Source organism: Ursus arctos, unplaced genomic scaffold (genome assembly GCF_023065955.2).
Source record: "Ursus arctos isolate Adak ecotype North America unplaced genomic scaffold, UrsArc2.0 scaffold_28, whole genome shotgun sequence".
Classification (NCBI taxonomy): Eukaryota; Metazoa; Chordata; class Mammalia; order Carnivora; family Ursidae; genus Ursus; species Ursus arctos.
Window position 1 is genome coordinate 5,746,943 of NW_026622963.1, and position 72,089 is coordinate 5,819,031.

Here is a 72,089-nt window from a genome sequence, read left to right on the forward strand (position 1 = left end):
TACCACTCACGCCCTTACCTGCTCACTGCCACCTTCTCTGGGCAGCTCCAGGCTCCCGGGGGCCAGCGCCCCCCAGTGCCAGCCCTTATAGGCCCTCCATACGTATCCGAGGGAGTCCCTGAGCTCCAAAAGCTGTTCTTACGGCCATTTCTACTTTAGGCCGTAGTATTTAGAGAGTCTTATTTAATGAATTGAGGGAAACAGTAAGTAACCTGCACATTGAACATCTGCATGGAGACAGGCAGTTTTCGTCGTGCTTCTGTCCTTCGTATAAGGACTGGAGACCCCTGACGTTTGCACGGTCTGGAGCAAGAATACAAATGGACGTTCCCAGCCCACAGGCTCACTCCCTTCTTGTCCGGCCCCAGCTCCGTCCCCTGCTGCGAGAGTTCTTGCCTCCAGCTTGCAGATGTACCACTCATGGTCTACTTTTCTCCTCCCCGAGTAGCCACCCTCTGGGCCACCCCTGGGGTCCAGGGCTGCACACATTGGTAGTTGATCGGAACTCAGGGACCTGGGCCCCAGAAAAAGATTCACTCAGGCCCCAGAAATGTAGTCAGGCCCTTTGGGAAGGAAATTTTGGGGTTCTGGTTTTCAGAATGTGGTTTAGAAAGAGGGCGCCACCAGCTTGGAGAGCACATGGCTCTTTGGCTCTGTGGCCCTCTCCATCCTGGGGTGGATCATGGCCAGAGGGGACCCTGGGCCCTGCCGTCCTGGTCTAAGGACCGTGCAGACTTGAGTACGGGGAAGGACACCGCTCCATCCCACCGTTCAGTCCAAAAACAGGCTGCAGAGCTCCACGCTGTCCCGTGGATGGGGCATCCCTCTGCATTCCCCATCACCCCCACCAAGCTCTTTTCAAATGCATCTCTCTTCTTCTCTTCCTCCCTGCCCACCCTGGGAGGGCAGAACCCTAATTCTCAACATCACCGTGGAACCCACCCCAGCCCCATGTCTTGCCTGGCATCAAGGATGGAACTGGGGAAGGTGGGAGGTGGGGTAAAGGACAGATATGGGTTTTGCTGAACACCGTCCTTGGCTCCGAGCATTGTTTCAGGAGTGGCTCGGGGCCGGTGTGGCAGAGCAAATGGCTCACGGAATTGCAGAGCCGTGAAGGAGCTTGTAGCTTCTGGGTCAGGCAGAGCTTCGAGCCAGGCAGGAGCAGCGGCTTGCAGCTTCACTCAGCGCTGGGATCCTGGCCGAGCAACTTGCCCTTGCCTTGCAGAGCCTGCTGTCATGGAGGCTGGGACGATGCACTGGTTTTAAAGTGCCCAGCACTTGACCCGGCACATAGGAGGGGCTCAAAAAATGCATACTACACAGAGAAAAACATAAATGTGTGAGGCCTAGGCTGACTCCCAGCACTCCCTATCTGCAGTCTGATGGTGTTTCTTCTTCTAGACGGGGCTTATGTTCCAAACCGGCCTGGCGTCCACACGTGAGGAACACTGGGTCACAACCTAGCTTCCTGTTGTAAAGATAAAAGGCTATTTAAAATTTCCTGTAAATGGCACTTAGGCTCGGCATCAAAGGCCCCTGCTGGGACTGCTGCTTTAAGCTTCAGCCCTCTTAGCAGGGCGCTCCCAGCTCGATCTTGACAGAGGGAAGCCACCGAGCCTCCCCTGACAGCCCTGCCCACAGCCCCAGAGGCTGGCACTGAACTTGGCACATGGCAGGGCCTTCCGCACCCTACTCAGATCCTGTGGACTCTTACTTTACACATGCTTCCAACGAGCTGGTTGAGGACTTGCCCATCCCATGGCCCCTTTGTAGGGCAGGTTGGGGGGGGGGCACAGTTTCTGAAGGCCAACCCATTGATGGCAGGGAGAGAAGGCACCAGAACAGATGGCAGCAAGGGAGAACGCAGCAACATTTGTCTCGGGAACATTAGCTGCAAACCACAGAACAGCTCTGGACCACCAGGAGCGGCAGGGCCCTTGTCGGCCGCAAGGCAGGAAGCTCGCAGAAGGGGAACCAGTCTGGGAAATAGAATGGGAGCCAAACCAGTATGTCCTCAGACTCCGAGCTGTAGGAACCATGGGCAGGGATGTCCTTAGACCTTCCCCCACCTTCTCACTCTGTTCCAGCAGCAGAACTCCAGTAGGGGTGGTAACTTGGCTCAGCTTGGGGCCTGGGCCTGCTCTTGGCTGGGCGAGCTACACCTCTCTGGAGAGCCCCTCCAAGACTGCACCCGAAGGGAGGGTTTGGGGTTCATCGGGCAAGCGGGTAAGCGTAGTGTTTGCTGGACTGCTATAAAATCCGTGGGGGCAGGACTCAGGAAGGGACTCCCACTGGGGGCGCCAGACTTCTCAATGGGCTGCAAACTGAATAAGAATCAGGGGCACCTCCCCTGTTTGGTTTGAGAAGCAAACGATGTGTAATTTTGCCAACTGTCATTCTGGAGACTGTTCAGATTGCTTGCAGGTAATCCAGCTCTTCCGAGTTAGCAAGGGGCTTCGAGATCGGTACGATGCTCATGACTTCATGCCCTCCTATTATTTTTCTCCTTCTTCTCATCTCCTGGAAAATGGGAGCAAATCAAGGGGTGGGTCATGTATTTTTCCCCCCCAAGTGGGCCAAAGTCAAAAACTATGAAGACCACCCGGCCCCCAAGCTTAAGGCCACTTCCTTTACTACAGACCAACTCATTGGCTCCCTAAGTGCCACTCATTAGAGCAGACAGGGATGATATTCTAGAATGATTTCCATATGACATGACATTAACTTATTTCTAACTTATTATTTACTTAATTAACTTTTTTAAATGGGGTGCTTGAATTGAGAACCTTCGATTAACAAGAAATGAACATTTTAGAACCCTTCCTTGATGTCCAGGCTCACAGGCAGTCACACTCTTGCCACGTGAGACCCCAAACTGGGGTCTGGTGAAGAGGACACAGGCCCTGCTTTGATCTTTCCATCAGGCCAAGGGCTATCAGTGAAAGAGCACTGGACAGGGAGTCGAGTGGATCTGGATGTTCACGTAAGCCTGGCCACGAAGAGCCGTGGGACCTTTGGCAGTGGCTTCAGCCATCTGAGCCAGCAAATGGGGTGGACGGCAGTACGTTCTGTGGGCTCCGGGCTACTTCAAGAATTAAATGAGATACAGTGTGTAAAGCATCTCCTGGGAGGCCTGCTGTGGAGAAGGGAGCCGAGAGGTTAATTGAACAGAGAGGTGGGGGAGCAGGAGAGGTAGGACTGACTGTGTCCCTGTGCACCACCGAGGCGTCCCAGATCCTGGTGGACTTGCCAGCCGCTGCCTGAAATTCCACATTAAAGCGTTCTCCTCTTAGCCTGAAGCATTGATCCCAATTAAAATGCTAATTATCTCCAAGGGTTCTACATTTAATTTCCCCCCCCTCGTCTGTCAGTGACCCCAGAGTGTGGATGAAGGATCTGAGAGCTGCATTTCACGGACGGAGGATGGAGAAGGTGGCCTCTCCCCTCAACACACCTGTCTCTCCCACTTTCGCTCCACTGCTTCCCCACGTGAGGTGAACATTACTGCCACCTGCTCGCTCCAGCTGCCACACCTTTGGGCTTGTCCTCTCTGGCCTGGCACACCCCCTTCGCTCCTCTCTGCCCCATCCTCCAGGGCCCGGTTCAAACCCTATGTCCTCCAGCTCGCACCACTTTCTCTTTCCGCTCCTCCTCGGGCATACCCTCAGTCCCACGTTCTGTACCCATGAAGGACAAAGCACGATGAGGATTCTGGGAAAGGCCTACTAATCAAGACAGTGTTGTGTGGAGGAGAGAACGTGGTCCTCGGTGGTGGGCGGACTTGGGCTCACATCCCAGTTCACGGTGGGACCAGGAGCAGTCATCAGCGTCCCTGAGCCTGCTGTCTCCTCCACGGAACGGAGGACTTGGCATGAACACAGGGCAGCGATGTATGTAAAGGGCCTGGCATATGATAGGGTTCCAGAAGTATTAGATGCATCCCCTGGCTTGGTCTTCCCCTCCTCCACCGATTTTCTAATAACTCCATGAGGTGGCCTGAGCACTACATTCCCATTGGACAGATGGATAAACTGAGGCCCAGAGAGGTAAGGAGACTTGTCCAAGGTCACATGGCAGCAAGGGCCATCCTGGTGTATGCTGCCTCGGCATTTCCTGTTCCTGTTCTCACTCCGGAGGTGTTGTCTGGGGCAAATCTGCCAGCTCGGGGCACTGCAGTGCTTCTCCTTCTCTGGAGAAGCAGCGAGCAGGGTACAAATCAACAGTCCAAAGAGAAGGCTCTTCTCTGGGACGTAATGAAACTGTGACTTTGTCCTCTACGCAGTAGGCATTTGCTCACCAGGCTCTCTGCCTCCCGCTCCTTTCCTGGAGTGGAGCTCATCTCGGTTCCTTTCTGCACTCCAGCTCTCGATGCTGAGGCCGATTATGAAGTGGGCGGCTGTCACCTCGGAGGGGTGCAAGCTCGGAGCAGAATGAGGTCAGCACTCTAAGGGTCTGTGCTCCTGCTTTGACATGTGGGGAAACTGAGGCTGGAAGGGACCAGCCGGAGGTTTCTTTGCACAGAGTTGCTCTTGCCCCCCAGCGGGCACTCCCTCCAGCAGGGAGAGAAGGGACAGGACGGAAACAGAACAACACCTGCGTGCCCGTAGTCAGAGCCAAGGCCCTTCATCAGAGCCCCGCGGCCCTACTCTCTGCTGGCCCGGGACCCCGGCGGCAGCTCGTAGCACAGCCAGGAGGAGTCAAGGGAGCTTCCTCGAGCAACCATACTGTTCACTGAGTTTTGGAGGGTGAGCTGCTCCCACCTAGAACTTCTTGACCTGGGCACTCTCGACATTTGGGCTGGATACTTGTTTGCCGTGAGGCCATGCTATGCATTGTAGGTATTCAGGGGCACCCCCAGCCTCTTCTGTCTGCATAAAGTCTCCAGACGCTGCCGAATGTCTCCGGGGAGCCAAAGCGCCTCCCATTGAGAGCCACAAGTGGAAGAAAGGAGGGCATCCAGGTAAACGGAGTCCCTGGACACCGCTTGGACGCGTTTGGGGAGCCTCGCGATTTGGGGAGCCACGGACACAGGTGAGGCTCTCCTCCGAGGCCCTCCAACGGGGGTGGGCGAGGCTGCACACACCCTCAGAGCCCTGATGAAAGGCCTTGGATGCTCAGCTCAGGCTTTTGAAAATGATTCTGGAAGTTACCATTCTGCTCCTGCAAGCCCTTCCACTGGCAGCAGGTTTCTGGTCTTCCGTGCCCTGCTAGAAGCCTCAGCAAATGTCCTGGGGCAGAGTTTCGGTGGGAACTCCGTGACTGTGCTGTCTCTACGGCACCTTTGCCTTCACAGCCATACAGCTGCTCCCAGATCCCATGGTGTCTCTTTCCTGGCTCGGCTGGCGTGAACGAAAAACTGATTCGCTCAAGAGAGGAAGCAAAAGGGACCATGGGCCAGAAGACAGGAATGGTGCTATGGGGTTGGTTTTATAACCATCCGGGGGCAAGGAAGCCGACTGGCTCCTGCTGGAGGGCTCTAGCAGGTCTCCTCTCCAGTCCAGGCACCCATGAGACAGTCACCTGCACCAAACAGATAAAGGAGAGAGACGTTCCCAAAGCGCAACAAAAGATTAGCCAGACGGAGCCCTTTAATTGACGCCTGCCTGAGCGCATGGAAAACCGCATTCCCTTTATGAGGGACCGGTTTGCCCCCCGTGTTTCCAGACAGTCATTGCATAAAGCGAGCTACCTCATGTTTGTCTGTACCTAATTCCCAGCCCAAATACACTTGACTATTTTAGTCTAGACCACACTTGATCGTTGCAAGCAGCTACCAAATCCCTCTCCTCTCCTATTTACGGCTGGAAGCAGCTGCCGTATTTGCATGCTTTGCTCCTTAGGATAAACATGACTCTGATTTCCTAACTTTCTTTGGGGAATTCCTCCTCGGCGCCCGTGTTTATTTACGAAGCTGGTTTGGAACTCTAGCAGCCACCACTGTAATTTCTGGGGCTTTTGCTGAGGTCAGCTGGGGAGAGCGGGCATTACCTGGGCAGAGGAAGAGCGGGCTCTCTCTGAGGCATCAAGCCTGGTCCCACCTCCAGGAGAGGATCAGGTTCCCCTGCACCAGAATCCCCAAGTTACCCATCACTTTTCTTTGGTTACTTCATTTTGCTTTGGCTGCCAGGAGGCTCAGAGGTAAATCAGACCTTATGATTCCAGGCTCCTGCAGCATTCTTCCTCTCCGTTCTCTAAATGGCTCAGGAAACCTCTTTTGGGTTTAATTTTTGGTGGCTCTTTATATGTTTTAGTATTGTAAACTGCCTCAAATACTCTCAGGAAGTAGGTGGGGTGTAAGTCATAAGCAATAAACATCAAACGCACCAAACATTTTCTCCCACCGTCATTAAAATGTGGCTGTCTGGGGTCTCTTTTGCTGAAGGAGTCCCTCTGTATCAGGGAGATGGTAAATCGCCCCAGCAATGTTGAGACTGAGAGGTTAGAGCTGGAAGGGACCACAGGTCTCTGAGAAAGGAAGGAAATAACATTATGAATTATCCCCAGTCCTTTGCCAATACTTACAACCCAGAGATGAGAACGCCAACATCCAGGAAAAAGGGAAAGGCTTTTTCAGGCTAAGACGAGAACCTGCATCTCCCGACCTCTCCCGGTCTGGTGCTCCTTACAGGACAGCCCTGCTGTGTCCTTGAGGCTGACCAGGGCAGGCCAGCCACTTAGCAGAGGCCTTCTCAAGCCCCCATCTTGTTCCAAAGGGGAGCTTCTACTAGTGGGGATGTCATCGGGAAATATGAGGCTTGAGGGTCCAGTCACTCTGTGGCTTCTGAGGTCAAGCAGGGGAGGGCCTCCACAGTGGAATCGAGACAGCTCATTCTGGCCTATGTCATACTAGCTTTGGGTGGTGATGGGCAAGGCAGGGCGGGCTGGGAGAGAAGCAGCCCAGGCATTTCACCAGCAGGAGAGGACAGCAGCTTCTGAAGGTCCAGTAAGGTCAAGCTTAAGCCTAGAGGACAATCATGGCTCCTCAGGTCAAGACATTTAGCCTTACCTTCTATATGGTGCTTGGGTTTGACCCAGCAGCAACTTGGCCACATGTCTGTCCAGTCTCAGCTTAAATATCCTCAGGGATGGAAGATTCATTACCTATGAAGGGTCCTGAGTCAAGTGGGACAGGCAGGAGGTTCTGAATATCCTGACTTAAAGGTGTCCTGGGTCCCAGAAGTGAAAGAGAGGTGTGGTGGAGGAGTACTGGAGCAGTATATAATTCTAGAATGGAGGACCCTCCCTTGGCTGTCTTCTGGGACCTGGCAGATACCACAGGAACTGGCAGGAGCCGGAAGGATGCTCAGAGATAGGCAAAGGGTCCATCTCTTGAAGGCAGCTGTGGGTACTTGGGCCACCTCTCAGGAATCCAGTATGAGGTGCTTGGCCTGCCTTAAGTAGGATGCTGAGGGCTGTAGCCAGGACGATCCAGAAAGGCCAGAAAAGAAAGCTGCTCTCCATCCTAGATATCTCTGCAAGATGTGACTCTGGAGTCAGGTGTGGGGGCCGGAGGTAGGTGCAACGTCCTGATTTGTAGTGTTGTCTTGTTCCCACGATGTCACATTCCCATCACGGTCAATCTCAGGCTGCCAATGTCCAGGTCCCAGAATGCACGTTGGTAGAGATGCTTACAGTCCTCCTGCAAGCTGGTCACCCGTCACCAGGTGAGGGCATGGCCTGGCCTTATTACTCCCCTGATTTTCACTTGCCCTATGACTTCAGGCCCAGGCTTCCTCATCTATAAAATGGGGTGAAGAGCAGCTGTCTCCATGTGCCCCCTGAGGGGCATCAAGAGGAAATGGAAAGGGCTTTGCGATTTTGGGAACGCTTTGAAAAGACTAAAAGAGCTTTCAATGAGCTTTCAATGATCACCAGTTTCGATGTGAGGCGAAACAGACAACGCACAAGGCAGAGGACTAACATGACAGATCAGGGAATCTGTCATCGACCCAAAACCCCAGCCCGGAGTCCAAGCCTGCGGCCCATGTAAACCACAGGTCTCAGTTTCCCCACCTGTGAAACGTGGATCCCACTTTACACCCGGGTGACCTCCTGGGGAGTGGTGAAACCCAGCAGGGATAAAAAATCACATATTTTCAAGAGCCCCCCCACGTGAAAGAAGGAGGTGGCAGATTGCTATGACAGAAATGACAAAAAAGGGGGCCAGCCCAATCATCAAAGGGACAATTTACGCTCCAGAAAACTAATCCCTAATTATTCCTTTCTGTTCTAAAGAGACAGGGGCCCAGAAGAGAAGCCAGCAGCTCATCCTTCATGTGACTACTTAAGTCTGAACCACGAAGAGAAACAACTGTACATACACAGGCTAGAATTTGAATACCTAATTTGATGAGGCATATAAATTGGCAGTTATTCAAATGAGTGCATTTGCATATATAGGGTTTAAGGCTACATGATAATTCCTTGATATTTTTTTCCATAGTGCAGAGTAAGGACTTTAGATCTTCCTCCTTCTTTTCAACGGTTTTAGGAAGGGGTTGCAAAGGCAGCTGAATGGAGCCCAGGCTCTGGGCGCTCCAGGATTTTGGGTGAGGGGCGAGAACCCGGGGTGGGGGTGCTGAGCAGCCGTTTTCTGCAGTGGAAGATGGGGTATCGCTTTTCTGGGCATCTGACCGGGGCCTCCCAGCCGGGTAGTGCCAGCCAGGGGCACCTTCTCTGCGTCTGAGGGGTGGCAGAAGCTCCAGGCTGGCTTGTCTAGGTCCCAGGAGAGTGGCATGCTCCAAGTGTGACCCCCTGATCAGTAGCAAAAGCATCACCCAGGAACGTGTTAGGCATGCATGCAAGTTCTCAGGCCCACCCCCAATCGACTTAGGAGTCAGGAACTCTGGGGGTGGAGCTAGAGCCGCAGTGTATCCTAACAGGCCCTCCAGGGGACTGGATGCCCGCTCCAGTTGGAGAACCATGACCTTGGAACATCCCTTCCTTGGGAATCTACCTCACATACATGGGGTTTAAGGTAGCTTGATCATTTGGATTTATTTCCCAAGGCCATGCCAAATTCTCATCCAGGACCTCCCGGGGATGGTTTTAACTTCCAGTGAAGGAGGAGGGAGGGTCCTGGGTTTTCTTCAGGAGCGGGGAGGAAGAGAAAACCACTCCTTTACTATGTGGCAGCCTGGCTGTCAGCAGGCAGTGGAGGACTGGCCACCTGCTGACCTCATGCCGCCCTTCCTCACCAGCACGGTCAGTTGAGCCCAGGCTGGGCTGTTTTCTTGGCTAGATGGAAGCAGCCCCAGGTCATGGCTGAGGCACCCAGAAGTTGCTGGAATTTCCCAACCCTCGTTGCGGGACCCAGGCCCTGGCTTCTGCTTCTACCTTCCATCACTCAACGAAGAGTTCCTAAGGCCCGCCCTGGGCCAGGCGCTCAACCGATGGTGGGCACAGGGCAGAGCTTGGGCAGGGTGGTCTCCTTTCCCAGAACATGTGCCTGGCAAGGGAAGCATCTGACAGTGAGTGCTTTCAGCCAGGAGCTGAGGGCTGTCACAGGGGACAGGCAGGGTCTCTTGGGACCAAGCAGCAGGGAAAGTCCACCTGGTCCAGAGGTCAAAGAAGGCTTCCTGAGACCTGGGATACGAAGCCCAAGAATAAAATGAGCTTCTAGAGGCAACAGGGAGTCTTTGAAAGGTGCTAAATAGAGGCGGTAGATGACCAGATTAATCTCCATTGCAGAAAAAATACATAGGAGGAATTAGCATCTTCTTTCCATTAGATTCTGCAAAGCAATACTGGCTGCAGAGAGGAGCCTGGCTTGGAGGCTAGGGGTTGGATCCATGTTCGGGTCCCACATGTGTGCCCCAGGACGGGGAGTCCCACCTTCACAGACTTAACAACGGATTTGTGGTTGTGGTCCTGGCTCTATGCAGGCCGCTGGGTGGCATCACCCCCACCGTTGGGTGGAAGCACTAACCAGGAGGGACGGGCTGCCACGAAGACGAGGGATGGGGACTGGAGTCAATCAGGAAAGGAAGTGGCAGCCAGGAGAGATGACTCAACAGGATGAAAAGGGAAGATTTGGGGGTCATGTAGGTGGGTCTCAGAGAGGAAAGATGGCACCTGAATTCAGATCAGGATGAAGGGGCTGTGATGGAGGTTCCCAAGGCTACTCCTGAGGTTGAGTTGTAGGCGCAGATAGGCCATAGCCATCCACTGCTTAGGGTGGTCTGTAGTTTCATGAGGGACCCAGGCTCCTCCCAGCTTTCTGCTCTGCCAGCCCCACAGTGACTGACTCTTATTCACAAGACAGCTGCTGGAGCTCCAAGTATCACATCCATGTTCCAGATGGACAGATCTTAGGAGGAAGGAAGGAAAGAAGGAAAGAAGGAAAGAAGGAAGGAAGGAAGGAAGGTCATGTGGTAGTTGAGTCTGCCCCCTTTAAAAGGCGTTTTTGGAGGCCCCACCCAATGGCTGCTACTTTCAGCTATTAGCCACTGATAGCTACAAGATAGCTAGGGATATGTAGTTGTCTTATTTTTCCTTGTCCTTTTTTTTTTTTTAAGTAATCTCCATACCCAACATGGGGCTTGAACTCATGACCCTGAGATCAAGACCTGTTGAGATCAAGAGTCAGATGCTCAACTGACAGAGACTCCCAGGAGCCCCAGGATACGCAGCTTTTTAGTTGGGCACATTGCTACCGCCGTCCTCCAATAAAGGGATTCTGTTATAAAAATTGGAGAATGAACATTGGGTAGGCAACTAGAAATCTCTATTGCAGAAAGAATAAATAGGGATTAGCATCTTCTTTCCATTTGATTTTTCTTTTTTTTTAAATTAAAAAAAATTATACACATTAGTAAATGAGGTCAAGTTATTAACAAAACCATGAGTGTCTTAGGCAGAAATCATTTAGTTACAAGGAACAGAAAGCTACTTGACTGCCTTAAGTAAAACATGGAATTTATTGTAAAGATTCACGGGAATATCCCCGGCTCCAAGAGCAGGAAGCTGGTGGCCCATGAGGGAGACTGGCCCACAGTTTTCTCTTTCCTTTTCTCTTCTTGGGTCCCAGGGGTCTCCTGGTTCTAATCACCTCTGACCTCCTCATCTACTTCAGTTCTCTCTCTCTCTCTCCCCCTCTCTTTCCCCTGACATTTGGCTTTCTCTTCCCTACATACATAGCAGAAAATGGTCGCCTTGCCTTACCAGGTCAAGTGCCAACAGTGACTCCCCAAAGTCTCCACAACCCAATTCCCAAATTCCTAGAATATCATGAACTAGCCCAAGCATGGGTCAGATGCCCGCCCACCCTGGTACAGGCAGGTACAACCAGGCCGGGCCACTGGGGGCAGATCATCCTGGAGTACAGGTGGGCAGGCAGGCATTTGGGCCATATGTCCCTGCAAATCCCCAAGGACAGCACTGCTCTCTTCCCACTGTCCTTGATGCAACCCTAGCTTTCCATCCAGGCATGTGGAGAAGGCTTCTTTTTAATTCCCTCCGGTTCCTGTATGAGCGGGCCCCTTTCCAGACAGGCTCTGAGGTTGTAGGCAACAAAGCAACCATTCTTGACACTTGTCCCTACTTTTATTTTCCTCTCCCAAGTCAAAGACAAGTAAAACTGACCTTGGCCCCATTGGGTCAGTGTCTGGGGGAGGAGCATGGACCCGCGACTCACAGTTAAATCAGACTGTGGGTTTGCACGCTGCCTTGTCAGGTGGGATATGAGGGTGTTAAACACTTGGGGAAGGAACTAGAGTTGCCTTCACAGACTCTGGATGCACAAAATAGGAGCAAGAGCGGAAGCGAGAAATGCTGACTCTAGCCAAAGACAGCCATCCAGAGCTGATAAATTTAAGAAAACTGACAGAGATGTGGACAATTCTAGCAAATGACATGGCAGAGTTAATGTAAAAAATAGCACTTGGGCTTTAATTTCCCAACATCTGGGAGTAAATAAGACACGTCAGCACCAAAACCAAGAAGAAGCCTGACGCTCCTACGTGTAGATGGCCAGGTAAACCGAGTCAAGCTTAGAAAGTAAATTTCATCTCTGTGAATTCTATGTGCTCTTTGCCCTTAGAAGAGTTCCTTAACATTGAATTTGCATAATGTGTAATATTACATGTAAACCTTGCAAGAAGAATGGCATCCCCTTCCACACACATTAAAACAGTAATACCCAGTGCTGGTGAAGTTGTGGTAAAACACATGTCCTCATCCAACTGGCTAGCCCCAGCATAAACTCCTCTGGGGAGAAATTTAACTATGCATTCCAGGAACCATAAGAATGCTTCTTCCCTTCCACTCTGGAAATTTATCCTAAGGAAATCATACCCCATCGCCACCAAAAGAAAAAAGCCAAAAAGTACCTGTGGCGAATGACTGCATTTGTTAAAGTGGAAATTTATAAGCACGTGTTTTCCTTCTTTTTAGTTTAGGCTAGGCAGGAGGCATTATTTACCTTTCACCAGGCAAAACGGTTGGGATCTGGGGTGTAAAATGTCACAGGACTGGAGCTAAGTGAGTGCCAGCCGTGTGCCCAGTGCTTCACCTTCCTGAGCTCAGTGACACCCCCTCCACACACACCTGTTAGGTGGGTAGCATCATCCCCTTACAGACGAAGGCTCAACTATCCAAGTTACTGGGAATGGCAGGATTGATTTCCAGCCCAGCTTTTTCAAAGAATTGTAACGTGCTCCATTATTCTTGGAAACTCTGCCCTTGGCATCGAGACATCCCATCTGGGGTTCTGCTCAGTTTTGAAAGGAGAGAATATAATATCATTTGATACCTTACCAAAGTGCACTTTACAAAGGAAAAATCTCAAGTTCAAACACATGGAGGTTTTTTTTTTTTTTCCTTTCTCTCCCCCTCCTTTTATTACACACTTTACATTCTCTAAGAAGTTTGGACTCATTAATTACAGTGGTGGTAATTATAACCCACTTGTACTTCTGCAGAGCTCTTCTGAGGAGCTGAGAGTCCTTTATAAATACGAGCTCATTAATTGTCCCAGCAGCAACGCAGGTAGAGGGCGGCTACTGTCCTCAGAGATGGGGCTCAGGGGCTGCTGGGCTGGGGCTGCAGGTGGTGCCAGGGGGCCTGGGCTGCGGGAACAGCCATTTACCAGAGGGACCCACCTGGTCACTGGCTTCAAGGGCATCAAACTATCTTGGAGTTCCAAAGTCAAAGTCCTTGGCCTAGCACCCCTCCAGACCACACTCATAGAAGGACAGGAAAGACACCTGAGCTGGCACACCATGGCACACCACGGCCTGGTGTAGTCTGATGCTCTCCGACCTCTGCACTGTCACTCCTGCCCCTTGTTTGTCAAGCCTCTTCTTTTCTAAGTCAGCCCCGCCCTGCCCCTGAGGAGCTGCCCGTTCTGCAGCCTCTCCCCGCCCCCCTTGCCCTCAACCAAAATGCGCAGCCTGAACCACTGACTTTGCAGGTAACTTTGAGCAGTGTGGCCCCTCCTCGGTTGCTGTCTTGTGTCTCGGGTGATTGTCTGAATCATTCTTTGGCATTCCTTGGAAGTATAGCCTGGTCTTCCTCCCAACCTAGAGGGAAAATTCTTCCCCATGCTTCTGGGAACTTCAGTGACTAGCATAGGGTTTGGGATACAGTAGGGGGTCAAGGAATACTGACTGATGGGCAGATGGGGTCCTAAGCAGCTGTCTTCCCGGGGGGCACTGACAGGAGATGGATATTGGAGCTACCTCCCCTGCTTCCATCCCACCCCGAGCCAGGCAAGAACAGTTGGTACCATCCAAGTGCCCCATCTCATACCTCCATGCCTTACCTTGGCTGCTCCTTACCTCTCCCGCCAAGCCTGCCAACCCATACTCATCCTTCCCACCTGTATTCAAATGCCACATTTTAGTGAAATTGCCCTGAACCACTCCTCCCTCCTTGAAAAGTCATTGCCCTCTGCTCTGAGCCCCCACAACATATTGCACATGAAATGGTCCAGGTTGTGACTTTGTCCCTTCCCAGCTGCATGGCCTTGGATAAGTCCCCACATCTCCAAGACTTGTCATTTCATGGTACTGATATGCCAATGGGGTAATGTCACGAGCATGAAAAGGGAGAGCTCAGTGCCTGGTACTTAATATAACCTCACTGCTGAAAGTTCTCTTCTGCTGCGTGGAGGGTGTGGGTGGGGCCTAATTCATTGTTGGAACAGGTGACTCTCAAATCTCTCGTTTTTGAAAAGCTTACCAAGTGATTCCTGATGTACCGTTACATTTGGGGACCACAAGCCTAAATTGGACTCTTCTGTGAGAGGGGACACCACATTCCAGAATGTGGGATTAGGGTCAGGGAGGGTATATCTAAGGTCAATACTTTAAGTAAAAGCTGGAGCAAAGTTGAGACCCATAGAGCCCAGCTGCAGAAGGGACCTTCAATGTCACCCGATCAACAACATATCTGATGCTCAAATACCACCAAATATCTGATGAGCCTGACCACTCTTCCTATTTTTCTTTCTTTAATTCTATTCACACATATAAGGTATGGTTACATTCTCATTACAAAACAGTCATCACAAAGAAAACAGGATTCCCTTTGATGCCAGTCCCCTGCCTCTCCCCACTGGCACTGGGTTTTCTATGTATCCTTATAGAACTTTTTCTGTATGCTCAATTATTTTCTGTTTTATTTCGAAGTTACCTGGAGGACTTTATGAAGATTTTACCACATAATCGGTATTATTCTCAAGGTAATATTAAATCTGGCCTCTCTGTCTATATGTGTACGACAGGTAAAGTCCTTGATGGGGGTGGGATCCTCCTCAGACACAGACACAGCTGTTGCCCACATTGACGCTCTGTTGGGGAAATATTGCTGAGCGCCTACTAAAGGCCAGGCAGTGCGCATTAATCAAAATCCTCTGAGTTACACTGAACTCAGTTTCCTAGGTTCCTGGCTGCATTTCTCATCTCATCCAGTAGGAGCTCCTCAGATTCTATGCCCATTACTTTACAGAACTTTAAGTCTGTTACATTTATTGTGTTTTTCTGATCACCCTTCTAGGAGCTTTGTCAAAGGGTGCTTGTTTTAACATAGGTTTACTTTGATTCAGCTTGTCTTTGTAAAGCTTTCTTGAGCCCAGATGGTCGCTATGTCATTCCCCAGTTGCTGATATGTCATTGCTTTAACCACGTCTGCTGCACTCCCTCCCTGGGTTGATATCAGGCTCATGAGAACACAATATTTTTATTACTATTCAACTTTTCTCATCTCCACAGTTCTCCCGAGATCACCACCAGCTATTTGTGATCTTTTTTGCAAGAAGCTCTTGAGACCCTGGGGTGTAGCTCATTGGCCTTAGGAGACTGGACTGGGTTCAGGGCAGTCTGAGCTCTCTAACCTCTTCCTTCCCTTATAAGTGCTCCTCCAACCCATAGCACTCTTTCCTTTCTGGCCTGAAGCTCACTTTCTTTCCCTGAGAAGACATCAGCAAGAGAAAATATCCATTTCCTCTTCACCCCCTGACATCACTGGGAAGCACAGTAGGAAGGCTGGGCCTCAGGAATCAGACAGACCCTTGTTCAAATCCCAGCCCTGCCACTGGCTGGTTCTGTGACCTGGGGCCAGTTGTTGAACCTTGCTAATCCTTGCTTTTCATTTCTGTGAAATGGGCAGAATTGGTTTAAAATTGGGAATAATGTACTTGCTCCACAATTGGTAGTTACAATTACCATTTTTCTCCCAAGTGGCTTGACCAACCATCCCTTGGAGACAAGAAAGAAGGAAAACTTTTTCCCAATTAAGGCACTCAGCAAAGAAATCAGCCATTGCCCACCTAGGTCCTCACCTACTATGGGTCCTCTGCTGATGTGACTGATGGAGAACAGATAAGAAGTTCCGAGCTTCTATAATAAGCACCAAGAGGAGAATGAAGTAATTCAGGGCACTTTGGGGTGGAGGGCAATTCTCCTAAGTCTTTTTGTGGCAACTGCTCTCCTGGTCCCTGGATAGGGAGATGCTATGATTGGCCCAGTGTACCTTGCTTAACCCCATTCTCTTTCTGTCCATCACGGAGAAGACCCTGGCCACAGCTCACTCCAAACACTGATCTCATTCACGGACTTGATAAGATCTTTGCTATTACTACTTAGTCAAACTCCTTTAAATTGAGGAAACTGAGGCTCAGAGAGGCTTAAGGATCAACCTTAGATCAAAGTTCTCTAAAATTTGGCTGAGGACCTGGGGCTAGTAGCAGGAATTCTGGGGCACCATCTCTTCCCCTGGGCTCACTCCCTTCTGATCCAGTTCCTTGTAGCTGATAGGGAGCTTTCCTTAAACCCAAAGGCTCAGTGCAAACTGATTTCCATCACTCAGGCCTTCATGTTCCTCCTCCTTCATGCCCCAACAGTACCCTGGGAGGCTGGCCCATTACAGAGATATGATCAAGAATCATATCCCTGCTGTGTGACCTTGAGCAAGTCACTGTCCCTCTCTGGGCCTCTGTCCAATGAGAAGGTAAGACTATCTGATGTCCAAACTCACTTCTGCTCTGATAGTCTCCGATTCTGTGCGGGTGAGATCTGTATCTGCATCACTGCCACCCTCAGGGTTCCATGATCCCAGGCTCACTCCAGCCCATAATGACAGGTGAGCATTCTCTTCCAGTCTCACGTGCAGCCTTCATATCTCAACTGCTGAGCCCCAGGCGCGTGGGGCAGGCATGGTGGTCCCTGAATGCAACGATGTATGCACCACGAGCTTATACAGCAGTCAACTAATCACAGCCACTCCGAAGCTGAGTTTAGTTGGAAAGACTCCAATCTTGCTGGAGGCTCCTGAATGCACCCCCACACACACACCCCACGAAAGCCACCTGGGCTCCCACTGGGGCTTCTCAGAAAAGCCACTCTAGATCTGGGGCTCCCTTGGTGTGGCCCGCATCAGGTCATCAGCTGTTAAAAGCCAGCTCTGGAGGCAGCCCCAACCCACACGCACACACACACACACACACACCTCCTTGGGCATCTTCCCTATACACACGCACCCCCACAGCCCGCTCCACGTGAATCAGCGTTTGGAAAGGAACTGAAGCAGCCCCTACTGGGGCCCGAGTGGCTCCCTGCGCATGCAGCCACATCCTGCCAGCCCCTCCCACCCTCTCCCGGGGCCACACCTGCAGAAGGATGATAAGGGAATCGGATTCTCCAGCGACACCAGAGGCACAGTCCAAAGATCCAGAATATTTAGTTGTGTTTACCCGCAATAATCAGCTTCTCAAAGACATGTCGCCGGGCAGCTCTGGCTACACGGATTATGCCGCTTCATATTTTTGGCCCCCAGGGGCAAACAGCTCTGATTAATATTTCACAACACAGTTTTTTCCCCCCATATTTCTTTCTTCATGTTGTTGCTTTTCTCTTTTTTATTTTTTTTCCTCCTCCCGAGCCCATGAGAGCCTGATAGAGAGACGCGGAATATTTTACTGTCTCTTGTGTCTGCCTGCTCCAGTAATCAGCGGACTCAATCACGCTTGCAGTGTTTTTATGAATTAATAACAGGCACTTTGGAGGGCTAGCGGGGGAGGCAGGAAACGCAATCTATGGAAGCTTAATGAGCGCCGTGGGGAACAGCTACCTCGCCGCCTCCAGCCCCGCCACACTGTGCTCTAAATCATCGTTTCTGAGATTACCCACTCTCAGACCAGCCCTGACAGCTTGCGTGGGGCGCCTGAGTGCCCCTCTATCCCTGCCAGGTCCGCCCAGGAAGAGGGATCTGGGAAAGGCAGCCTCAGTGCATCTCTGCTTTAATTTGAGGAAAGAGAGAAGAGAGGGGCTCTGGGTGGGCTGGGGAAGCTGTCCTGTTCTTGCTTCCGTTGCTCTTTGATAGAGTGAGTGAGGAGCGGTGAGGGTAGGGCAGGGAAGATAGGCAGGGGGCCCGGCAGACCTCCATAGGGAGATCCACCATCCAGAGAAGGGGTCCCGGCACGGGGATCATACTCGTGAAGGCCGAGACACTTGTGCTTGCGAGAACACGCTGTGACTGGATTGCAAAGGATGGCTAGATCCCACCGAAAGTGTATGTTGTGAAATTAATGTTTTAAATAAGATATCCAGCCCATCATGGTCTGATGCACGGACCAACCTGGTTCACACCGCATGACACTCGCCACTTGAGTACGACAACTCCCAAACGCCTTCGACAGGACCCATGTGCTGACCACGTACTTGGATGTTAGGGCAATGCCCAATGGCCACAAAAGTTTCTAAACATTTATCCTCAATTACCTCATGTTCTGGTTAACAAACAGCTCACAGACAGGCCCCTGCCCTCGCGCTACGCTTTGGACTGTGCTGATCCAACCCGGATGCCACATTCTTTATTTGCAAAGGGAACTATAACCACCAAATAAACCAGGACTGTGTGGCTGGGATGAGAGCAGCCCTTACAAGCAGGATAGCAGGCAGCCAGATTCTAATCCGAAAGTTCTATTAGAAGCAAGACATGAGTTGATCTTCCTTCCTCCCTTCTTCCCTTCCTCCCTCCCTTCCTTCCACTTTTTACTTTGGCAATTGTCATATATCTACACAGAAGTAGAGAGAACAGCACCATAAGCCCTCTTGTACGTCACGGAGCTCCAGGCATTAAGCTGAATATTTACGTCCTTACCTTCCCTGCAAGGACAGCTCTCTCTGCCACCAGGTGCTACATGCCCAGGACACTGGGGGACCAATGTGCTCACCCAGCCTTCCTTTTCGGGGGTGCCATGTAGCTCACCCCCTTCTGGTGGCCCAGGCTGCTTCCTGGCATGACCCCCTCACCAGTCCTTCTCCCTGAGGGACACCTGCCTCCCCTGCTCTGTTCTTTGGTCACACATTTTGGTACTCAGCTGGGTTCCTTATGGTGGATGATGGGTCTCATTCTTTACATTTTAAATCTTTCTCGTTCCTTCTCCCGTGGTCACTTCCAGGACCTGTCAAAAGAAGAAAGCAAGAGCCTGGGGAGCACAGCACACTTTCCCTCCTGCTCTGAGCCCCACTAACCCATCTCCACACACAATCATTACAAGCAGTGGGAAAACTGGCCAATCTCTCCATCCGAGCCTGGTGCCAGGCCCTGCGCAGGGCAGTGGGGCTCCAAACAGAAGAGCACCTGTGTCTCCCTCAGGGGCTCATCGTCCCGTGTGACAGTGCCTGGGATTGCGGGACAGTAAACATTCAACACCTGGAGAGATGGTAAGCCACCCATGACTCTGTGAACCAGCTGCCAGAGAGGAAACCCAGGGACAAAGCCAGCAGTGAAGATGGTGATGATGGAGAGGGGGAGGGGGAGGGAGGGAGGGGGATAGATAGAAATAGAGAGGGAGAGAGAAAAACAACACACTCCACTTGAACCCACCTAGGCTAGCTAGACAGCCAGAGGCTCAAGGAAAACCTGAGCTGGGGGTAGATGGCAGAGCAAGGCGGGGGTGGGGGGGCAGTAGGCAGGAAGGGGGATGGGGGCAGATGTTGGCCCCAGTGGGATCTGTCCAGGGGGCCCAGCCAGGTCTCAAGGCCCCATCATGCACGCCTGTCTTCCAGTTCCTAAGGGCACAGCTCGCTAACCAGGCTCACAGGAAATTAAGATCCAGATTAGCAAACAGCCTCCCTGTGTGTTAGTCACTGCGCTCTGGCGAGGGAGTACTGCTCTCTGCCAGAATTCCTCCCAAACCATCAAATCCTGCCGTGCTTAGGCCTTCGACCAAAGCCATGTTTTCTTGGGCCGGTAGGGCTTGCTGTTGTTTACCACTTTGCTCCCCCAGTGTGGAGCCCAGACCAGCAGCCTCGGCCTCTCTTGGGGACTTGTGGGAAATGCAGGTTCTTGGGCCCCTCCCAGGCCCCTGAAGTGGAATCTGCATTTTAATTCCATCCCCAGGCCATTCACGGGCACGTTCAAGGGTGAGAAGCTCTGGCCTAGCACACATTTGGGGACCCCTTCCAGGAACAGCATCTTCTCTTCATCGCTTCCCCGCCCCCCTGAGCCCCGCCCCCAGCGGTTTGCCTGTTTCCTGCCAGCACGGAGTGGCCATCTCTCCGGCCAGCCTCTCGGGGCCCCGAGATAATGGCTTCATATCGATGTCTCCCAAATGCATCTTAGCAAAAATGTCTTAAAGATCTGAAAGCCTATAACATCCCAGGGAATGCATTTCTAATGATACGATTTCAGGTCCTTGACAAGCCGGGACCAAAAAATATTTCTAGATAGGAAAAGAGGCCTTCCTGACATTGCTTAAATTCTGTCACGGAGTAATAACCGGTATTCCTATAGCAGCCGAATTTTACAACTTGCATTTATTCCTTCTCGCCTTCAGTGCTCCTCTCACCCGAGAGAGACACAAGACAGCTTTCAGGATCCCTATTTTATGATGAGGCACCTGGAGCTCAGAGAGGTCAAGAGACTTGCCCATGGTCACCCAGCTGCAGCGGAGCAGAGGCAGGCATGGACCCCCGAGTCCTGCTCCCCCCTCATGATCCCGGGTTCCTTCTGGACACAGCCACAACTTACCCGGCCAGAGAGAACTGTGAGCACACTGAGGTTTGTTTATTTACTTATTTTCTCAGTAGTATCCCATCTTAAAAGCACAAGAGCCAGACGTCCGGTTTAGTACGATGAATATTTCCCTTAGGCACCCAGCCCTTAAAACTGGAAGTGGGGAAATGGGGATGAATGAGATCTAGTCCTTACTTTTGGGAGCTCACATGGTAGAACTTCCTTCCTTCCTTTTTTTTTTTTTTTTTAAGTAGGCTCCGCGCCCAGCAGGGAGCCCCACATGGGGCTTGAACTCATGACCCTGAGATCAAGACTCTGACACTTAACGGACTGAGCCACCCAGGGGCCCCGGGGCTTCATTTTTTATTTTTATTTTTATTTATTTATTTTTTTAAGATTTTATTTATTTTTGTGACAGAGAGACAGCCAGCGAGAGAGGGAACACAGCAGAGGAGTGGGAGAGGAAGAAGCAGGCTCCCAGCAGAGGAGCCCGATGTGGGACTCGATTCCGGAACGCCGGGATCACACCCTGAGCCGAAGGCAGACGCTTAACGACTGCGCTACCCAGGCGCCCCCGGAGCTTCATTTTTTAAAACCCTTTGCTGGAGCAGAAATGTGTTCTCACATCCCAGCAAAAAAACCAAAAAAACCAAAAACAAACAAAAAAAACACAACAAAACATGGATTTGTTTTTCCTGTAAGAAAGCAGCAATTTCTCTTGTCTTGAAAACGAAATAAAAAAAAAAAAATCTCAGCTGCCAGATCCCACCCCCACACCCCAGCCAACAGGTGTTTCCCATAATGCCTCTGGTTGCCTGTCGCTTCAACGGGAAGTGGGCTCCTTGAGCGATGGGTTAGCACCTTTCGTAAGTCAGCCTAAGAGCTCCTGGTGCAAAATGTAACTTCTACAAAACATGAAACCTCATTTGTTTTTTTTCAGCAACACATTTAAATAAGCTTTTCTCAAATTGAATTTAAGGTAGTTTCACTTCCCTCTGCTCTTCTATCAAAACTTACCTTTTCTGTGTCCCATTTCCTCAGACCCCCTCAGGTGATTTAAAGCTAATCTGTTAAGCCACTTGGCATTTAGGAGGATTTAACCAATATTAGTCTAATATTTTATTCCTCCCCCCGCCAAAATATGCTTTTCTAAACTCATCGCTGCCCTAATCCAGCATTTCAGAAAATGTGTGCACTAGTGAGGGCTTGGTGAAAATATTTCCCCGGTGAATGGCAGCGTTGGGAAATCTTGGATGCTACAACCCCACTTTGGTCATTAACATATTAAAGACTCTGAGAAGTCCTGCAGAGTCAAAAACTCTACACTTAATTCAGCATTTCTCAAACTTGTTTGGGCACAGAGCCCTTAAACACCTTTATATGTACCAGCAAATCCAGGGCTCCACTCAATATCCTGGGGGAATTTTGTCAAAACCCAATGGTTGACACCCCCCACGGGGATTTTAAGTCTGCAAATGGGTGGGGCAGGACTTCCTCTGTCCCTCAAGTCACCCTGCACCCATGGCATTCCCCTTGGCCTCTCCTCAGAGTCTGCTGAAGGCTCCAAAGCTCGTTTCTGCCTTTGACGGGCTGTGTGACCGCAATCCAGGCACTCAGCCTCTCTGATACTCACCTGTGAAGTGGGAGGACGGTTCCTGCCCGTTGTGTCTCATGGGGGTGGGAAGGCCCAGAAACAAGCCACATTTCTAGAGCACCCCAAGACAGATTCCCCCGGATTCCACAGGGATGCAAGAACAGCTGGTTTCTTAACCACTGGACGGTGGAGGGTAAATCTGGTTTTGCCGCAGAGTGGCGACTCCAGCTCCCCAAATCGGGCTGACATTTCGGTCCTACAGAGGCCAATGTTGGAGCTGTAACATTGCCCGGAATCTTATATTTAGCCGTAGTGCCAATGATCACGCCTCATCCTTGGTCTAGGGGGTTGTGGGAGAGAAAGGTGGTGCGCTCCCTCTGCCGTCTTTCCAGCAGCTTCCTCACAGTCATCCTGCCTGTCTTCTGCTCTGTTCTCCCCCTGAGCCACACCTGTTGGCAATCTGCGCTGACATGTGTCCTGCCTGTGTGCACAAAAGCCTGGCGGCAGAAATCCCGGGGGATTTATTTTTGTCACTTACATACATACCTTGCGTGCAGTCAGACGGGGGTGGTGTTTATGTCTCAGATCTCTGTTGCAAAGGGGAAAAAAAATACAGTGGAGCTATAAATGTGTACATTTTGAACAGTTGCCCTCATGTACTGTGTGTATAACTCAGCTGCAAGAAATTTAAACATAAACGAGTTTTTTCTGAGATTGGATGGAGGAAAATTTGGCCATTGGCATCTCAATTATTTTTCTGCACCAAGTGCCAAAATCAGGCATTAAAATGCAACACCTCCACCCCCAGAAAAAAAAAAAAAGAAAAAAAAAGAAAAGAAAAAACCACATACACATACATACAGCCTAATTTTCTCCGGGGAAAAGGTTGCTGTTGTTGATATGACATGTTTTTGTAGCACAAACGTTGGCTCTTCAGCCTATTTTGCTCTTTTTTATGCACTCAAATGTGAAACATTTGAGGGAACACACACCAAAAGTTCAGAGCACTTTCCCCCGCCTGGCTGTGAGATTTCCTCGCCGGAAAATCTGCTCCAGACTCCAGGGCAGACTCTCCAGGAGTCGAGGCTGCACAGTGGGGTTTTATTAATTGGCACAGAAGGGGAAGGGTCTGAGGTCCCTATCAAGGTCTAAGTCTGGGCAATCGGGAATAATCGTACAAGATGAAGATGTGGATGAGGCAGAGGAAGGGGAGGTATGGGGGGCAGCAGTGGTGAGGGGATGGTCTGTAATGTGGCCGCTGAAGAAATCAAGGAAGTGAAGGCGAAGGCCCTGGTGATCAGGAATTGTCTTGTGTGAGTTGGAAAGGATGAGTGAAATGCGCAGGCTTTGCCCACAGATGGACTTGAGTTTGAATCCTGACCTAGACAGGGTCTTCTCTCTCCTCTCCTCTCTACGGCAGCTTCCCATCCCCTAATGGTGGCCTCCAGGGTTTGTTCTCGGTGTCCTTGGCCGCCATTTTGGATTCTTCCCTCCCTCACAAATGGCTCCCAGGCCCTGGCATTCCTCGCCCCCCAGTCCTTCCATTCATACTTGGTCTTTGGAAGGCCTCCATCTTCTTCCTCACCTGCCTGGCTACACACCTGTAATGAAGCCTGCTAGGGCCGGGCCACAAACAAGGCGCAGTGCAGAGACAGGACAGGATCTGCCACATTGCCAACCCCAAAGAGGTGCTCGGTGGAGAGGAGGCAGGTGTGCAAACAACCCGCTAAGATGTAGTCCAGGGGCATACGTGCCCTGCGTCGGACAGTTACACCGGGCTTGTGTCTGTAAGCACAGCTCTCTGGTTCACACGCCCCCTCTGCTAAGAGGCACAGCCCCTTGGGGAAGTCTACCCCGCCAAGTAGTTCCAATATTTCCACGGCTGATTCGCACACAGCTACAATCCAGCCTGGCGGGTGCCACGAGGACTTGGGCTCCAAGGCGTCCTCTAAGCGTGTTGCCTTTGTTCCCACTCCGGCTGGCAGTCCTGGTGAGTCCCCTGCTGTCCTGCTGCCTCCGTCCAGCACTGGGGCTGAGACCCGGGGACCTCAGAATGCCCATGCTTCTGTACAGTGGGCAGGAGAGGGTGCTTTTCTGTCTTGTCTGCTGGAGGAGCCCAAATCCCAGCTGCCTAGGGCCAGCATCCCACACAGCTTCGCAGAACAGCTTCACCTACAGCTGCAGTTGGCTGGGGCTGCTAACCAGTCCCGGCATCAGCCCCAGCAGGCAGGTGGAGAGCTTTTCTTCTGACAGCGGAGTCTTCCAGCAGCCCCCGAACTCACAAACCAACAGCATCACCCGCCGAACACAAGGCTGGCCTGCTGTGTAGCCCTACTGAGTGCCCAGCGCTCAGACGGATCTCAAGAATTATGATGAAGTGAGCACCAGGGAATCGCTGTCAGATCTTAAGAGGAAGGTTAAACATGTTGAGAGTGGGGATGTTCTTAAAGTCTATCTACTTCTCGACACTCGAGCCCCGCAAATGCAGGAGAGGGAGACGAGGAGAAAAAGCCTGAACAGGAATCCAACGGGCTTTGGAATGGGCAGAAACAAAGGGCTGAGTCCAGCTGCCCCCTTCCAGTCCTCAAAGACAAATTAAGGATGACAGGAGAGCTTTCTGAAGGAAGAAAGTTCCAGAGTAGGAGACAGGACACTTCTCAGAGGATCAGATCAAGAGACTGGGATTCAGGCTGTGGAAGAGCAGGGATGGGCTGGGGGAGGGGCGGGGGCACAGACGTGGGACAGGAACTTCACGTCCCTGCCCTGTGCGAGGCAGGACAGCTGGCCAGGAACTTGGGAAGCTGCTGACAGTCTGAAACCTATGGCAGTGAGTCCTACCAAGTACCCTGTTCCTTCTTACGCCCACCCTCATGGCACCATGCTCCGTCTCCAGCTCACGCTCCCTGAGCACACTTTGTCGTCCGACAGGCCTCCTGAGGTTTTCCATGCTCCCTCCATGATTGCCCGGAGTGGTACTATCCCATTGGAGAATCGTCAGGCCAGTTCCCTGACCATTTTGTGAGCCGAAAGAAGACATTCACCAAAGCTCTGCCAGCATGGTTTGGTTTGAGGAATATCAAGGATCCCCCACCCCTGCCCGAGGCCATCATGTCTTTAGTGACACCATTTCAGCACCTTAAGAGACAAGTGTCATGGTCTGAGTGCGGAGAAAGGAGTCAGGATACCTGGGTCCTGGCCCAGGATCTGTTTCGGACCCTCTGAATTAGGACTTGGAGAAGTTATTTCACACTCTGAGTTTCTATTTTTCATTTGGTTAAAAGAAGAAGAAGGAGAAAAGATTGTATAAGGCAAGCCAGAAAAGCAGAATCAAAGATGTGGTCCAGTCAAAGGCAAGATGATTCCGTAAGATACCAATGGGCCAAGGCCCCTTTGGGATAAGCATTGCCCCCCCCCCCAACACACACTCTTCCCCTTTGGATTTGTTGAGCCCCTGGGAGCAGCTGCTTCCAGACCGGCCTGTGGATGTGTGTATCTGACCCTGCCTCAGAACCAAGGCCCTGGAGGAAGGAAGAAGGGTGCTCAGAACCAGCCGAACTCCAGAATGGAAAAAGGAGGAAAGTGGGGGTGGGGGTGCGTCAGCCCCAGGGGAGGAAGTGACCCAGACCCAGAGCTTTGCATTGGACAGACTGCCTCCATGTTCCATTTAATCCTTAAAACAACCCCGCAAAGTGTTATCATCGCTGTTTTACCCATGAAGCCCTTCCAAGGCTCAGAGAGGGGATGTGACTTACCCAAGGTCACACAGCTGGAGGAGCCAAGTCTTACAGTCGGTTTTACCTGTCTCCAAATTCTCTGTCCTTCTAGGTCTCTGCACTGTGGGAGCCCTGGGTAAAGGTTAGGGCGCCTGGGCTCATGAACAGCCCCTACCCTCTCCTGTCCTCTCTTGTGTCAGCAGCATGGTGACCGCAACGTCCCCACCAGGAGCTAATATTGATCTGAAATTGCTGTCCGTGGAAAGGCTTGGAGGACATCTCTGGAAAGAAGAGGCATTTTCCCTTATTCAGGGGCAAGGGAAGGAATTGGGGGCTGCCTTCAGTGGGGCAAAACCCCAGACTGGTTGATGACAGCCAGATGCGGGGGCCCCAGGAAATGCGCAGGGTGGTCTGGACTGCCATCCACAGGGGAGGGCTAAGGCTCAGGACTTTTTGCCCAGACTTGGTGCTGGAACTCCAGAGTCGGCCTCTTATCACCCAATCCTTCCCACCTTCTCCCCCAAGCCCCCACCACATTCTTCAACACCCCTTTTAAAATTAAGGGAGCAGGGAGGTGGGGCAGCTCCTGAAACAGATAAGAGGTAATTGCTTGCCTTTGACTCCTCTTGATGTGAAAATGGGATTGGAATGACTCACTCTGGTTGAAAGGTTAGTTGAAGGTTATTACAGGAAAATTGTTATTCATACATTTTTTCTGTGCGGCGGGATAGCCTAAAAGATTAAATTCACAGAGTGCATAATGACCCATCAGGGCGGACAATGGTAGGGGCGTCCCAGGGGAGGGGAGATAAGGAACAGAGACTTCTCTGAATAATTCATGCTCCAGCAGACGCGGCTCTAACAGATTACATGAGGGTTTTCATTAGAAAGGAGAGGACAGAAAGGCGCTCTGAAAAGCAGCCGGCTGTGTTTTTCAGCCGTGCGGGCCGCGCTAGCCCCGTTTGCCGTGACTTCAATCAGTGCCTGTCCCCACACCCTGGCGGCCCTGAGAAGGGGGGCACGTGGGGTGAGGAGCGTCGCTGTACGTCACCAGGTGTGTGGGTGACGGAGACCCTGCTCCTGAGTGGGTCTGGTCTCATCCTGGTCTCATCCTGAGTCTTGAAGCTCCCAAGCGGCGAAGGCCAGGTTCATCGGTGGGGCTCCGGATTTTTTCAATGAAGACATGGTTTTGGAAGACAGTGGTTTCCCGAGAGCATGGGGACAGATGTCTTCCTCCTCTGCCATCCATACCTCTGCACATTACGTCATCTGGAGATGCAGCAGAAAGTGGAACCGGAGGCTGTTTGGGAATGAGGGGGCAGGGCCAGAATGTTGGCCCCCTGGAGACATCCCAAATCCTATCTGTGACCCTAACTGAGGGTGGGACCTGGGGCAGGTCGAGACCTTCGCTTGCACAGACCAGTGAGAAAATGACGGGATTTGCCAAGCACGCAGAAAGCGGGCCGCCCTGGGGCAGCTGCCGCCCCTGCGAGGTCGAGCCCTAGGCCAGCTCTGCACTCCGCCCTGGGCAGAGCGAATCCCGTCCTGTCTCCCACGTGAAGGCCGACGTGCAGGGAGACCTGTGCACTGCTCTGTGGAAGGCCCGGGGAGCCGGCACCTGGGGCCTCTGCGGAGCCCGCTTTGGACATCCAGTGGCTCTCTCGGGCCATCCTCTGCTCCGACCTCTGGGGCCTGGGGCCCGCTCCAGGTCAGAGTCCCCTCTGAGGAGGCCAGGGGCCTGGGGCACAGCATTTTGAGGCTTGTCCCCCCCCAGACCTCCCCTCTGCCAACCCCCAGTGGCAGGGCAGAAAGCCTGGTGCCGCCGTCTCCTGGGACTGGACCAGACTTGGTGTCTGTGACTGCTCACCCGAGGTGACACGCTGCTTTGCTTCTCGGCTTCCAGTTTCCCTGCTGTCACCACACAGAGACACCATGGTCACACCGACTTTAGCAAATGCCTTATGGCCTCGGTTCCCCTCACTGAGGCCAGAGGATGGTGCCCGGGCCTGAGTCCGTGGTGTGCATCGAGAAGGATCTCCGGCCCAGGGTACATCTCACTGTGGGCCAAGAGCAAAGGTAGAGAGAGACTCATGCCACACAGTGTAGCAGAACGCAGAACACCAAAGACAAAGGGAGACCTTCCTGGAGGGTGGCTCAGCATCTGGGTTCTAGAATCAGCTCTACTGCTTGGAAACTGTGATGTTGAGCTGTCATTTCCCCCCTTTGTGCCTCCATTTCCCCATTTGTCAAGTGGCAACCGTCATGCTTACCTCACTGAGGTGAGTATAAAAGCAAACTCTTCCAAGCTGTGTGCCCTGCCGCTGTGTTTATCACCGCTGTGCGGCAAGCCCTGTAGTAAACACTTCCATGCTGATCTCTAATCCCCACAGCAGCCCCAAGTGGGAGACAGCATCGTCCCCATGGTCCATAGGAGGAAACAGAGACGCAGAACGGTCAAGTGACTTGGCCAAGATCACACAGCTGGTAAGTGGAAAAGCCGGATCTGAGACCTAGTTGTACCTCGTTCCGAATGAGATAGCTTTTCTTCTTCTCTGAGGGGGCTGGGGTGACTCCCCACCCATTTCTGCCCAGTGGCTGTCGGTCTGGAAAGGTGTCCTTGGTGGTACGTGGGCAGAGAAGAAGCTGGTGATGCCAACACGGGGCTCACGGCGGTGAAGGCACAGCACCCTCTCCCGTGGTGGAGACGCTGGCTTGGGCAGGTGGGCATTTGACCCCAGTTATGTGACCCCACACACTCGGTGCGTTGGCCCCTGCTCGGTGGAGGGGGCTGGAGTACCTGCACCTGCTCCCAAGAGCTGTCAGGACCATCATGGCAGGTGAGATCACTGTGATCACTCACTGACCCCTTGGTTCATTCATCCATCCACCCCATTACCCCTTTCTCGAGAGGCCTACTCCCTGCCTGCTCTCAGGGGCACCGGTCACTGAGGACTCCACCCCACATGGGTCTGTGGTCATGAAGCTCCCAGCAGGAGGCAGTCACAGATATCTAAGCCAGCTTGGGCCTCTCCCTCCTTGACCCATTAACTCCAGAGTGGCAGAAGAGAGACCAGAAAGGGTAGAGAGAACCCACCAAAGACCACGTTGTGGAGCTCATGTGGCTTCAAACAAAAGACTTCTGACAGCAAAACACAGAGAGCTCAGTATGATCGTGGGTTGGCCTACCTTGCCAGTTGGAAGACATCTAGATCATCATTTCATGGATGAGGCCATGGAGACTATGGTAGGGGGCACTTGCTCAAGGTCACATGGTTAATAAACCACCCAGGCTCAACCCCAGCTCTCCTGATGGCCAGTCTTGGTGAGTTTGCATCTGCTGTGTTATAGCCAGCGCCACCCTTGTCCACAGGTGTGAGATACCAGCAGCCTCTTCCTTAAGGATTTGAGTAGATTTCTCCTGCCATTTAAATATAGTTCATTGTTCACCTTCAGTGTATGGAAGCTTATCTTAAGTGGGTGGAGTCTCAGGAAGGTAACTATGGATCATGAGCTGTCATATACAGTTGGTACTCAAGATAAAACAGCTGTGATTTTAAATCCTAATTAAATCCTAACTCAAGCAATTAATTTAGCCCCCTAATGCTCGTGATTTGAGTTCTACGGATTCAGACTACCTGTTTCTCCTCCACCCCTCCCTTCCTTCCACCACGATGTAGTGAGCAGCTTCTTGATGTCAGCCACTGAGGAGGCATGTCTAGAGATCCAAAGGCAATCCCAGTTCTTCTTTGGAAGAAACCATATCTACTCGGTAGGGAAAATAAGCAGGGCAGGATCTTCTTCCCACTATGCTGGAAGCAGAGTATGGAGATGGGCAGATCTGGGCAACGTCCCTCCACCGGTCCAGTGTCTTTGGCCCACCCGCAGCTCCTCTGACCCTCCTCCTGTTGTGCATCTTAGAAGGTGGAAGGGGACTTGGAGAATCATATGATGCTTCACCTGACTTTATGCAGGATTCCCTGAAAATCTCCCCAGATAGTGGGAGAGACATAACACTTAGGAAAATTCATAAAGAGGAAATGAAAACTTTGGCAGGTTGATTCTTTCCAACCCACCCCTACCTTCTGCCAAATTTTGCCAAACCCAGGGATAAGAGCATCCATGCTTTTAAGAGACAATTCTACTCAGACGTTCTGTTTCTCAAATCGAAGGAATCAAAAATAAAGCTCATCTATGTGCAATATGGGATCCTGGAGTGTGTCCTGGAGCAAAGAACGGTCATTAGTGGATATCTACACACACACACACACACACACACACACACACGCACCACAACCAAGTGCAAAGGCCTGCCCGTTCTCCAGTTATTTTGCGTGTCCCAGTGTGTCACCTTTTCTTGATGTCCACACTTTTTCCTCAGTCCTTTGGTATAGCTGATCTCAACTATCACTTTAGCTTTCTAAATCTCTCCCTTCCTCCAGCCTCCATCCCTTGCAAGCCACCCTACACCTGGCTGGCCGCGGAGTGCAAAGTGCTGGCCATGTATTTCCAGTGACTTTTGGGCACATCCCAAGTTCCTCAGTTGGGAATCTAAAACTTTCTGTAATTTACAGACATAAGCAGCCTATTTACATTCAGTCACATAGATTGTCTTCACTCTCCCTGCGAGGTGTGGTCATATAGGGTCCGAGTATTACAGGAAGGCATCTGAATACAGAAACTTAGAAAACATTATGATTCTCATAATGAGCCCCAGTTTCAAGCCCAGCTTAAAGAAGTAACTTTTGGGAAGGTTTTATGCAGATTAAAATCCAGTCTTCCAATGAGTGTCTATAAAACAGGTGAAATCAGAAGAAGACCCATGGGTTGTATCAGTGTCATTTTCCCCAGTGGTGATACTGTACTATAGTCATGCAGGATGTGACCTTTGGGGAAACTGGGTAAAGGGTATAAAGATCTCCCCATAGTATTTCTTTTTTTCAAGTTTCTATTTAAATTCCAGTTAGTAAACATACAGTATAATATTAGTTTCAGGTGTACAATATAGTGATTCAACATTCCATACAATACCCGGTGCTCATCACAACAAGTGCTCTCCTTCATCCCCATCACCTATGTCACTGCCCCCCCAACTCCATATTATTTCTTACAATGACATGTGAATCTACAATGATCTTAAAATAAAAAGTTAAGAGAAAAACCAAAAACAAGCAAAGAAAGAATCTTCCACACTGGAACATTTCCCCCTACAGTTCCCTATTACTCCCTCCTTTCCATTTTCCCATTGTCACAACAAACCAGATCCCACCACAAAAAGTGAGAACATTTTCAGGAGAGATCAGAGGAAAGAGTCTATAAAGGGAGCATTAACCCTAACCTTGGAGGTTTATTATCAGAAAATCCATTTAGTAATCCCACATGTTTCTGAGCTCTTAGCATCTTGTGGCAGGTTGCCAAGAGTCCATGCACACTGGAAGTATTGCCAGATGGATCCTTGGAGCCCCAACATCTTGGCACCAAAGCTATTTCTCAGCCACATGTGCCTCTTCAATGTCCCACATAATACACAGGATGAATACTCATGGTGGTTGAATACTGTTTTGTGCACACAGCCCTTCCTTTGGGGGGAACCATCACTTTGACACACCTTGTGGTCCAGGAAGTACCACAATATGGTGCCTGGACCCTGCCATGCCATTGGGGTAAATCCTGACCAGGGCAAGCCCCAGTTATAGTGATTGGTTCAGAGATATGCATGTGACCCAAGGTAGGCCAATCAGAATCTTGCAAGGACTTGCCTCTGGAGCTGCTTTTTGTCTGGAGCCTTGGTGCCAGGGAGAAGTAAAGTTAGAGCTGCCCGCAGTCATCTTTCGTGACCACACAGAAAAAGATCTCAGTATGAGCAAATGGAGCCAAAGCATGGAGGAAATGGGCTGAGAGAGGAAAGAAGGTTAAAAGAGAGCCCTTATTAAGACTCCTGATTTCTTCTGACTGCAGCCATGACCCTCCAAAGTCTTCCCCGTTACAATGGGCCATGACATGCCCCCTTTTATTGCAAAATCCAGTGTGAGTTGGTTTCCATCACATGGAACTCACAGAATTATGACTTCTACAATACCTTAATTAAATAATTCCTCCACAGCCAGTAAATGAAAGGCCGAAGAGTCCAGCTCTCCTAAACCTTTTATGCCAAGGGTTATGTAGATGCCCAGAAAAGGACATGCAGGATGCTAGAGGACTGTAACCTCCTCTCCTGGAGAATGAAGAAGAGGGTGATACTTTCTAGGGCAGGTTGCAAATAACCACTACATCCTGACTTCTGCTCCTTACGCTTTTTCTAAATAATTCAGCACGATGGGACTAAATCTTCCCCAGCATTGTCTTTAATTAGAAAATAACTTACTCATTTTATAGTACAACTTTTTGGATATCTTCCCGACTCACATCGAAACCCTCACCGCCCCCAAAATATATACAGCCATTTGGCTCAAAGTGACTTACCCTCTAGAGTAAGACACAACCTTCTACTTTATTATTTTATTCTTATCTTTACAGTTGCAATAACTTCTCTGCAGCAAATTAGGTGGTGCCGTATCATCTCCCTCATGAATTTCCAGACCCTCCATCTTCTGATCGGATTTTTGGAGATGCGGTTGCTTAGACAAGGGGTGGGCACCTAACCTCAGCTTGACTGATCAAAACCATTGTCCAGGGCTTGGGGATTTTATCCAGTGAGACTCTCTTCATGTGCTCGTACCTTCACCATGTAGCCTGGTTCCTGGGACTTGGGATTGTCCATCACCATGTGGACCAGAGCGGAAGAGGGTGCCGTTAACAGCAAGAGGAAGGCAAAGGCAAGGGATGAAGGGCAAGCACATGGCTTCTTGTTCTGATCTGTTTCTGAGGTCAGGCAGCCTGCTTTCCTTTGGATTCTGTTAGACGTCATGTGTCCCACAAATAAATCTCCCCTTTCTCCTTTTAAGTCAAATCCAGATGGCTGCCACCCTTTGCAATGGAAGAATCCTTGCCCAACTGTAAAATGCTTTCTCCACCCTTCCCTTCCTTGTCCTCCTTTCCCCGCAACTCCATCAAATGTGTGATCACTGACACATGTGTATTATGCGGAATATCAAATATAGGTCAATGGATGTCACCTTGGTAAAACAAGCAAAAGAAAAGCTCACACTTCTCAATGCTTGTTAGTAAAAGGATACAACAATGTGTGCGTCCCCCCTGCTGGTGGGGGGTCAGCAGGGTCAGCTCAGGCTTTGGCGTGTGAACTCCTTGTTCCCACCAAATCCGTCAGCTGAAGTGAGAATGTTTTATTTAAGCAGACATGTGTCAGCCTTGGTTTGAAACAAAGACACTCTGCCAGCATGTACCATCACAAAAGCAGGGTTGTGTGAGACATCTTTGCTAAGGCGGTGAGTTTTCTCGATTGCCAGGCACCATTTTGGAAAGTGGCTATGGGAGGTTGGTCCCCACTTTAATGACTGCTGAGACACATTCAAGGCTAATGCTTTTGAAAAACAGAGCGCCTGAAAGGTTTCAGGATGGGGAGGTGGTGAAATCGAATGACCCATTGAGGCTAAATCACCAGCCTCACAGAGCGTTTTTTAGAAATACCACTCTGCCTAGGCCTGGGGCCACCACTCATCCGCTTGCTCTTCCAATTAATTATTGTGTTTTAACACTATCTCCGAAGATAATTGCCTGTCAGTGTATCAGTATGTAACACCTCGGGGTGAGCGATGCTCTTGCACTCCGTCTGTCAGCGCTAATAAACACAGGGCGGGGGAGAGCCCACCTGCTTTCCTGTGATCAGCCAGGATCGGAGCATCCGTCCTTCTGAGCAAAGCCGCCACCTCCCTTGCACACTCACGCCCGCCCCCCCCCCACCTCTGTGAGCACAGCACCGGGGGTGGGTGAGCTGAGAGAGAAACACACATGCTCTATGGCAGAAGAGGGCCTGATTGCTGCCCCAGTCCTGAGGATGGCTTCTTTCCAAGAGATCCAGACTCGTGAATTTAATTCTGAGGGCTACAGGATAGATAGCAAAGGAGGGAGGTGGGTTTCTTAATTTTTTTTTTAAACCACCTATCCCATCACCTACCGAAAGAAAAGGTATAAATCAATAGGCTTTGTAATTGCAGAGTTGGTTTAAAAAAAAAAAGAAAAAACTTTCAAAATAAATCCTGGTTGGAGGGGCCTTTTGTATTCTTTAAAGCAAAACAGAAGAGTGATGGGATGCGAGCATTGAAGCTATTGCCCGCTGCATTAAATATTTCAATAGGGGAAAGACAAAATTCCCCATTTCAAATTAAATTGAACCCACTTGGTGAATGTATGAGCATCATATGGAGTAAGTGTCAATTAAAGTGATAAGTAGTGGGTCTGCATCGAGTTCTGGACTGTTCTGAGGTCTGCTTCCCCGGCGTGGCTGTTCAGTGCTTTGGGATAAATTGAAACTGATCCACCAAGTGTGACCCGTGATTCTTCTGAGAAGCAGATTCTCGTCCAATACCTCTGAGTTAATTGGCATTTTATTCTCATTTAAATCTCTGTCACAACCTTTTATTTTATTTTATTTTTGTATTTCAGAGGAGACCACAATTCCAATGTCTTCCCCGCAGCTCTCAGGAAGCTCAGAACAAATTAGGTGGTGTCATACCATCTCACCCACGGATCACAGAACCCTCCAGCTTCTGTCAGGATTTGAGGGGATGAGGTTGCCTGCCAATTGTGCTCTCAGTCGCAGAATGGAGAGGAAATGGAATCATTAATGGCATTGGAATTTTTCTCTGAAGCCCATTTGCTTCCTATCTCCTGGGTGAACAGCTTACCCTGGCATACGGGACCTTCCCTGCAAGGACAGGAGGAATCACTGAGCTGGGAGAGGGAGAGTCTAGAATAAATGAGAAGAGGAACGCTGCCTTGGGTGTGCCCCCTCCCCATCTCCTCCCAGGGTGAGCACCCGGGATGCCCAGCAGGAGACCCCTGTTGTCCGCAAAGGAAAGCAAGCAGGCTGTTGGTCCCATTGCTTAGGAAGCCCTCCTCCGGGAAGTGCCTGGGTTCTTGGCTCTCACGTCCCTGGTTCCAGATCCAGATGGCTTCAGTCTGTGGTTGGCTTCCCAGGAGGGTCCAGCCTCTCGCAGACTCTTGGACAAGCAGTATGAGGGCCAGCGGTTTCTGCATGCACCCCACCCACTCTGGTCTTCACCAAGCACCTCCTACTTCATATGGACTTTCAGACCCTCAAATAACCAAAGAATGTTTCTCTCTAGAACCCACTTGGTTAAGGTTGCTGCTTCCACCATCCTTGGCAACTCATGATCTTATAAACACAAGCCCATGCATACATCTCTACTCACTCTTCACCCCATCTCTCTTTCCCCAAAAATATTCTGGTCCCTTTGTGGCACACAATTTTCCCAGCATCATCAATTTGTTGGTACACAAAAGACCTTGGTACTTAATGGTGTTAACTCAGATGGTTCTGGTTTATCAAATGGATGCAAGGACCCCACCCCTACCCCTACCCCCAAGATGTCCATTCCCAGGAAGTATATTTCTGGGAAATCACAAGGAAGGTCTCATGAGGATTCTCCAGAAGTCCATCCTGATGCCACTTGAAAAAAAACAGCCATGACCAGCGGGCATCAGCTCTCTCCCACTGTTTCCACTGGGAATGACATCCACAGCCTGGCCTCCAGGTTCCCTGGCTCTTGCCCACTGCTCTTGGACAACCACCATGATGCCATGGGGTTCTCATGGGACCCAGACAGGGGAGAAATGCATGCTGCCCCCACTCTGCAGTCCACTTTGTCACCTGGGCTCTAAAGAGCACAGCTTGAGCCCCTGTGAACCAGCTGCGCCAGCTCCTCGGGCCACCCTCACTTCACATGACACGGGCCAGGGGCTGGGCCAGGGCCAGGGATCATGCTGTCTTCCTCCACCACCGCTCATATCTGCTCATGGCATCCATGCACAAACCTTCTTCTAGCCCCCTCTGCCCCTTGCAATGCCCTCTCCCTGGGATGTTGCCAGCCCCCCAAATCAGCAGATGCAGGGAGACACTGACACCCCTAGGCCCAGCCGGAATCCTGGCTCATAATCCATGCCACATTTTGCAGTTGTCTCGGCTGGTGGATGACAGAGACTGGCACAGCCCTCCTATGATCTCATAGCCCCTCCAGAGTGCAACATTCATGGGTTCTCAGCAGCATTGCCTAGTGAGAGCCATAATTTCATTGCTTTGCATTCACTCATGAAGTTTTAATTTGTCTTTTTCTTTCCATGTGTTTGAGCCATTTCAGGGCAGAGCCCATGTCTTCAGTAGTTTTGTACTCTCCCACAGGATGTAGCTGTTCCCTGGCATGGAGGAGATCCTCAGAGGCCGTCAAGGACTGAACCAGGGTTAACATGGGACACTCGGGGTGAGATGGAACTTAACCTGGAGGCCCGCATTTTCCTAAAGTCCGATTCCAGAGTTCTGGAAGAGATTCCTGGAAAGGAATATATTTAATACGTGTCAACATTCTAATAAACACCGTCATTTGGAACGCCTGGTCTGGAATTCAGCTACTGCTTCTGGTTCACTAGATGTGGGATGTGGAAGCTGCTTGGTTTGAGTGGGCAGGCATGGACTGTCTTTCCCACTGTGTCCCCTATAAGTCCCTGACATCCCCTCACCTTTCCATGTATAGTTCACATTATGTACCACATCTGATGGAGAGTTTTCCATCTCCACCAAATTCTGGTGTGAGGCCTCCTTGGTTAGCTCAATGCATCCCCGACCTTCCTGACCTTGCAAGAGGCCAACTTTGCCTAGATGCCCTTAGACATCGCAATGGGAGAAGCAATGGGACGGGGGTGGGGATGGACTTATTTGTGAGCTTGACAAGGCATCACCTCAGAACTCCCACAAATATCACAGGGGAGGAGGACATTATCAGGGGCTGAGGGTCCTGCATCAGCAGATAGGGGCAATGAACCAGGGAGGCCTGAGGTATTACTATCAATGCGATCTTGTTCATCCCCTAGAAAGGTTTGGTTTATGGACTTAGCAGAAACACTGTGGGAAGAAAGGCTCATGGCAATCTAGTCTCATGGTTTTAAATACCAACTCTATACTGATGACTCCCACATTTATATTTGCAGCTCAGACCTCTTTTCTGGACTTCAGTCTTATATATCCAAACACCCACTCAACATCTTGATTTAGATGTTGAACAGGCATCTCAAACTCAACATACCCCAAATTCCTAATCTCCCCCTACCCATAACTGTCTCCACCCACGGCTTTCCCCAGCTAAGCCGATGGTCCCTCCATCCTCCTCTTGTTCAACCAAAACCCCTGGGGACGTCTTCAACTTCTGCCTTTCTCTCGCACCCTGCATCCAGTGGTTCAGCAAACCTGGGGATAGATCCAGATTCTTAATGCTCCTTCTGCTTCCCCCGACACCACGCTGCTCTGAGCCACCATCATGACTCCTCTCTACAATATCACAAAGGTTTCCTAGAGGGTCTTCCTGCTCCCACCCTGCTTCCCATCTCTTCTTCACAGAGAACCAGAAGACAAAGTGAGTCAGATCACGTCTTTCCTCCGCTCAAAACCCTGCAATATGCCCCACCACCACTCCATGCGGAGTCAACCCCGTATCCTTACAATGGCCAACCATGCCCCATGCGATCTGCTCTTCCTCTGCTCCAATCTCATGACTCTTTTTCATACTTTCTCCCCACCTGGTGCCAGCTACACTGGACCCCTTCCTGTCCTTGAACACTCCAGGCTGACTTTGGAGCTCTGTTCAACTGTTCCCTCTGCTGAGAAAGCTCTGTTTCTGTATATCCACTAGGCCACCTCCCTCATCTTCATCATGTCTGTGCTAAAATGTCACCCGTCCACGAGGCCACCCTCTGCAGCCCCACCTCCCACACACTCTCAGTCCCCTCTCTCGGCTCTATTTTTCATTTCCTTTTAGCACCTACTGCTTTTTAGCAAATTGTATAATTTACTTACGCATTATAGTCATCATCTTTCTCCTTCTGTTAGAATGCAAGTTCCACCAGAGCATAAATCTTTGTTTTGTTCACGGGTGGGCCTGGCATACAGATAAGGTGTGAGTAGGCGCTCAGTAAACGTTGAATGTCACACTTTGAAGGGAGAGTTTAGGAGCACGTATCAGATAGCAAAGGAAGGTGTGGTGCCAAAGATGGTGGAAATAATGGTAGAAAACCAGCAGTTCTTGGAGTAAAATGCACCAGGTGTCTGAAGGTCTAGTGTGAAGGTGAAAAGAAGGTTCTTTGAGAAAACCAAGATGGGTAGAGTCTACTGGAGACCTCAGTGTCTTAATGTTGAATAAGGACATTAAATAATGATGGTGAAAATGCCACTTTTTTTAAAGATTTATTTATGGGGGGGCAGAAGAGAGAGAACCCCAAGCAGACTCCCTGCTGAGTGCGGAGCCCAATGAGGGGCTTGATCCCATGACCTGAGAGAAATCGAGAGTCAGACACTCAACCGACTGTGCCACCCAGCCTCCCCAGAAAATTCAACTCTTCTTAATAAGACCTCTTTCATATATCACCATTTCATCCTCCAGTGATTCTACAAGATAGATTTAGTAATCCCATTTTATAGTTAAGGAAACTGAGGCTCAGAGAGATGAACAAACTTGCCTAACTCTACGTAACTGGGAAGTGACAAGCCAATGGGGCCTGGTCAATCCCAGTGCTGAGCTCCCTCACCTCCCAACTCATTGCAAGGCCAGCCAGAGGAGAAGAGACAATACTTCAACACTGGTTGAGCAGACCAATATGGGGATATCACTCTTCAGAAATGTCCAGCTTGGAAAGGTTCTTTCAGAAACTGAGGTCATTCCAAGAGATGCCAACACACATTCCTCTTTGTGGCCTGGCTCCCCACTCAAGCGTGAAGACCTCATTCCTTGGATTTATGCAGGAGAGAATCTTTTAGCAATGCCACCCTGGACCGTCCTCCTCCTCCTCCACCTTCCCACCCTGAAACACTGTCCATTCTCACACCTGAGCTAGCTGGCTCACCCAACTTCCATTTTTCCCTTCTCTTCTAAGAGGATATAAAATCAATAGTGATCTGGAGACCACTTCTGGCATTTTAATCGAAACAATAGAATTGGAGGCCAAAGGGCTCTGTGTTGACAAGACAAAGACCACATTGAGGGCTACAGGCAGCCAGCAGAAAGGAGTTATGACTGTGTCCAGCTTAATGGCAGCCAGACACAAAAGAGGTTATTCACCCGAACTAAGTTTTAAAAATTCTATAGTGTGCAATTTGGACCTTGTTGAAGTTGTTTTGTCTATTTCTGTGGATGCTGGTCTACCCCCTCCCTTGTCAGAGCCAAGAGTGCCTCCATAGCTCACTTGCAGATGTCCTCCAGTGCCGTTCCACTTCTGGGCTTTATGCTCATTAGCAGACACAACTGGAAATTCTTGAGCTGTTGCAAAATGGGTCATTTGGAACCAAATTCCAGTCTCTAAGTATGTTCATATGGTAGATTGTTGGAGCTCTCTTGGCTGAAGGAGATGTGGATGCTGTCATTATGCCTCCAGCATTGAAAAGGCTCAGCTAGAGACAGGTGGCGTGTTCTTAGGGTCGCTGCAGCTGGAGCAGGTCTCAGGCAGTGTCTAGTTCATTCACACATGAAAAACCACGGCCCTGAGATGGGGGTCACAAAGCCACGCTGGCAGCGCTCACAAACACATTCACAAAGCCCGTTGCTGAAGCCTTCTTTTGCTGTCCCTGCAAAGACTGTGATTGCCTTGGCCATGACACTGGGCTATTTTGTTGGTAGCAGAGGCCATTACAGACCTTGACATTCAGCTTTTGTTTGGTTCTGCTTGGCGCCTTCTCATTTTGTGGATGCGGCAACCCCAGTCATTCATTCAACAAACATGTAGTGAGCGCCCACCACTCTTTCGTCTACTGGGCACTCTCTCAACAGCAGCAATGACTGACACTTGTAGAGGGCCCGCCGTGCAGCAGGCACTGCTCTCTTCACTTTATCCACAAAAGCTAATTAATCCTCACCACAACCCCGGGAGTAGATGAGCTAGTGATAACATGTAAGAAAAGAAGTCTGAAAATCAATGAAAGCCAGATGCTAAGTTCCCTGGTTTCCCAAGGGCTGCTTCACCAGCATCCATAAAAAAGTTAACTGTGAAGTTTCCATTTATAAACTCCACCTGATCATTCCAGAGACACCCCAGGCTCTTCCCCTTTGTGAGCCTCCCCCACTCCCTCCTCGTCCTCTGGGACCAAACAGCCTTCCAAGGGGAAGAAATATTCTCTTGTTCACAAGATGGCCTGACATCATGAGGAACTAAACTACTGAAGAGGGTGGTACCACTCTTCCAAATAGAGAGCCACCCCCAAAGAGACCTTCCTGCACATCCTGGGCAGCCCTTCTGCTCCCCAGACAACTGGAAGCACTTAGCCACCATTTGTTCTCTCTCAGTGCTGCATGCATGGTGGCTGCTGAGGGTGCCCCTGCTGGTTCATGTGTGCATGCATGAATGAATGGATAGATGATGGTTGGATGGATGGATGGATGAATGGATGCATAGATGGATGGATGGATGCATAGATGGATGGATGGGTGGATGGATGGATGGATGGATGGATGGATGGATGGATGAGTGGATGGATGGATGGATAATTTTTTTTAATTTTGGAGACCTTGAGAAATTCCTGTCCATAAGAATCCCCTTGTCTGCTCTAAAATGTCATCTCTCCAATATGTCCAAAACTGTAATATTGAATGTTTATGATCTTAGGTTATGCAGTCCAAAATGGCAAAGCCTCCAGCTATGCATGGCTACTGAGATTTAAATCTAAGTTAACTATGAATATAATTAATAATTCAGTCCCTCGCCTGCACGATCTGCATTTCAATTACTCAATAGCCACAAGTGGTCAGCGATTGCCATACTTGACAGAGATCCTTCAACACAGAAAGTTGTCCTTGATGGCATGGCTCTAGGGAACCATTTCTTAAATCTTTTTTGATTCACAGACCAATGACAAATCCGATAAAAGAGATGGATTTTCTCCCCAGGAACAAAAGTGTGACTGCATCGACCTGACTCCCACTCAGACTTTCCATGAACCCAGGTTAAGAACACTTGCTTTAAGTTTAAATCTTTCTTAGAACGAAAATAATCCCTTGGAGAAACAACACATCCTGTGGTCATCAGCTGTCTCTAGCTGAGTGTGTGTGAATGTATCAGATGTTCTCTGGAGCTCTATCCGTCTGGTTTGGAGCAAGAGGAGGAGGTGAGAGCCATAGGACGTGGTAGCTGGGGAGACAGGGAGAGAGACCCAAGGAGCGAGAGAGGGCACACTGGCCCTGGAGACACTTGTGTACCGTGTCATGATTCAGGGGACCGGTTTCCTCCTCACCATGCAGGGAAATCACAAGCAAGATCCAGAGGACGGTCTAGCATGATGTAAGCACATGGTAAGTGCTTAGTACACAAAAGTGTAGAATTTCTCTAACAGGTATTGTGTTGAACATCCTGAGGAATATAGTCATGAATTAAACATAGCTCTTGTACTCAGAGAACTTAGTCTCCTCTGAGAAAGACGAAGATCTAAGCAGCAATTACAACAAGTAATGCTGGCTAACATTTATGGAGCCAAGTACCTTGTTCTATATTATGTGTAGGTTACATATTTTTTTCACATTTAATCATCCCAACAACGCTAGGGGGTAGGCACTATTGTTATTCCCATTTTATGGATGACAAAACGGAGGCTCCGGGAGGAAAAGTAACTTGCCCAGCCACGGAGCCGAGCTCAGATCAGGTCTCCCTGATGCCAAGGCCAGTGTTTGCTTCCTGGAAGGAAGTTTCTGCGAGTCTGTGAGAGGTTTGGGCACACACAGGCCCAGGTCAAGGAGCCCATGTCCCAAGACAGCCGGGTGGCTCTAGGTGGGGATGTTTCAAAGGGATCCCAGCATGGGCTGGCCAGTGTGCTCGGCTGGCCATTAGGAAGCCATCCAGTGTGGCCTTCACAGACCCGACTGTCTGCCCGTGCCCTCCGCCTGGGGAGGGAGGCCTTGTGCGGCTACCTGCCAACTGATCACACACTCACTGCCAGTGACCATTAGCTGCTCTGAGGGTGAGGAAGGGCCAGCCTTCCCCGGCCAGCCACACAGCCAAGGCAGGGCTCTGGACACGCTGCAGTCAGAATGGAAAGACTGCTCAATTGGAGAGCACAGGCTCACCCTTCCCATCATTCTCCAAGCCCAGAATTTTTCTGGCAGGCTATGCCCCTCATATTAGTGCTGCAGTGTGATGGTTTTGCCACACACACCTTCTCTTTGAAGCCACGCAACTTTGTGTAGCATGGGATTCTCGCCCCTTGTTCTGGATGGGGACACCCAGGCCCAGAGGCTTCATTCACCTGCTGTGGTCGGAACCTATGTAGAAAGATCAAGACCAGGATGCCTGCTGGCTGCCCTGTGCTGGGAGGTTTCCATCGTCCATCTGGTGTTTTCTAGGGCACCACGGGGGACTTGGGGGCCAAGGGGTATGGAAATAGAGAAGGGCAGTGCCAGGAGCAGACATCCTGGAGCGGCCAGATCAACAGAGCTGCCTCTGCCGTGTCTCCCGATGGCTGGAGGGGACCGTGTGCCACCTGCCGCTTCCCTACCTGGCGGTCCCTCAGGCTTCTGCACGGTGTGGGCGAGGGGGTGGGGTGCTCTCCAAGAATGCCCACCTTCTGCCACCAAAGGGAGGCCCCGGCACCCCATGGCTATGCCTGTTCTGTGGCGAGGGTAGGTTGGTGAGAGGGAGCTGGTCCAGGTCCTGGCAAATCATTTAACCTCTCTGAGCCTGTGTGTCACCTGCGGGGTGAGGATGATAATGCCGGCTCTTGCTCACCTGGGAGGGAGGCATGAGGGTCAAAGGAGGCAACCGGTTAGAAAGTCCTTCGGACAGCATGTCGCCATAACGAGAAAGCTTGCTCTTTCTCAGAGAAGAGTATGGAAATGCATCGACACTCTGCTACACACACACACACACACACACACACACACACACACGATCTCGCTTTAAGATCTAGTAGGGATTTTTTTAAGCACTCAGTTTGCGTTCCCAGGATAGCACTGGGGACACAGAGAAATTGCGAGCATGGCTTCCCCTCCATGGAAGGATCCAGGCTTGTTGGAAGAGCACAAAAGCATTCTCATGGAGCGTGGGGACAATTCCAGAGTCAGCTGTTGCCCAGGCTGGAAGGAGACAGTCTCATGGCCTCAGAGCGGCTGCCTGAGGCGTGGGAGGCACTCTCCTGTCCGTTCCAAAGCCAGGACAAAGGGAAGCCCCCCAAGGAATTCAGTGATTTGCCTAAAGACAGACAAACAGAAAGTGGCGAGACTTGAGCGAGCAGTGTGTGTGCCTGTTGCACTTCTAGCCTGCGCCTCATCCCTTACTCCTGACATAGAAGATACATACTCACACACGCACACGCCCCTTTAGGTCCATACACAACGGGATCTAGAGAGACAACGCAAACCTTATTTAACACGGGGCCACGCTCAGTGACATCTCTTGGAATATGAAGCATTCTAATTAAGAATGCTGCTCTGGAGTCAGACATGCCCTAGTTGGAATCCCTGCCGTCAGGCTCTAGCTGTGTGACCTTGAGCGAATGACAACCTAAGCTCCTTTGCTGTCAAGTGAGCCTAGGACTTGCTTGTCGTGGGAACAAAATGAAATAATACTCGCACGCAGGCTTAGCCCTCACCGGGGTGTAGGTCAGGTGATTGTTACTGGTCTAGAAGGAAGAAAACAGAGGGCTATTCCCATTGCAAGGACAAAACAGGGCCTTGGCCTCAGGGACAGTGCTGGGCTAAGTGCTTTCAGGACCTGTCTTGTTTCATTTAACAATAATCCCATGAGGTTGTTACAATTGTGCTCATGATAGGGGGTAATGGAGGCCCAGAGAGATTAAGTAACTTGCCCCAGGTCACACAGCCAGTAAGTGGCAGCAGATACTTGACCCTAACGCCTATAAAGCACAGAGACCTCTTTCTGTGTCTCTAAGGAGTTCCAACCTGTCTTCTGGCAAAGAGATGTTTCATGGAACAGGCCCCCGGGGTCACAGATCTGCCGTTGCTGACGGGGGAGACTGGCTAGGTACTGGGGTGCCTGTCAGGATCTACACATTGTCTCAGTGTCATCTCGTGTCTGAGTTTGGGGCTCTGGCCTGCAGCCCCTCAACCTGTCCCAGACTGTGCTGATCCAGCTGCTCGCAGGGCTGGGGCGGGGGTCTGTCAGCACTCCGTGATTATTTTCTAAGGCCTGCCTAGACGAAGGCTTCCTCTTAATCCAGAAAAACAGGTTTGGGGCAGGGGGAGGGGGGCATAGTTCCATCGTCTACATTCCTGAGGCCAGAGACAAATCTTCCCTAGCAGGGTGACGGGGGCAGGGAAGGAGCAAGGATTTTGGCATCAGACAGACTGGAGCTTGACTCCTGGCTTTGCTCTCCTCACCTGAGTGACCTGGGCGAGCAGGTGTGCCTCTGGGATTCCGTCTTACCACCTGTAAAATGGAGGTGATGGGACCTGCCTGGCAGGGTCAGAGGTAATGAGACTGCATGGGAAGGTGCCCAGGACAGGATACACAGTGGGTGCTCAAAAACTGTGGGTCCCTGCCCTCCTTCTTGCAGGGATGAGGGCAGTCAGCCCTGGTCGCCAGCCTTTCCTCAAAGATGCAGAGGCGGCCCCATCTTCGTGGCTTCCTCGCTAGCCCTCGCCTTGCCCTCTGCCCTGAAATGAGCCCCGCCGCCCCTCCACCCCAACCCACAAGAACCATTCCTCGGAGATTCAGAACTGAGGAATGTTTGTGTAATCTCAGACAATGATCTAAGCCTCAATATATTTTCCCCTCCTTTTTATTTTTTTCTTAACTTTAATTGCATTTAGCCTGGCTTCCCTACTAAAAATACCAGCCCTTGAGATAAAAGCATGTGCATTATGATTTTGCCTTATTCAACCTTCCACAATACACTGAGTGCTTGAATAATGGAACGGGAAAAACCAGATGCTCGGTGCAATGCTCCGAGCCTGCTAAAGCTCTGTCTGCTGCAGGAAAGGGTCTTTGTGCAGAAATTGATCATTTTCTCCCAGAGCGATTGTGCTGGAATTAGGAAAGGGCTGCAGGAAGGCACGGGTCATCTCCTTTTCCTTCTCTGGATACGAGGAAACTTTACTCCAGATAAAATTTTGCTGTGGTCCCATAAATCATGACCCCTGATAGACTTGCTGCATCTGTAACAGGAAGAACCTACACTCTCGCCCACCCCGGGGGGGTTGCGACGTGCAGAGAGGCCATAAATCCTCATCGTGCCTCCCTTCTGCTTTCAGAGGTTAGTGTGGTGGAGTCCAGCCAGGGAAAAGCAGGGGTTTTAAAGCTTCTGCTACCTTCTGTGGAACCAAAGGACCCACTAGGGACAGGGCCTCTGCTGTTCGAAGGCAGCGAGGTAATGGGGCTATTTCCTGTGCTGCGGCTGTCCTCCGAGGAGGTCCGTGAGCAAGATGATGAATCAAAAGGAAACGGACGGTGCTCTGCCCTCACCGCAAATGGCAGGTTTCTAGGGAAAGGTTTTCCTACCTTTCAGTGGGTCTGAACCCTGATACCCCTGGAGATTACTGTTGTCCTTGGGAGCGGTGAGTGAGTGTGTGTGTGTGTGTGTGTGTGTGTGTGTGTGTGTGCACCACACACGCATGCTGCTTGGTGGGGGAAGCGTGGGGAGGCAGGGGGCCCTAGAGTAGAGCCTGCTTTGGAGCACCAGGACCCCCCTACACTATCCTATTGTCTCCAGTCTCTCAACCCGAATTCAGTTCAGTGTCATTTTAAAGTGGATCGTGGGCTTTGGGAAATGTACAGCTGGGGACTTACGACGTCCCTCTGACTATCTGGTGGGGAAGGGCACTTTATCCTGAAACGAGTTCAGCCCCTATGGGTAAGAGATAAGGCTCCCCTAAAGGGTGCTGGAGAGTCACCCCAAGGGGATTTTTCAGAAGAAGGAAATCTTGTGGAGGAGAGGGAGGGCGCTGGGCACCAGAGACAAGACCTAAGGGCACCATGCGTGTCCCTCCTGCTTACGGCCAACTGCCCCATTACTACCATTTTCCCTGATGGGAAGTGTCATATGTGGCTTCAGTTTCCCCATGCTACAGTTCTTTTTGGGTGTCCACAGCCCCTCCTTACTGCCTTGGTGAAATGAAGGAGGGGAAAGGAGCCAGGAAGCATGGCTGCCTCCCCATCCCTCCATCAAGGTCATGGTGGTTGTAGCAAGATTGCGCAGAGAAGGACAGGAGTTCTGGTGTTGTTGGCAGTGACTCACACTCCTCCACAGGTGTGGAGGAAACAGCCTTCCTTAGGTACCCCAAGAGCAGATCGAAGGATGATAACCTTTCCCAACATACCATGGGAAGGTGAGCTTCCAAGGGAATGAGGATGTGTTTAAGTTAGGCCTCCAAAGACTTTTCGGTGCATAGTAGTGTCAATGGCATTTTGTCCCAAGCATGGAAATGAGACGAGACTTTTTTTCAATCAAAATTCTCTATTCTTTCTTTTGCTTGGACCAAAATAGAAATTGGTCTGTAGGCAGTGTACTCATTCATTCAACAAAGGTATACTGAGCACCTACTATATGACTTGCATTGTTCTAGGGTTCTGAGACAAGTAGTGGACATTGGAAATTCTAGCCCGAAGTCCCAACTTAGGGGGAGAATCTTCTCTAATTTTTCTTAGAATCACATCATTTAATCAAATGGTAGCCACTTGTGATGGTTAATTTTATGCGTCAACTTGACTAGACTAAGGGATGTCCACATAGCTGGTGAAACGTATGTCTGTGGGGGTGTTTCTGGAAGAAACCAGCATTTGTATCAGAAGAGTGAATAAAGATCACCCCCACCAATGCAGGTGGGTATCATCTGATCTGTTGAGGCCCCGATTAGAAGAAAAATGCAGAGGAAGGGTGAACTCATTCTCTGCTTGAGCTGGGACATCTGTCTCCCCCTGCCCTCAGAATTTAGTGCTCCTGGGTGTCAGGGCCTTGAGTTTGGACTGGAACTACACCATTGACTTTCCTGGGCCTTCAGCTTGCCCTTGGCAGACTGTGGGACTCCTCAGCCTTCATCATGGCAAGAACCAATCCTTTAAATTAAATCTCTTTCTATCTCTCTCTTTCCATATGTAGATCCTGTTGGTTCTGTTTCTCTGGAAAACCCTGACTACACCACCCATTCCATGCTTGCACACCTGCTCATTTTGGAGCCATTCCAACTATTGAACTTAGTGATGAATTCTGCCCTATGGTGTTTCCTATGCTCTAAACCATCTGAGAAGTTTCATTACTCTCCTCTGCAAGTGTCCCTCATAAATGCGTTCCCTGGATCTGCCCATCTTTTGCCTAAACATTCCCAGTTAATCCACTATATCCCAGTGGATGTGGTTTCTAGGCACCTACCCCGCCTCCCTCATCATCATGAGTTCCTCTGGAATAGGCTTTCAGGTCAATATTTTTTCTTCTTCTTTTTTTCATTTTATTTTATTTTTTCATCATGGTAAGTATATTCTTTAATCCCCACCCCCATATCCCCCTTCCTCCCCACCTACCTCCCCTCTGGTACCGTCAGTTTGTTCTCTATAGTTAAGAGTCTATTTCTTGGTTTGTCTGTCTCTCTTCCCCCCAACCCCCCCCCATTTGTTTTGTTACTTAAATTCCTCATATAAGTGAAATCATATGGTATTTGTCTTTCTCTGACTGACTTATTTCACTCAGCATTATACTCTCTAGCTCCATCCATGTTGATGCAAATGGCAAGATTTCATTTTTTTCTATACTTGAATAATATTTAATTGTGTGTGTGTATATATATATATATATATATATATATATACACACACACACACACACATATATACGTATACCATATCTTCTTTATCCATTTGTCTATCGATGGCCATCTGGACTGCTTCCACAGTTTGACGATTGTAAATAATGCTGCAATAAGCATCAGGGTGGCATTATCCCTTGGAATTACTGTTTTTGTATTCTTTGGGTAAATACCCAGTAGCACAATTACTGAATCAGAGGGTACTTCTATTTTTAACTTTTTGAGGAACACCCATAGTGTTTTCTACAGTGGCTGCACCACTTTGCATTTCCACCGACAGCGCAAGAGGGTTCCCCTTTCTCTGAATCCTCACCAACATCTGTTGTTTCTTGTATTGATTTTAGCCATTCTCACAGGTGTGAGGTGATATCTCATTCTAGTTTTGATTTGCATTCCCCTGATGATGAGCGATGTTGAACATCTTTTTATGTGTCTGTTGGCCATCCATATGTCTTCTCTGGAGAAATGTCTGTTCATGTCTTCTGCCCATTTTTAAATTGGATTATTTGTTTTTTGGAGATTGACTTTTATAAGTTCTTTATGTATTTTGGGTACTAATCCTTTATCAGATGTGTCTTTTGCAAATATCTTCTCCCATTCCGTAAGCTGCCTTTTAGTTTTGTTGGCTTTTTCCTTTACTATGCAAAAGCTTTTTATTTTGATGTAGTCCCAGTAGTTTATTTTTGGTTTTGTTTCCCTTGCCACAGGAGACATATCTAGAAAAATGTCACTATGGCTGATGTCAGAAAGTTTATTGCTTTTGTTCTCCTCTAGGATTTTCATGGTTTCAGGTCTCATATTTAGCTCTTTCACCCATTTTGAGTTCATTTTTGCATATGGTGTGAGAAAGTGGTCCAGTTTCATTCTTTTGCATGTAGCTGTTCAGTTTTCCCAGCACGATTTGTTGAAGAGACTGTCTTTTTCCCATTTTATGTTCATTCCTCCTTTGTCAAAGATTAATTGACCATATAATTGTGAGTTTATTTCTGGGTTTTCTGTTCTATTCCACTGATCTATGTGTCTATTTTTATGTCAGTACCATACTGTTTTAATTACTACCAGTTTATAATATAACTTGAAATCTGGAATTGTGATACTTCCAGTTTTTTTTTCTTTTTTAAGATTGCTTTGGTTATTCAGGGTCTTTTGTGGTTTTATACAAATTTTAGGATTATTTGTTCTAGTGCTGTGAAAAATGTTGGTGATACTTTGATAGGGATTGCATTAAACGTGTAGATTACTTTGGGTAGTTAGACATTTTAACAATACTTACTCTTCCAGCCCAGAGCACGGAATGTCTTTTCGTTTCTTTGCATCATCTTCAACTTCTTTCATCAGTATTTTATAGTTTTCAGACTACAGGTCTTTTACCTCTTTGGTTAAGTTTATTCCTAGATAATTTCTTGGTTTTGGTGCAATTGTCAATGGGATTGTTTTCTTAATTTCACCTTCTGCTGCTTCATTATTAGTGTATAGGAAAGTGACCGAGCTTTCTAGGTCAGTTGTTCAAAGTCTAGGCCACGGACTTCTGGGAGCCTAACTTCAAAGGCCCTCTGCATTTTTTGGCACCATGTTTCTTAGGATTGGATTCAGCTGCATACAATGAAATGGAAAAACCCAAACAACAGTAGCTTAAAACAAGATCAACATTTCTTACTCTTGCTCGTAAAATAAGTCTGGAGGAGACAGTTTGGAGCTGAAACAGAAGGTCGATGATTACATCAAAAGCTGAAACCCCCATCTTTCTTCTCTGGCCTCTTCAGAATGTGGCTTCCATTTTTCCAGCTCAGGTTGGCTGCTAAAACTTCAGCCATCAGATCTGTGTTCCAGGCAGCTGGAAAAGGCGAAAGGAAGGCATATACCCCTCTCTCCTAAGGTGATTTCCCAGAAGTGCCACATAACACTTGCGTCAACCAAAACATGGCCATGGTCACACTTGAGCTACAGGGAAGCTGAGAAAGATCGTCCTTCATGCTGGTTTTCACACGCGCAGCCAAAACTTGGGATTCTATTAAAGAAGAGGGGAAGATGGATATTTGATAATAATTACGAATCTCTGCCATAAGCCCCAAGCTTTTATTAGAACAGCACCATTTTAATGGTGAGGAGGAAGGGAGGCAAGAACATTTTTTGACATTATAAACAGGACTTCCCCACAAAAGTTGGGAACAGCGATGTCAAAATATTCCTCTTAAAACACAGCGTCCAGAGCAGAAAGAGTAAACCTAAGGAGCTCTGATATCCCGGGAACTGGAATTTATGCTCCTTGCATCCAGCATCTTCCTCTTCTGAGAAATGCACCTTTCCTGAATCCAACCAGGAGGTGGAACAAAGCCCAACGCAACCATGCCACCCTGTTGACGGCACCAGGGCGGGGTCTGTGGCTCCTGCAGATCAGGTCAGAGACTCAGCCCCTCCCACCTTTCTTTCCTCCCTCCTCCTCCTCCCAGAAGGAGGCAGCAGCCCTGGAGAAGTATGTCCCTCTGCAGGAACCCCAAGGAGTGACTGGGCGGGGCAAATGCAGAAGCCACATCCCCCCCATCGCCTTGCTCTACTGGTGATAAAGCTGCTATCTTGATTTTTGCCTGTTTGGAAAGGAGGAGAGTTATTTCTAGGCCTCCTCCACCCCAAGACCTATTCCATGGCGAAAGGCCAGGTGCAGAGCAGCAGTTACCCTGTAACTTTATAAGGTAAGGGGGAACAACAAGAAAAGAGCTGTAGCTCTGTTGGTGGGCCAGGCCTCACTGGGCTAAGAGTACACGTGGGGAAGACTGTGTCACAACTGCAAGCATGGCACTGGGGCCCGTTGTGACAAAGACACCCAGAGAATTAACTATGGGAGCCCAGAGCAGGAGGCCTAAGGCCAGGGTGGGGAAGGTCTTGCAAGGGATGCTGAAAGATGAGTAGGTGTTACCTATGCAAAGGAGAGTGTGGGTGGGAGAGGGAGGAAGGGTGGAAAGAATTTAGGCAGGGGCAAGGGTCCTTTGCAAACACCCAGGGGTGAGTAAGGGTACAGCAGGCTCGGAGATATAAGGGAAGCTCTCTAAGAGGCACCTGTGACATATGGGAGGTCAGAGGTGGCTGCGATGCTGGCCTGGAAAGTGTTGCTAGAGAGAGTGAACTTTATTCTGGAAGCCAGTGGGATGCTGCCATGGGATGAAGAGTCCCAGTGATTCCCAGGTGTGACAGCTAAGTGAAGAAGGGCACCATTGTTGCCCTTTGTCAGGTCATTTTCCCCTGCGCCTTTGTGTCTAGATCTGCAAGACTTTCATGTTCCTTCCAAATGCCTGGAAGCACTTAGAGAGTCGTGAAGAAAAGGTCCAGGTAAGTTGGAGGAGTCAGAAAGAACTTTGGGAACAGATCGGGTAAGAGCAGCACCTTGGAAGGGATTCAGATGGATCGATGGGACTACGCAGGGATCACAGCATGCACATAGGTGTGGCGATGGGAAGGAGCAGGGCAAGTTTCAAGGCCAGCCATGAAGGTCATCACATGGCATGTAGAAGGTCCTGGGGATGGCACGGCGCCCACAACTGGTTAAGCTTCTGCACCCCACTCCACGTGAAGCCAGGCACTCCCTCATCTGTGTGTCCATAGTAACCTGAACAGACTCCCATTTAGCACTCATTGGATTGCTTTATGATGGTTTAACTGCAGGTCTGTGTCGCAGTTAAGGACACTGATTGAGGACAAGAGCGTGCCATCATAATGTCGATTATAATAACCATCAAGCTGCCTCTTGCTGAGCACTTATTAAGTACCAGGCATTATTCTAGGTATTCAGTAGGTATTCTCTTTTTACAGAAGTCTTACAAGGCAGGTACTACTGACATCCCCACTTTACAGATGAGGAAGCCAAGGCACAGAGAAGTTACATAATAATTTGCCCAAGGTGACACAGTGAAGTAAGCAGAAGATCTACGTCGGTTTTGTTCATTTCGGGGTCCTCATGCTTAGTACACTCCTCGGGACACAGTGGGTCACCAATGCTTACTGGTTGACAAGCGATATGGACAAATACAGCCTGATGCTCTCAGGCGAATGTGTCAAGGCTGGCCTATGGATCTCTGAAAATGTTTGTATCTTGGCCTGCCTTTTGCTCAAAACTGACCTCTCTCCAGACATGTCCCCAGGCAAAATGTTGAAATGTGACTTTTCCACAAACATCCCGTGGCTGCTGAAGCAGTCCATTGCCAACCCGCTGAAGGGAGGACAGTGGATGTTCTCAGAGATGAAGTGGTAGGCAAACCACATTGAAAGGAGTAATAAGCAGAAATGGCCAATCCATTGGCCCAAGAAAACCCAGCCAGCCAGCCAACAAACCAACCAGACATGTGCTATATATAACTAAAAATCCCAACTTTTCTAAAATTTACTGTGAAAATGCAAGCATTGAAAGTTGGGATGAACCTCGTTCAAGTCCAGTGCATCTAAAACAAAAGTTGGGATTTGTTGGGAGATTATATAGAAAAGTAAAATTAAGTCCTTATTTAAAGACGTATAGTTACTTTCACTGTTTTTGAAAAAAAAAAAGTACCACAACATGTATGAACCTCAAAAATATTATGTTAAGTAACAAAGTCAGATTCAAAAGGCCATATATTGTATGATTCTATTTATATGAAGTATCTAGAAAGGCAAATCTATAGAGACAGAAAGCAGGTTAGTGGTTGCCTTGGCCAGGGGGAGGAAATGAGGAATCACAGCAGACAGACACAGGATCCTGTCGGGGTAATGAAAATGTTTGAAAACTAGATTGTGGTAATGATTACGCAATCCCATATATTTACTAGAAATCATTGAATCATACACTTAAAATAGACTAATGTTATGCTATGTAAATCACACTTCAATAAAGTTTTTTTAAAGCAAAAGTCTTTAGGACAACCCAGAATTTGATATTTTGTAGAATTTCTATGCAAAAGACTAGAGTTTACTGAATCCAGTTTTACAGAAGGCCCAGAGGGAGGCTGTGGTTGATAGAAGTTAACAGAAGGAGTGAGAAGTGGAACAAGGCTGGAATGCAGCCCCTAGATGCCCAGGTAGAACCATCCTATTGGTCCTCATAGAATTTATTTCGAATGTCTAATTGGAGGAAGGATTTCCTTGCACTTGTCCACAGGCACTCTCAGTGTGGAGGCCAGCTGCTTCCTCCCTGGGCCTATGAGAGAGGACCCCTGGGAGCCCTCCCAGGTAAGTTCCTAGGACAGGCGAGGAGGAGGCCAGATATGGGCTAGGGATGATACTCCACTCATCTATCTCATCCCAAGGGGGTGGAAGATGCTGGTTGAAATCTGTACTTCAGGTTTCCAGGCTCAAAGGAATGTAGTGTCCCAGTCTCCACCTCACCTCTCTCCAGGCCAAGGGTGCTGAAATCCAGTTGCATTTTAAGTCAGTCCCCACTGAGCCTCCTTGATGTGGTCTTGACATCCAAAGTGGATGAAACCTGTCATCTACTCACCCACCCACACCAATACTCACCCATTTATCTTGATCCATTCATTCATCCCTACATGCATCTATCCAAAAGCCCATCCACCAGTCCACTTGTCCATCCACCTGTCCATCAATCCATCCATCCATCCATCCATCCATCCATCCATCCATCCATCCATCCACCCACCCTCCATCATCTATCCAAAATCTATCCACAAGTCTGCCTGTCCATCCACCTGTCCGTCCATCCATCCATCCATCCATCCATCCATCCATCCACCCATCCCTGCACCCATCTATCCAAAAATCCATCTGCTTAGCCACTTGCCTACCCAGCCAACCCACCCAGTCATCCAGCTCACTCTGAGCGAGTCACCAGGCTGAACCCAGCCCCTGCCCTTCAGTAGATAACAGCATAGAGCATACTCTTTGACACTTTTAACTTCCCAAAGCCCATTTACATAGGTAGTTCACATATATTTACCAAACTTGTCGCTCCCTCAGTCTTCATCATCTCGGGAAATATCTGGTTTCTCACCTCCCACACCCAGGGTGCCCATAACTCATGTGGGTTCTCCCAAAGTATATGCAGAACCCACCCACTTCTTTCCATCTCCTCCACCCACCACAGTCCAAGCCACCACGTGCTGCTCACCTGGATTATTACATCAGTGTCCTCACTGGCCTTCCTGCTTCTACTCCTGCTCCCCTGTGGTCCCTTCTCCTCATAGCAGCCAAAGCTGTTTAGATCGTTTTGCTCCCCAGCAATTTTCCATCCTGGAATAAAATCTGAACCCCCCATCTTCTTTCTTAAGTCCCTCTGGGCCCTGTGTCTCTGTCTCATTCTCTCAATCTCCCCCTTGCTCACTTGGCTGCAGCCATGGTGGCCTTCCTTCTGGGCCTCAAGAGCTCAAGCTTCTTCTCTGTGCAGGGCCTTGGCCTCTGCGATGTCCCAGCTGGGAATGCCCTCCCTCAGATTTTCCCCATGGCTGACTCCTTTCTGCAGCTCAGAAAGGCCTTCCTCGCTCTCAGTTTAAGGAAGTCTCCTCTTCCACCCCACATGCCAGCATGGCACTCAGATCACCACACTACTCAGGGCTATTTTTGGAAACCAGGGCCTGAGTAAATCGCACAGGCTATTTATGTCTTATATTAGTCAAGTTGTTGGTCTTAATTTAAAAAGAAAAAAAAATGGGAAAGGGTATATTGGCTGATAAAACTTTTCAAGAAGCAAGCTGGCTTCAAGCACTGCTGATACGTGGGTTCCACCAAGTCACAAAGAATTGGCCTCTCTTCCTCTGTCTCCTGACTCTGCTTTTCACCCTGAAAATGAAGACGGTGGTTTCCCCCAAGAGAAGGTAGACAGAAAAAACACACTGTGTTTATTTTTCCTCCACTTGCTTCCTTCCTCTCACTCCCCACCAAAAACACTCCACCAGAGGGAAGGAGTGAAAAGTGGGTTATCTCCTCACACCTTCCCTTCCAGGCTGAGTCTTGTTCTTCTCCTTTCCTCCTTAAGCATTCTATACAGAGCCCCCTCTGGGCCTCTACTCCATTGCAAAGAACTGTGGCAGGTGCATCTACAGAGACACCATCTCCTAGCCAGGAAGTTGAAGAGACTCATGACGATTTACCATGAAAACAATGAGCTACTTGGTTGTGTGGTCAGAGAAAGGGAAGTGGAGGAATTGCAGAAGGCTTGGGTGAAGGGACAGAAATCGGGCTTGGTGCTTGGGCATATTGGAAGAGACAGAGAGGTCTGTTCCATGCCATCAAACCTTTCCTCTGACAGGTAGGTGTGTGTGTTGGGGTAGAGAGACAATCATGCCTTCATAGATGAAAGCCTCTTGCTTCCATGGCTACATTCAAGGGTCCCCAAGGGCAGAACTGTGTTTTCTTCTTCCTGGGCACTCAGTAAAACCTCCCAAGGTCATGTGCCTCTTGTTCTTGATCGTTTCGGGCCAACCCTACTTTTTGTGCGTCTTTCCTTATATTTGTGAATTCTGTTGGTCTCTACTCCTTCATTTATCTCACAGCTTCTGTTTGTCTCTCCAGATCTGAGTGATCTTATGTCTTTAAAACTCTGTACCTCTTTTTCTTTTTCAAGAACATCCCAGCCCCCCAGTGTGGAGACCCGATAGCCCTTACCAAGTATAGTTGACCCCACCTCTCGGGAGCAGCACTGTCCTGTTTCTACCACCCACCATGGATTAGATCGGTTAGGACTTTCAAGGCCAAGAAAAATCCCATGGGCACCATCCCACTAGCCTTTGTTCATTCATTCAACAAAAGTAAAGGGTAGACAGAACCACAAAGGGCGTGTGTGACCAGTTTAAGAATACGAACTATTCTCAAACATTTTCAACCCCTTTCTTACCATGCAAATACCCCAAAACAGGTGGTGTGCTCACCGTAGCTGATCCTTACTTATTGGCTGAGCTGGTCCCCAGCTCAGCTGGTGCTGTAGACACTGACCTGATGTTTCTCTCCCTATTGAGAATCAAGGCTTCTCATTACTTTGCTAGCAGACCTCTGCTGAGTGCCAGCCCCTGATTTAGTTAGGGAATGAGTGAAAGACCTGAATTGGTAGAAATACAGGAAGAAATCTTTCCAAAACAATGAGATTCGCTTCTAAACAAAAGTGGACTTTGGGGGAAGGTTTTAGAAGGGATAGGCCGGCCTTTGAGGATTAGTAGGCTGAATGGGTGGTTTGTCAAGATGGAAAACAAAAAGGTCGCTGAACGGGGTCCCTGCCTAGAAATGGAGTCCCTCTCCTGGGGTCCAGACAGGGGCCAAGTTTGGTCAATCAGCCTGTAGTTACGGCTGCCCTTGCAGAAAGCCCAGGGAAGATAACCACGCTCACAATTTCTTTCCCACAATATTTTGTGCAGGGTGGTTCCTGCCCTGGATGATTTACAATCTAGGGAGACTGAGAGTAAATGCTTCCAGAGCGTGCAGAGCAAGAGCTAGCCCTCAGTTCTGGGGTAGGAGAAGAACTCTTCAGGAGAGAGGGACAGAGGGGAAGTTTGAAGGATGGGAAACCCCACCATTAGCTTGTGTTTCCACAAGAGCTCTGGAAGGGCCAAGAAAGGGGATCTTTCCTCAGAGCAGTCACTCAGTAGAACCCCCACCTTTCTTGCAGAGGAGAAAATTGTGGCACAGACAGATGAAGTGAGTTGCCTAAGAACACACAGCTAGTAAGTGATGAAGTAGAACTCAATCTAGATCTTTCTGGCTTTGATTACTTCAGGGGGCTCTTACTTCTTTTCCAGAAGAAGGAACATAGCAAGGGCTTGGTTTAAATTCGTTTACCAGATTTGCTGGTGGGCACAGTGTGTGAAGGACATGGAGAACAGGAGGGATATGTTCTGGTGGTTTTCAGAGATCAGGAAAAGTCCAGAACATGGGTACCCTTCACTAGGGGTACTAATAATAGAGGGAACTGAGCAACCAGAGGCAGCCGGCATGTGGGAGTCCATGATAGATGCTCAGTGTGTGTGAACTTGACCAACAAACCATCACAAAGACAAACAAGAGGACACAAAGTAAAATGCTCCTGTGCCCCAGGGTGAGCTGGGAGGCCCCCTCAGCCTTAGTGCTACTGCATCCAGTGGGTCCACAGTGGCTGGGCTGGACCACACATCTTGGGTCACATCTCCTCACACATGTTCCAGGCACAAGGAGAAGCTCTCCTCCCAAAGCAGATGGAGGAGTTCCTTGACCTTGCCTGCCCCCTTTTACTTGGGTATATGGGGGATCAGGGCATTTATTTCTCCTCTGGTGAGTTCCTGAAGACGTGGCAGGTGATAAATTGCCCTACATTTAATGCTCACTACTGGGGATCCTGGCACTCCCAGGGCTCCATCCCAGCCCCTTCACTTTCTATCTGAGCTACCTTTGACCTTCAACCTTTGGGAAGTCATTCCATTTCCATGAGTTTCAACTTCCTTGTCTATATCCAGAAAACAGCAAGTCCTCACAGGCTGGAGAAAATGAAGTAGGACATATAAAGCCCCTAGCTGGGGTGTGTACAAAGTTGCCTTGTTCAACACACCTCACCAAAAATCAAAGCATTAATTATGCTTCCAACATTATGTATGAAACTTGTCCTAATTGGTCTTTGCCTCCACTCTGCTCTCTCTACTTCACCGAGCTGTCATCAGGGTCAGTAAGGTGAGGATGTGTGGTAAACCAAGCCTTGAGAAATATCACCCAATATCCAAACACAGGGTGCTGTTATGTTTGGTTTCGGTGAAAGATCTCAAAATTGCATTTTCCAACCAGTTAGCAACAAACCATTTGTTCATAGACCTCTACTCCCGTTCACATTAGGAAACATTAACAACCCCAGCAATATTTACACTATCACCCAGCAGAAGCTATAAAACTTAGGGGCAATAAAGTTTAAATCCATTCTGGTTTATGAAACACTATGGCTCTAAGTAAACCCCATGGAGAGTCGAGTGGCTTAAAAGAAGAAGAAGAAGAAGAAGAAGAAGAAGAAGAAGAAGAAGAAGAAGAAGAAGAAGAAGAAGAAGAAGAAGAAGAAGAAGAGGAAGAAGAAGAAGAAGGAGGAGAAGAAGAAAGGAGAAGGAGACAAGGAGAAAATAAAACCTCCCCTCTCAAATATTTAGAATCAATAAATACATTATGGAACTAATATATTAGACATGTGAAGACAGCTTATCTGCCAAGATAAGACTCCTGATAGCTGGAGAACAGAGGGGAAAATGGAAAAATCCTTAAGCCTGGTGCTGGCATCCATACCATTTCAATGTGAATAATAAACCCCTTCAGTCCCAGCTCCCACCAACCCCCATTTAAGCACACATTCTCAGGAAATCGATGGAAGAAAATCTGCTTGTGCAAACAACCCCTTAAAGCGAGGCACACAACACGGGGCACCTGGGTGATGCGATCAGTTGAGCGTCCGACTCCTGGTTTCCGCTCAGGTTGCGATCTCCGGGTGGCGAGCTCAAGACCCACGTCAGGCTCTGTGCTCAGCATGAGTCTACTGAAGACTCTCCCTCTGTCTCCCCCTAACTCCCTCAAAGGACTTTAAAAAAATAAAATGAGGCCCACATCTTTGTTACCAGCAGACTAAGGGACCTCTCAGGGCCTTAGTGTCTCCATCTGCAAAATGGGTTGGACTAAATCAGAGCTCTTTTTCCATTGCATGGATTTATTTTACATCTTGTTAAACCCCAATATTAGGCAGCACAGAAAATAAAAACGGAATTGCTCTGCCGTAAAAGGCGGGGCTAGAGTCATGGCCACCTGCTCCCTGCCTCTTTCCCACGCCCGTCACCACGGGGCTCCCCCTAGAACCTCAGGGCTCTGAACCATACCATTCTAAAACTCCCATCCAGGTGATCTTTGGAGACCCTTTAAAACATGACTTTCTGTGATTTTACAATCTTTTGACATTCTTTGATTCTTCCAGCCTTCTTTGGGCCTGTGACACGTGGACTTATTTTCTGAGGCTGCGTGGGTTGGACAAGCTCAGTGTAGACTGGAAAGTGCCTCTTGTGACAATGGGGTTACACATGTGGACACACCTGGCATGGGGCCCGGCACCCAGCAGGGGCTCAGGAGGACCGTCTTCTTATTCTGGCCTCCAGCCCCGCCAGACTGGGCTCCACCAAGAGGCCAGATCAGCCACTTTCTGTGGAGATATCCTGTGGCCTCTGTATGTGTGAGTGAGTGAGTGTGTGTGTGTGTGTGTGTATCGGGGGGCTTCTGTCCCCACCACCACCATGCTAGGGCTATGCCCCCAGTCCCTGTAGGGCTGCCTACATACCGGGGCCTTCCCCTCTAGGACCTGAAGAGGCATGTGTGCACAGCTTTTTCAAATAACCTGGATGATTTTTTTTTTAATAAAACTGTTTTTTTATTGCTGTTCCCAACCCACCTAGCACCAGCTGTGATGAGAATCACTTGTATGGTAAAGTGCTATTGATAAAATTGCTCCCACCGGAACTTAGCTATGCACTCATGCAGCGAGCGCTTGGCTCCTTCACTGCTCCACTCCTGCAGCCCCCTCATCACCACCCCTCCCGGCTCTGCTGAGCCGCCTCTCCCTCCTCCCTCCCTCTGCCCCTGCCCCCTCTCCTTCTGGCTCATCCCCCACTCCTCTCCTTCCCTAACTCTCACCCACGCCTGCATCTCCCCCTTCCACTCCCTCCTGCTCCTGCCATGCTGAGCCTCTTCGCTGTCTGCACATTTGGGGCCCCCCAGTCAGCTCAGTGGGGCCCCATGGGGAGGCCCTAGTCTTCTCTTCCAAGAGAGGCAGATGCAGCCCAATCTGAATAAGCAGGTCTGACTCTGGGCAGCTGCTCGTGCCCTGAGGATCCCACCAGCCCCAGAGCCACAGATGCAGAAGGGGCAAGCAAGGGCTACGGAAGGGGTAAGAAAAGGAAGGCAGGTAAGGAAAAGTCCAGTAGGTTCAGGAAGGTGTGTAATCTGAAGAAACTCAGCGTGAGGAGGAGCTGCCGGAGAAGGGGCTAAGCCCACCTAAATTTGAAGAGGCGGCCTGGATTACAGAGTTTAAAGGCTTAAAAACCTGGATAAAAAGTTTAACTTTGACCAATAGTCTTTTCCAGCCGTTAGAGTGCTCACAGCTGCAGGAATGCCAACTCGACTTACTTTATACTGAGTCACACAGCTGTGGGAGCTTCAGGCCTGGCTCCATCAAGGGTCCAGCTCAATCGCTTCTCATGACTGTCTCAGGCAGCTTCCGGTCTCATGGATGCTTGTAGATGTTCATGGATAGGACAGGTCTTCAAACAGTCGTCAGGGCAAAGGACTTCCTTGTTCATTTCCAGCCAGAGAAAGAGAGCACAGCTTCCCATAGCTCTCTTTTGAGAACGACAAGGGGCTTCCTGAGAAGCGAAATGTCTGGTGTGGGATCTCATAAGCCAGAATTGGAGCCCAGGCCCCTTCCTGAGCCCACCATTAGCACGGATGAAAGGAATGCCTTTGGCACCTCTCCTGGGCTGAGAATGAGCCCCCTCCCCAAACTCAAGCTGTGCCCCGAGGAGACAGAGTGGGTGAGATGTTAGAGTCAGACCCAACACCCTCTCCAGCTCCAGGTTCTCCCAGGGGAGCGCGTGATGGGGGCAGAGGGTATGTACAGCCCTGGGCCTGCAAGGAGCATCTTCCCAGGGCAGTAATACTAACTGAAGAGTTTAGGGAAAATATATTACATTAGAATAATCACAGATACGGTATTGCCTAGAATGCAAAATGCACGTGCAGCTTTAAATAAAACAGGAAACTCGGAAGACATTTTCTGCGTAATTAAGCCGCACAGAAAACTCACAATAAATACTCGCTGAATGAGTGAAGGAACGAATGATTGAGACAGGCAACTTCAGGCTGCTTCCAGGCCCAGGGGTACCGTCTCCTCTGCTATTAGGGGTGCTCGGGCAGAAAAGTTTGAGAAACACTGCAATAAACAGCCGGGGTGACCAGAGTTGTTCCACTATTCTTTTTTCTTTCTTTTTTTTAACAGCAGTCTTATTGAAAGATAATTCATCTACTGTCAAATCCACTCTTCTAAAAGGGTACAATTCCGTGAGTTTTAGCGTGTTTGCAGCAGTAAGTGAACATCGCCACCAGTGGGGAGTTTGAGAGCCGGGCGCTGGGGGGTGGCACCTGCCAAGAGCGGGGGCTCCGTGCTGTGAGTGGCTGGGGCCAGAAGGGGGGCCTGGTGGGAGGCCCGAGCGCCTGCTCGAAGCCAAGACAACTGCTAGAAAGCCACAACGAGGCCGAGGGGAAGTGAGGAAGGCCTGGACTCAGGCGCTCATGCCAAGCTTGGGAAAACAAGGACTCGCGTAAGCGAGGCTGCCAAGGTCACAGGCGCAGGTTTGGGGACCGCCCGTGGCTGGTGGAGTGGCTGCGGAGCAGATCTCTGTCGCTCGCCTCCACGCTGCACAGCCACACGGAGCTGAGACAGAGCTGTCCCCAGCCGTCCCCCCTGCCTGGGGCCGAGACGCCAGCATCACGGGTCCCCAGGCTCAGGCCACGTGGAAATGCACAGCTAGCGTGACCTGCCCAAATTGCGGGGAGAACAGCCCCCCAGATGCCACTCTTCTTGCCACGGGCTCCCGAGCTCAACTGCTCCCGAGCAGCACATCAAGGATGGAGCCGATCCCGTCAGGAGGACGCAAAAACGGATTTCCGTTGCCGTCAGGTGGGCCCCCTCAGGAGTTCTGCAACGTCCCGCAGCTATGCCCAGGAGAGGGCGGGGGAACCGATATGCCTGGAGATGCTGAGTCCAGGAGAGTGGCTTTCTGGAAGCTCTCAGCAGAGTGGGCCTTGCCAAGACCAGACTATACGGCGTCTTCCGCACAGAGCCAGAGGGTGGGCTAAGAACTTGGACATGAAAATTCTGCACCGCGCCCTGGGTCTCGTGACCTGCTAGGGCTTTGAGATTCTTCAGCTCTCAAATGAAGGAGGGTGGGGCAGAATAAAATAAAATAAAGCCAAGGGGTAAGACTAGCTCAGCATTGCCCAAAATGTTTTTCTCGGAACCAAGGCCCTCTGAAAAAAGTTGGAAATATGCCAAACACTCTATCCCCCCCTTGGAGATAGAGGGGCTGTGAATCTTGCAATAAAGGCAACGGATGATATTTGCACCATTCAGAATGTCCCCAAGTATTTGATGGGTGGGCCGGAGTGGGGAGCTGAGAACATCGCTTCCCAGCCCCATCTAAAAACAGCTTCCTACTCCCAGGTGCCACAGTATCTGACCCCTGCCCCGTTCCTCGCGGCTTAATCGTGTCTCTGGGTCTCCCCGTCTCCCCGGGAGAATGTAAGTACTTTTAGATGGAGTCCCATTAAGCCGTTATGAGTTGACATTTTGGCTGGGGCTTAACTAACAGTTGGTAGAGCACAAGGTAGGCCCGGGGTGAAGGGCAGGATAGGGTGCCAGGAGGTGGCAGATGGGTTAGTAAAGGGACAAGGAGACGACAATGACCTATATTTGTCATTTAGCAACTCAGACGGTTTTTCAAGGAGGGAGATTTCGCAGCCAATTATTTATGGTTCTAGCCAAACTGGAAAGGGAGAAGTCGAGACTTTTATACCCAGGATGGGATTTTTCAGATGAGGAAAAATCTCAACTAAGCCCAGAATCTGGGGTGACTTGCCCCAGACCCCACGGGGAGTAAGCAGCAGGTCGGGACAGCTGTGGGCTTCCGGGCTCCCAGGCTAGCGTCCTCTGGGCAGCGCCAGGCTGAGCGGAGGCTCGTAGCTGCCCTCCCCGCATGCGTGATGCATGGCTCCGAGCCCCGACGTCCGTTCTGTTCCCGGGAAGGATTTCTCTTGACGGCAAATAGAGGTAAAAGGGCAAGGGAATATTTCCAAATGGTTGATCTGACAGCTGCAAATTTCATTTTGTGTTGCGTGTTGACCTCTAATTGTTTCCCAGGTAGACTGGGACAGGCAGATCGATAAATCTCATAGATAGTTAAGATCCCCTCTGGCATCCTCGGCTTCAGTTAGAAAACAGTCAAATTCATGGCTCTCTGCAAATTTCAGCAGGTTTTTCACTTTCTGCAGAGCCCAGTGAACTATTCTTTGGCCGAGGACTTAGTTGGGGGCTGAGACATTCATGGTGAGCTGGAGGGAACTCGGAGTATTTGGCCTGACCCCCCTCCCTTGTCCAGGGACCAGAGAGGTCACCCTGGCCATGAAGGGAGTGGGAAGTGCAACCCATTCTCCTGTGGATTTCTCTACTCGACCGAGCTGCCTCCATTAGGTTATTAATACAAGACGGAGTTGTGGTCATTTGGTTAACCTGTCCCCAGAGATCTTTTTAAAGGAAGGCTCGGATGTACTAGAAGCGACAACAGATTTGTAATCATAAAAGCGTTTCCTTCATTCTCCTTCTCTGCCCGATAGCCAGCTGACCTTGGTCATGGCACTTCCCTCCCTGCTACGCCTCAGCCTTTTCAGCTGCGCAATGGGGATGATAATCATCCCTGTCCAAAAGGGTTAGCCTGAGGATTAAATGAGTTGGCAAGCGCGAGTCCTCACCCAAAGTCTGCACAAAACTAGTGGGAGCCTCCCCGAATGTGAGTGAGGCTCAGGACTGGTCTCCTGCTCTGTCTGGAGTCCTGGGACCTGGCACTAGGCTGACTAGGGTGGGGGAGGGACCTGAATTTCCAGCCAAGTTCTGCCAGGACCACGCCCTGGCCAGACTGTGTCATGTGTGTCCTGATTCCCGCACTAGACCGTGGGGGCCTGGTGCTGAGCGACAAGCAGGGGCTCAGGGAACGTTTGCTGTACGTACCAGGACACGAGACAGCGCCTGCGCAGTGCGCCGGGGCGGGGGGCACACGGTCCGCAATGTGTCTTAAAAGAGAGGACGGGTGGGTGGGAATCACGCAGTATCTCTCTCTCACACACACTACACACACACAAAAACACACACTGCACACAAACACAGACACACATACAGAGACACACACACATTATACCTATGCACATACACAACACACACCAAGACACACACAGAGACACAACAGACACATACACTACATACACACACACTGAGACACACACACACACACACACACACACATGCACACACATTTACCTAACGGCCAAATCTGAGCACCAGACTGTCTGACCCTCTTATATCCATGCAAGGCCACAGCTGGATGCACTGAGGGCCCAGATCTTTCTCTGGGCCTGCCTCTTCTGCGGTGAGTTTAGCAGAGAGAATCTCCATCTGGGGTCTGCAGACTGCAGTTGGATCTCAGCATGGCACTAGCCAGCTGTGTGACTCTGAGAAACTCACTTCACCTCTCTGGGCTTCAGCTTTACTTCCTGTGAAGGGGAGAGGGAGCTACCCAGGTGTATCTCCCCAGCGGGTCTTTACCAGGCAGACCAGAGCCTCATAAAGGAGAGGTGGGAAGGGCATCGCAGATCATCGCACCTCCTGCCTTTCAAATGTTTCTTTTTGCAGATGAATCTTTTTTTTTTCTACTCTGAACCCCAGCTCGTAAGACAGAGAAGAACCGAGCTGCTCAGGCTGAGTTCAGATGGGGGCTGGCCTTTAGGATGCCTCCCTCTGGGTGACACCCTGATTGAAGAAAAGCTGACTCTTTTTAGTAGTGAGGAAGCTGGGGCCCAGGAAGGCCCCCTGCCCAAGGTCACGTGCTGTCCCCAGAACCCCAAATCCAAGGGGTGCTCCAAGCACCCGGGGCATGAATGCAGAGGCTGAAGAGCCCCACTTCGTGCTGCGGGCCCTGAGAGCCCAGGCGTCACCTGAGGCCCCCTGAGAGCTCCTGGTTACCAGGCAACAGGGGCCGCGTTGCCCAGCGTTGCCCAGCGCTGCCCATTAGCACCTCGCAGCTGTCCTCCCAGCCAAAACTGGTGCAGAAAAGGCTGCCCGGCTGGCAGGTAGGAACAAAGGGATTAGGCCCCATTTGACAGACAGTGTCCCTCCCATTTGCATGTCATTAAGCTATAGGCCAGTTAGCAGAGGGGGACACATAGCTCCAGATTCCCTGCCAAGCTGGGGCACAGAGGCACTGAGGCTTTATTTGCATTTTGGACACCTGCCCTGAGCTGCAGGAGTGGATTTGTAAAGAAAGGGTTTTCTTGAAGAGCTGACTGGGGGGCTGGGGTGGACTGGGAAGGTGTCCCGATCTCGGTGCTCACTCCTGTCTCCCTCCCAAACTGTGACACAATCTGGAACAGACCTCTTTTGGGGGGAGGGGAGGGGTCGTAGGGGGTGGAGGGACATGATGGCTCTGGGACTTCAAAGTTGGCAGCACGCAACAGCTTGGGAGAAGACAAGGACCTTCTAACAACCAGGCTTATCCGGGCTCCCCCCAGCCAACAACCCCACCACACACACACACACACACACACACACACGTACACACACACATCAGCCCAGCCAGGGAAAAGGAATAAAGGAACACAGGCCGCCTTTTCTCCGCACTCCCCTTCGGAGGCCTCCTGGGGTGCTCCTGATTGACAGGAGGCTAAGTGCAAGAGGTTTCCTGCCATAGAGAAAGAGATTTTCTCGAAGCTTTCAACTCCTGACCTTTAAGAGCTTGGGGAGCAAAATGATTTTCAGTCACTTGGGTCTGAGTGAAAGGTATGTGAATTGATCGACTGCAGGGCTCAGGCCTCCCGAGGTCTCAATGTTATGTCATTAAAATCTTACAATCGAGTTATCCTGATGTATTCCAGGCATTAGTAAATAGACTCAGGGTTACATGGTACAAAATGCTTTCTCCCAGGACTGCTCCAGATCTGGGAAGGCCAGCTGTGAGTTAGGGGCTTGGGGCCAAAATCTGGCCTCGGCTCTTTGGGGCTTTCTTTTTTGACCATCCATTAGGCCACGGTAGCTAGTGTTGCTTCCTCTTGAATTTTTGTTCTAGCTTTCTTTATCTCCTAAAGACGCCCACCCCGCTGGCCACAAGCTGCTAAGTATGTAAGCCTGACTCCTCCCATTGCCTTGGTCCCTGACAGTTGTGGTTGGTCTGGGGGTACACCTGACCTTGCTGAACCAATCAGAATCTTCCCTGGGATTGCTCTCTTTTTACTGAGGAGGCTGAGCGGGGAAAGCATGCATGTGGGTTGGTGGCAGCCATTTTCCCTGCCACGTGTGGTCTGTCTGCAGCAGGCAGTCAAGCACAAGGAGCAGAGGTGACAGAAGGGGAGAGGAGGCAAGATCTAGTTCCTAAATCTCCTTCTTCAATTCTGTTGAGCTACCCTCATACCTTCCTTAGCTCCGTGAGCCTCAAAACTCCTCTTTTGCTTAAGTTGGCCAAAGTTCCTTTCTATTGCTTGTGACCAAAATCTTGCCATGCAGAGGGAGCCGGTATTTCCAAAGTACAATTATCTGGAGCTTGGGGAAAAGGAAATTGATCGGGAACGAAACGAGGTGTGATCGTGCAGGTCAGAGGTGCCGACCGCCGCAGAGCCTCAGGGATGGCCCATTAAAAAGGTGAGCTGCATGAAGAGAGGGAATTTTGTCTCTTTCCCAGCTTCTAGAGCAATGCCTAGCAATAGCTCCCCTGCTTCCGCTCTCCTGGGTTGCAGGGTTTTGTCTATCACATGGCACCTCTGCTGTTTCCTGACTCCCATCCCCTGTCTTTTTGGCTCTCTGCTCCCTCCTAATTTCAGGTTGTACCTGGCCACCATGACCCTGCTCTCCTTTGCAGCCTCCGCTGTTAACTGCTTTGTTCTTGGTACCAGATCCAAGTGCAGGTCCAGGGTCAGAGAAACAGAATCTGACTGGCTTGGCTCATCTTTTTGTGCCAGGCGACCTCATAGGTCAGCAGGTGTCCATGCCTGAGTCCGTTGGCTGAGGGGATAGGGGAGGGAATCACGTGGTATAAAACATGGCCACCTGGGCAGTAGAGGGTACAGGTGAACCAGTTCTCCCTGTTTGGAGTCACAACATCTCTAGCACAGAATCTTCTGTTCAGACTAGACTGTGGGAAGCCAAGGACTATCTACACTTCCCCTTCCTTGTTCCAGAAACGTCACCTGAGGCACAGGATTTTTAGTTGGCAGTGGGAACCCTTCCCCCATTCCAAGGAGTTTGCTCCCAGGTGCCTCTCTGGTGTGTTACTTGCTTGAATTGCAAATGGAATCACTGCATAAACCCTACATAACTCAGAGCCCCATGTTGGCAGTATCTTATTTTTCAATTTCTTTTTTTTTTTTTAATTGAATGAACATATTCTTTGCAAGCCGTTCTACCTTGGTGAAGGCTGTTCCCCAGTGATTCATCAGAGTAATAACTAGAAACACCATTATTTGGCTCCATCCTCCTGCTGAGAACATCACATAACTGAGAAATGTTCATGCATCTCACAGAGTTGCAGGGAGAGGAGAAGGGGGGCGGTGAGAGGAGGAAAAGGAGGAAGGAACAAATGATCAGGCACCCATCCAGGTGGGCATGCAGACAGCCGCGGTGAGACACTGAGACAAAAATGCAGACCCACACATGGATGTTGATCACACACACACACACACACACACACACATACACACACATTCGGAGGCACAGAAAGAACAACATGCACTTCTCTGCTCAGTTTATCTCACACTTGAAGACATTTTTTTTTAAATAAACTCAAAGAACTTCAAAGTGAGAAGGGATGCTGGAGAGCTGGTCCAATCATCTCATTTAACATATGAGAAAAGCAAAGCTCAGAAAGACAGCAGCCAGCCCTAAGTGTCCCATTTGCAGACACCCATATTCCTGGGTTTCTCTCTAAAAATGTATAAATCAACTAGTCTCAGGTACAGGGCATATCTTTATTTAGGTTTATTGAGCTCTCGTTCCAGAGTTAATGATTTTCGCACATCCTCATACTTCCATCTAAGGAGAGACTGAAATATTTTTGCTATTGGTTTTTGTTGTTTTGTTAATGACTACTGTTAGGTTGGCTGAGCACCTGGAAATATTTTCAAAAGGCTCTCCTCTGAGCAGAGAAGCCCCACCATTAACGTCTTATAAACTCAAGTGTGTTCTCAGGGGCTGTGTGAATGAAGACCTTCAAGGTAAGACTAGTCAAACTTCCACCTCGGGTTTCTGGGAACATTCCCATTTCTTCCCCAGTTTTATTGGTACTTCCTTAATCCAGCTCCCCTCCCCTCCTGCCTAAATGATTGCCTTGTCCACTGCCTCTTTCCAGTGTCTCCTAAAACATGACTCTCATTTTGCCCTTCCTCGAGTGACCAGCATCCCAAGCTGCACATGTCAACCTTTGCATTGATCAGTCATCTTCTGGCTGCAAGAGAAAACATCCAACTCAAAGCAGTGGAAGGTGTGGGATACTTATGGGTTCACATAGCTGGATATTCAAGGGGTAAAAGCTGGATTCTGAAGTCTAACTGACGGCATCAAGAGCCTCTCTTTACCTCTCTCAACAATGCCATCCTTCGTGGCAACTTTTTCTATTCTCTTATTTTCAGCTTTTCAATGTCCTTATGATTTATGCATGCCTTATACACAATAGAGAGCTGAAAAATTTTAATCCAATCTGATCATTTCTATTTTAACCAGAAATTTAAATCCACTAAAATATATTGTGATTATTAATCTGTACGGATTTACATCTATCATTTAATTTTTTGCATTTTTAAACTCTTTTTTCTATATTTCTTTTTCTTCCTTCCATCGGTTTGAGTGATCTTTCTCCTTATTTCTCTTCTTTTCCTTTTACTGGTGTGTAGTTAGACATTGTTGTAGTGGATATCCTTAATTCTTTAAACACACATACTTGACTTAATAAAGTCTAAAGTTACTAAAAATTTGTATCATCAAATAATGTAAGGCCTAGGACACTTTAACCACTATTGGTCTCTTCCCGTCTTTTTTTTTTTTTAAAGGTATTTAGGGGTTTTTTTAGGTTCCTTCCCATCTTTGATGTTATTCTTATCCAGTACTTTAGATCCACATTCTTTTATATTTAATAAAATTATTTGATACAGGAAATACTGGATAGGATTCATCCACATGTTTGTTATTTTCTCTAACAGTTCTCCTTACACCTCAGTTCTTGCTTCTAGATAAAAGTTCCTTCTTCCTAGAATAATCCTGCCAGAGATCTTTCACAGAACACCTGTTAATAGAAAACCCTGTTCATCTTTGAAATGCCTTTCCTTCCCCCACCTGTTTTTTTTTTTCCACTCTTAATTAAAATTCTAATCTGGCAGGGTTTTTTTTCTCAACTTTTGAAGATGTTATTCCATTTTCTCCTTGTTTTTATAGATGCTGTTAAAAGTTGATATTACTCTATAGTTGTTAATTCCTTTATAATAATCTATCTTTTCTCTGTTCTCTCTCTGAAGACCTCTGCATCTTTGGTGCTCTGAAGTTTTAGTACAATGTGTGGTGTGCAAGGGGTGGATTTGTTTTTATTTTCCTGACTGAGACTATCTGTGATTCCTGAGTCTGAGGATTAATGCTTATCAGCAATTCTGAAATATTCTTACCCATTATGTTGTCTATTGTTTGCTTTCTCTCATTCTCTCTAGTCTCCTTCTGTAACTCCAATTAGATGTGCATGGTGTTTTCTTATCTTGCCTTCCATATCTCCAACTATTCATCTATATTTCTGTCTCGAACTCTCTGCATGCTAAGTATTTTCCTCAGGTATATTTTCAAGTTCACTAAACCTCTCTCCAGTGGTATCTAATCCATTCTTTAACTCATCCCCTCTTTTATATCAATGGCTCTATTTTTTTCATTTCTAAAAATTCTATTGGGTTCTTTTGCCACATGAAAGTTATTTTCCCATATTGCCATGTTCTTGTTGTGTTGTCAATTCCTCCTCTTACATACGTATTCGTTTCAAGCACACTCATTTTTAGAGACTAGTAGTTCGACTAGTCTTTTGGGTGGAAGGAATTAGGATCTAATATTGCTCTTTGTTGGGTCTCCCAACTCTCACTCAAGGTGGATAGATTCCTTGTGTGTTTTGTTATGTAGGATTACAAGACTACTGTCAATGGAGCTTTATCTGTGAATAATTTGGGTGGATGGCATGTGGCCAGAGTCTGAGTTTGCTTCCATTCCCCATACCCCTTTCTTCCATACCCCAGGGGCATCCTTATCCATCTTGGCATCATTTTTATGTTGATTATAGATTTGGGGATCCCCAGACCATGCAGGTAGTACCATGACATTGCTCAATCCCTCATAAGATACAAGCTTGCATTATGAATGATCAGGGGAAACTCCCCTCTTCAGAGCTCAGGTCAAGACACAGCTTTCCTGTGTTCTCCCTGCATAAGATACTATGTTCAGGTTGTGTCCAGGTTCAGTGGTTATCTTAGGTATGGGTCCTAGAAATAGATCCTGAAACAGATATCCCTGTGCACCTCCTTTATGGAGGGAGTGGTCCTCAGAGAAACCTGTGAGAAAGTAAAGGATGCAGGAGAAGAAGCTGAGCAAAGACATGGTTTCAGCTAAAGCCTTATCTACAGGGAGTGCTGGAGTGTAAACGGTACCACAGAGCTGGCCCCCATGAAGCAAGACCTTCATATCCCTGTGTCAGGCAGTCGCTGGCCATGGTTGACTCTGAGGTAGGTGCAAGGAGAGTGTGACCACCTGGTATCTCCTGGAGAGGAGACTCCCAGCTGCTGAGGGGATGCTCCAGAGAACAGTGCAGCTGTGAGCTATTAGCATCCCAAACTCACAACAGCTGGGAGTTGGGAGAACTGGCCAGGCAAAGAGGATCTGGGCAGGGCACCAAGGGCATCTAAGACAGTGGGAAAAGAGTGTTGTAATTGATTAATAACAACAAGTAATGCAAGCTGTTCTTCATTGAGCACTTATGTGCCAGACACCATCCTTCGTGCTTTACATGTGTTCTCATTTAATCCTGATAATAACCATCTAGCTAAGTGCTATGATTTCCCAAGATTACAGCTAAGGAAACTGAGTGAGGCACAGAGAGTCTAATTAGTCAAGGTCATGTGGTAGATGGGGGTCATACTGCACCCTAGAACCTGGGTGTATCACCACTTAATGAGGTGTGGTGTGAGTATGAGAGGCAGGAGTAACCACACTGGTGGCAGAAATATAGCATTTTGAAGATGTTGGATTGCATTGTGCGGAGTCTTCTCCCTCCAAATGCCTCTGACCCTTACCTGGGTGGTCCTATAGCTCACCAGCTTACACTGTCCTGGACACATCGGGAATATGGTGTTTCCTTCCAGAAACTTCCACCTCTGAAGGAAACTGACCACACAGATGCCATTTGGCATCTTGAGCTACCAGCCAGGGTGGTGAGAAATTTAGAAATCATGACATGCGAAGAATGGACAAATGGACTGGGGATGTTGAATCTAGAAGGGCATTCTGATGGGAGTCGCAGGGTCTCTGAGCAGAAGAGGACCGCTGAGCTTCCATGTTACGATAGTTGGGGGGGAAAGACCCAAAGGCGCGATGACTCGTTCCAGGTCTAGTGTCTGGTAGTTTTAACCCGAGGCCTCTGATTGAGTAGTGTGCTGGTAAATGTTTAACGATCAGCTCTTGGAGAATCCAGAGCCTTGATTTGTAGCATTCGCCAGTTTATGTTGTGTAAACACTCCCACTGTGGCCAATTTCAAGTTCCCCGTGTGCCATCACAAAATGCAGAGTTGGGGAGAGATGTGCACAGTCGACTGTTGTGAGTTGGTTGGAGCTGGCTCCTACACACCAGTGATTCCCAACACAGGGCTTGTTCTGCAGGACCAGTAATTCCCCAATGCTAATCCCACAAGGCACCCGCTAAAGGAGCATTCTAGGATTACCCAAGTTTGAAAACAGAGCATTCTAAATCCCATTCTGAGAGCACGGTTTGGTGCATTAGGTTATGAAAGGTCCCCAAAGTCCGGCAGTAAAGAAATCTGTGCAGCTTCAGTTAGCTCAGCATTCTCTAAACCTGTTTGACTGGCCAGCCGTTTCATCACATACCTCTTAGTAACATCCCTTGGAGCTGGTGTTCAATGGGACACACTTAGGAAAATACCAACCAAAACAATGTCTTCACATAAACCAAGGACCATCACTGAGAAGGAGGCTCCACTTGCTGTTCCCTTTTGTTTCAGGGGGTGAAGATGGGACCAATGGATTAAAATCAGGGGAATCAAAATTCCAACTGGTAAGAGGAAGTCCTTCCTAATAATAAAGACCACCCACAGTAACATGAAGTTAGGTCTTGAAGGAAGAAGATTGCCATTGGCATAGAGAGTGAATATTTCAAGGGATGCTGGGAAGGGACTTCTTGCACCAGGAAGGCAGCTAGAAAAGATTCTTTGAAGGACCATCTATGAAGTCCCAGGATTCTATTAGTTCATACAATCCACACTCATACATAGACACACTCAGATACTCACAACACACACTCACACTTATACACACTCACATGCAAACTCCCCTCCCCACCCCCAACAACATAGTATGTTTACATCACGGTTTTTATTTCTACTACAGGCAGTTTAATT